Genomic DNA, 72,089 nt, shown 5'->3' on the forward strand with positions numbered 1-72,089 from the left:
TTGGTATACATGTGTAGTAGGGCTGCTCGATTATTGAAAAAATAACAATCTCGATTATTTTTGTCATAATTGAAATCATGATTATTCAAACGATTATTTTTTGCCTCTAACAGAAAAGTCTGTCTTTATTTTATTTATTTATTAATCAAAAAACTATGTTGAATATTTTGTGTTTTCTGAACAGTCATAAAAGTACAAATGATTTCAAGAATGCCTCGATTAAGGAGAGGTCTCTGTTTCACACCGGCCCCCTGATGGCCAAACCTCACACCTGCACAAGTAAACTGAGCTGTGCGGCCTGATGACATCATCACACAGCGCTGCTAGTTTTATGCCAGACACTCTTGAAATGTTGCATATAATTTCAGAATCATAAGAGACTGAGACTTATGTCAGGACTGTTGAGCTCTACAGTTATACGGACATTTTGAATTCTGCAGGGCAAGGGAGCCTAAATACTAAAAACACACACACGCTAAAGAACCAAAGCATTTGAAAATAACAGCAGTGTCAATGCTACATTCCAAAAAGCAAAACTGGATGCCAATTCCACAAACAATTTCAAAAAATAAATGTTCATAAAATACCTTTCAGCCACCGACTGTTCCTGCCACACAGTAACTGTGTAATTGGTTTATTCCTTTTGTGGAGCCATGAAAAAGCAAAAAGAAAAGTCATCCCATTTAATAAAGTGAGATTACTTGCATTCAAAGCTCCCCACAGTTTCAGCTGAGGCCTTTTCAAGCGGCTCAGCCGGCCATGTCCAGTGTGTGCTGGCGTTTGGAGCTTTAGAGACGACTGGCAAAGGCTGTTTCAAGGACCTGCTGAGCGCCTGTTAAAGGTGGTATAAATAATCCAGATTTTGTAAAGTTTGTGCATATGACCGAAAGTGTTTTATTTGTCAATGATTAGGGGGAAAATACCTTCTACAACTAACCAGAAACAGCTGGTTTGTGGGATTTAAAATGACTTAGCAGGAGCAGTGGGCACCTTAGTTTTCCTAAACTGGATCCTGGCCATGTTAGCCTATTGTACATGTTGTAGGTGAGCAGTGGGAGAACTTGTCAAACTCACGCAAAACGCTCTGTCTGGGACTATCTTACTTGAGTGCTAATCTAACGAACATAAAGATAAAAAACTTTTTTTAATCATTGAAATCCTATCCAGAGGAAAAAAAAGCCTTTGTTCCTTAACGAGACATGAGTGTTTGGGTGCAAACAGCACTGGGCTAATCCTCCCCGAGTCATGCGCTCGAGCCAGTCGCCCGACGACATGGAGAGAGCCAGTTGGCGGAGCGTCCCGTCAGCCGAGCGGCCCCGGAGTGCCCCTGGTGCCACTTAAGAATCATGGGAAAAGAATGTTCTCAGCTCCGTTCTGGCCCGATTATATCGGACGTGGGGGGAAATGCAGCGGCCCTGGGTGGACGCCAGGGCCTTTGGGGAGAGAGGACGGAGGACGCAGGAGGGAGGGGGACATGATGAGATGAAGGGAAGACGCGGGACAGCAGGTTTATGTGGGGCTGGGAGAGAAATGGTTGTAATTTCGCATGACCTTTTAGAAGACGAGTTTCCTTATAATACATAAATCTAATAAGCGTATATATGTCTGAGAAGGTCTAATTTGGAAGCTGTGCCCGCTGCTCTTGATTCTACAAGAGGATGAGTCCGAATCAAAACGTAAAACACGACAAAGACAAATGGAACTGCCACTGGACACACCTCGGTAACAGTCGCACAGTGACCAAACTCTGGTCTCCGCTCTCCATGAAGTATGCAAGCAGCATAGGGTCAATGCTGATGGCCTTCTCTGGGGCAGATGGCAAATGACACAGCACAACTTTTTTTTTTTTCTTGTCGCGGACGTGTCGCCCTTATCAAGCCCAAGCCAAGCCCAAAACATCCTGCTCGGAGCAACCAGCCCGAAAGCTAATGCGAGACGTGACTAATCATACCATCTCTGATAAGAGAAGAGTAACCATGCCAACAACATCCCGGCTTTCTACAAAGTCAGCCACAAAGACCGCGGGCACAGAGGAGACGGAGGGATTTGATAATTAGAACCCCGTTGGATGATGTTACCAAAGATAGCGCAGAATGGTGCTTAATTAAGGGGACGCATCATGACTTTTTTTTTTTTTTTAGGGAGCTTTTAGTTGTAACATTGTTCTCATCAAAAACCTTTACCCAGAGCTTAGGTATTTTAGCATTTGGGAGGCAAACATTACCATCTTCTGGTACAACTTCACAACAAACACCAGGGCTTAAAGGAACGGGCCACGTTTTTTCCATACTGATATGTTCTTACCTGAGCTTAGACGAGTTGATACGTACCTGTCTGGTCTTTGTGCGTGCCTGTGGAAGAGCGTGGTCGCTTCCAATTTCACCCCTGTTTGGAGCTATAGTAATACATAAGGAGAGGCCAAATGCTAAAAAACATCTTTGGTCTTTTTGCGTAACTGAGGGCACGCACAAAGACCAGACAGGTATGTATCAACTCGTCTAAGCTCAGGTAAGAACATATCTCAGTATGGAAAAACGGCGGCCTGTTCCTTTAACATGATAACTACATCCTTAAACTGAAGAACCGATGAAGGAGGTTTCATTTTGTCTTGTCTTTGTCTTTCTGGATGAATAGATAACACACAGAAGAACTATACTTTGCATTTTCAAGTGACTAAATCAAGAATAGGCAACCTCCAAAATGTATCCCCTGGCTCCCAACATGATTTAGCGAATTATAACTACTTTCAACGACACCTCAAAGTCAAAGTACTGAAATATTGACAGATACCCCAGGAAGAACCCAAAGGTGCAGGTCTATGTGATGTTCAAACTGGTTTAAGTAGGTCAGTCATCAGTTTTGGCCCATGACAAAGCAAACCTTCAGCAAGACACACCTGCCTTCAAGAGGGAGCTAAGCAAACCGACACAGTCCTTAGTGATAAAGTGTTCTTGCTGTATACAGAAATTCTTATCAGTTAAAATACTTTTTTTTTCATGCTGTGGTGGGCAATGCAATATCATGAGTGTCAACTGTTGGTGTACAAACAAATAAGGTCTCAGCAAAATTTCACCTTTAGGGCCTGAAAAAGTGTACGTGAGCTCCTGTACATGTGCAGAAACCGCTCTGCTTCATGGTCAGAAATGTCATTAGCGACTCCCTGAGAATGTCTGCACAAATATCTCATGGTCATTCTTTTTTAAATGTCTGCCAGACACAGACATACTGTGACCTTAATGACTCACTGTCTGAATAATACATTCTTGAGCAACCCCTGAAAAAAACAATCCAGCTTTGGGAAACATATGACTCAATTGTATTTACTTAGGTATGAAAAGTATTGCTTGTGATTGGATCAAATTATGTTTGTGTATGTGGCAGCATGGGGGGCGTCCAACATGAAACGTGTCATATTGTGTTACTGGTTTGCTCTTCTTCTTTCAGTCAGATATTTTGTAAAATGTTCAAAAAAATGACCAAGATTGAATAAAGAAAATGTGAAGCCACTTTCTTGTGGCAAAGTGGCTTCAATAACAGCTTCAATGACAGCTTGCGAGACACTGCGCTCGCCTCTAAAGAGACCAGAAAATAATGTAACAAAGGAAAGAAGTTTGAGTGAAATCAGTGCGGCATTCATGTGCGGCGAACTGAGTGGGACGTCAGAGCGCCGCACACTGAGTGTGCCATGTGTTATTCCAGTGATAAGTCTCCAGCTCTGTGTTCTCAGCCTGGCCATTGTCAATTTGAATCATTCTCTTTTGGTGAGAGAAAAAACAACAACAACTTTGGTAACACTTTATTTTATTTATTTAAAGGAACAGGCCACTGTTTTTCCTTACTGGGATAAGTTCTTACCTGAGCTTAGACGAGTTTGTACAGTCTGGTCTTTGTGCGTGTCTGTGGAATAACGCGGTAGCTTCCAACTTCACCCCGTTTGGAGCTATAGGAATATACTGGGAGAGGCCAAATGCTAAAAAAAATCTGCGGTTGTTGTGCGTGACTGATTGCACGCACAAAGACCAGACAGGTACACATCAACTCGTCTAAGCTAACATATTTCAGTATGTAAAAACAGTGGCCTGTTCCTTTAAGTTGGGACAGTACATATTACTGAACATATAACATATGTAAGTATGTTCATATTTGGCCATTGACTAATTTCCATCTGTTGTCCAAAGACAGGCTGATGTAAAACTTCAGTTTGTTTATCATGTTATCTACATGTTATGTTCACGTTATCATGAACTGATAATGAACTAATTATGCATTAAAATCAGAAAGAAAGGAGTTAGTCCTACGTGATCATCAATCTTTATGAGCAGTCGTGTTTATAAATAATCAGTTTATAATTGGTACATTATCAGTTCATGATTAACTATAACATTTTACTGAATTTTGTTTATTGTGAGTTTAAAGGAGCTATTCCTGGTTTTACTGCTAGAAATGGAATGAAATGTATTTTGTCCTCCTTTAGTATATTGTAAAGTCAAACGCTTGTGGCGAAAACAGCGTCTATCAAATTATAAAACATTTGTATCAATTTTATGAACTTTTCAGGCTATTTTTCTTGCATTATATGAAAGTGACCATGAAAAGTGACCCTGCAAGTTGTGAGATGTGCCTCTAGACTTGTCCCTGTAAAGAATATGGATGCTACAAACATGTTAGGAAAGTTACAAATGACTTTTGACCAACACTAACATTTTAATTTAGTGGCTTCCCCTAATTTAGGTATTGGGCCTTTAAGGTTTACAAACTGAAAACATGAATTCCTAATCAGTTCCTAATTCAGGTGTGTGCGAACTGTTTTTCATTGAGGGCTGCATATGGAAGTGTATGCCATGTGGAGGCCAATTCAACTATAAGCACGAAGGCCACCACTCTCCAATTTCAATGGCCTTAAACAATAAAGCCACAGCTGCCCAGAGGCTAAATTCAAGAAACCTGGTTGCCAATCGGCGCCAACTGTCCCAACCGATCACCCAAAATTGCTCGCACGGCACATTCCACGGACGTAGATGCTAGCGCTGGATTCAAAAACCGCCTACCTGTAAAACAATCACTCTACCCGATCCACTGTTGCCCCTTCGGCGCTAACCACGTTCAAAATATAACAACCAACAATCTTATCTTAACAGGCTGAATAAAACCGGCATCGAGTTTCCAAATCCCACTCCGCTCTTAGTAGACCTTGAGCTCTCGTGTTTCTCCGCGAAAGCGATCGTTCAATATCAATTCAGGAATGCACGGCTCGCTCCCGCGCTGAAAATCAATCCCCACATCCAAGCGTTCCTGTGCATAAAGCCGCTCGAAAACTCAAACGACAGACTGTACGCCTCTCGGGTTCCCGCATGATAAACATCTGTGTGCATTGGGAGAACTTAATCCCATATCTGATGCAGTGTAATAGCTTGTACCTGTGCCTCAGTCGTTGAGATAAAGGCTATTGCAATGCTTTCAGCGCTACACAATGGCAAAAACAGTCAGCTCCCAGATTAGTAAATGCATTAGGGGGATACGGCGAGAAGACGCGTTATTGGTTCAGCTTGGGTTAAAGCATCTAAAGGCAATGATCGTTATATCGAATCAATGAGTCACAAGGCGGGAGCTCAATGCGTTTAGACATGTAGTATGTTAAAGCCATTCAGTGTATCATTTCACCCGGGAAAATTGGGTAAAATAGAAGTATTTATTTCACGAAGAAGCTGACTCTCCTCTCCTCAGACCTAAATTTGCTATGAGTGGGACATCACGAGTTCGTCTCCATGGAGATGTTGCTGCTCTGCTTTGTAGTAGTATCGCTGGCAAGTTTTCGACTACAGAAATCAATGAAATATTAAAGCATGGCGAGGTGTGACATGCCCATTTCATTGCATTTACTTAATTTCTGTGGTTTCTTCGTTCGTTCGTTCGTTATTTTATTTTGAACATGTGAGCAACACAACACCTTTACAAAATTTTAAACGTAAAGGCTATTACAAATCAAAAAAGACAAAGCAAACTTGTCAGTTCCCTTGAAAAGCCAAATACAAATGCACATGTCCAAAAAGGAGTGAGGAGAAGTTAAACTTATTTAACCCCACCCCCTAGTTCAAAAACATATTGATAACATCATCATTTTCCTGTTCCTACACAGTTACTCAAAACTCAAAAGAAAATTGCTAAGTAACAATAGTAACAAGGCACATACATGAGACGAATCACTTAATAATCTGTAAGTTCTGTTGTCTCATATTTCAAAAAAATGTTTTCTTTATATTTCTTCTTAAACTGATTCATGCTTGAGCACAGTTTTAGATCTGAGCTTAAATCATTCCATAATTTGGCACCAGTAATGGAAACACAAAAACTTTTCATAGTTGATTTGAACGTTTGTATTGTAAATTTATGGTCATCAGTACTCCTGAGGCTGTACACATTTTGTTGTGTGAGAAAATGCGTTTGTATGTTGTTTGGTAGAGTATTCTGCTGTACTCTGAACATTATTTGGGCTGTTTGATAATCTACAAGGTCAGTGAGTTTAATGACTTTTGATTCCAAGAACAATATGTTGGTATGATCAAGATAACCAGATTTGTTGATAATTCTCACGGCTCTTTTTTGTAGACGAGTTAGTGAAATCAGTGAACTTTCGTAATTATTTCCCCAAATCTCAGCACAATAGCTTAGATAGGGTAATACCAGTGAACAATACAATATATGAAGTGATTTATGATCTAAAAGGTACTTTGACTTCTGCATTATAGAAATGTTTCTTGATATCTTGTTCCCAATTTGTTCTATGTGACTTTTCCATCGAATTTCATCATCAATTATTACTCCAAGAAATTTGATTTTTTTCACAATTTCAATAACTGATCCATTTATTTGCAATTGTGCATTTAATTTCTTACTTCGCCGACCAAATATCATTAATTTAGTTTTACTTAAGTTTAGGGTGAGTTTGTTAGAATCAAACCATGATTTTATTTTTTTTAATTCTATGCTTATAACTTCTATTAGTTGATCAAGGTTATCACCAGAACAAAACATGTTGGTGTCATCTGCGAAGAGGACCATTTTCAAGCATTTTGAGACGTTACATAAATCATTTATGTACAAGTTAAACAGTTTAGGTCCCAACACTGACCCCTGGGGGACACCACAAGCAACGTTCAAGCGCGCAGATTTATGATTACCCATCTTCACAAACTGTTGACGATTACATAAATAACTTTTGATCCAATTTAAAGCAACTCCTCTGATACCGTATCTCTCCAATTTATTTACTAGAATATGATGATCTATAGTGTCAAAAGCTTTTGTCAAATCAATAAATAACCCGGCTACATGTTTTTTGGAGTCAATGGAATTTGTTATGTCTTCAACTGTATCAATTATTGCCAGGGATGTCGATCGGTTTTTCCTGAAACCATATTGATTGTCAGTAATTGTATTGTGCTTCAGCATTAACATATTGAGATGCCGGTTTGTGGCCGTTGGATGTGTATCCGAACCCTCCAAAAAGCAATAACTCAAATGAATATGGTTTAGCATTTAGCTCAGACGTCACTTTGATATACTCATTTGTATCTAAAGTAACGTTTCAAAAGGTCTGTACATTCATTATCAATTTCTCTTTGCGATGTTTGATGGCTAATGCTAATGGATATATGAAAAATACATTGAGCAGGCTAACGGACTGAGTTGTAGCTTGCTAGGTTTGCTAAATGTCAGCATACATTGGGATTAGGGTGACCAGATTGTTCACATTACAGACCGGGACACAAGGGACTTTTTTCGGGGGAGCTATATTGTAACTTTTTTCACCCATGTTGAAAGATCAAACTTCATGTTTAAAGATGCACTATGCAACTTTGTATGTAAAAAGTTGATATTAGTGCGTATTTGACCTTTCAGTTCCCCAGCGGCTGTACGGGTGGTTAGCTTGGCGCCTTTATTTTCGATCCCAGTGGCTCCTATGATGCTTCAGGATCAATTTTCAGGTTGTTTAGGGTTTCTGGCAGGAATTTCAGAATAGAAAAAAACATAATCCATGGTTACCTATACAAGGAACAGTGAAAACCTAAAAAGCAATTGATCCTGGAGCGTCCTACCGGCCATAAGAATGTGAAATAAAGGTGCTGTGCTAACCATCCAAGCATCCACTGGGTCATTGAAGGGGCAAATACACATCAACTTCCTTTTTTTTTTGCTTAAAAGGTTGCATAGTGCATATTTAAGTCTAATGTCAATTAAAGCTTTCAGACTTTTACCTATTTAATTGGTTCAGTCACCATGGAAACTATAGATGGCCAAAAGTCATTAAGTGAAAAAAGCTGCTTTAGCCGTGGTACTGGTGAAAAATTGGAACCCTTTAAACAGAGCTTGTGTAAAACTTCGACAAATCAATGATTTTGTAGGAATCCACTGAGACATGGGACAGAGGGCTCAAAAATTTGGACTGTCCCGGGTAAACTGAGACATCTGGTCACCCTAGTTGGGATGGAGAGCCATTTTTCCTTGTTATTTCTATTTACCCCTTTTTCAACAGTTAAGTACAGTAGTGTGAAGAAAAAAAAATGCAATATTAGCACATTGGCAACTGTTGGCACTTCGGTCACTTGGCCACAGTCCTCACCGCTCTAAATTTAAGTCAAGTAGTTCTTCACGTTGCTCTCTAGATGCTCCCAGTCTTTTAATACCTTGCTCAATAACTAGACACTACAGTAATCGCCAAATGTTTATTTTGAAATATCCGTCTTATGAATCACATCTATGTTTTTAGGCCAACTTCCATGACCACAGGCAATCACAGTATGCACTAGTTGTTTGGAATGAGATTTCAAGCCCAATATTACCAACATATCTTTGACTGAAGGTGCCTATAACCTTTGTCCCCGGGTGAACACTTAAACCGCCGCGCCACTACCCCAAATACCAAGTAATATTTAAGCTCGTCCTCGCGTGCACCTATTCTTCATTTTGCCATTACCGTGATCTGATTAGGAGGACGGCGTAATGGCTCACACATGGCACAAATCAATAAAAGATGCGATCGGGCCGTTGCTGTACATAATAAATGTGAAACAAGTCCCAGAGACAGTTTTAATATTCAGACCTTCACTCATAAATCTCCGTAGCTCCGAGGCCCAAATCCAAAACATATGGGGCCTATTCGGTTTATGCCCAACCACCAAAAGCCAGGTAAATGCAATTATCGGCTCCTCTGGGCTGCTTTGTAATGGAGCCCAATAAAAAGTTATTGATTTGATTGGACCACTTTAAAAGCCTCATCTTTGTTGAATTACCTGAAAAACCTCACACTGCGCCGTGCAAAGTTTGATCTGCTTTTGTTACTTTTGAAGTCCATGATGTCTCGTACGTATATTTTGTGAAGCGGGTAGATAAAGTCACACTCATATTGTGTTGGACCGCCTCTAGCTTTTATTTGCTATGGCACTGATTTGATAAATTGCACTGTCGCAATTAATTAGTTTTCATCCAGTGTTGCAAACCATTATTATATTTATTTTTTGCTAAAATACTGTATTGTTGAAGGGAGAGTCGAATCACTGTGCAGAACCTTTACTACTCCATTCAAAGGTTCTTAATGGGGTCGGCTCGGGAGGGACGGTCTGCTGTGATTTTGCATAAATCTATGAGCTGGTTTGTCTAAAAATACAAATAACCCTAATGCTAACCTTAAAGAAACAGGCTACAGTTCTTCCATACTGAGATATGTTCTTACCTGAGCTTACATGAGTTGATACGTACCTGTCTGGTGTTTGTGTGTGCCCTCAGTCTTGCAAAACAACTAAAGATTTTGTTAGCAATTGGCCTCTCCCAACATATTCCTATAGCTCCAAACGACAGGTACGTATCAGCTCAGGTAAGAACATATCACAGTATGGAAAAAACGGTGGCCTGTTCCTTTTAGGTTAACCATATCCCTGGCCCGAACCCTATTTTGTTTCATGAAAATGCAGCAGACTGTCCTTCCCGAGCTGACGAAAATGATGTCTCATGCTCCCTGAACCTCTTTGTGTGAGCTCTATGAATCCTAGCATTGTCATCTTGGAATGAGAACATTCATTGGGCATAGGTTTATAATGTTACTGAACCAGGCCTGAGCAACTACAGCCATCCCAGGTGGTCAACATTGGCATATCGTGATTCTGCGGTTTGTTTTGTTTGAAGCAGTTCTGTGCTCAAATTGTAAACTGTCAATGGCAATGGACTGAGGGCTCGTGGCTTCCCCAGTGCGAGCTAAAAACGCTTGTTCATGCTAGAAATTTGGCAGGGTTTTGGGAGCCAGCGATATCACATAGGATAGGACTCCGTACCCCACGTCCTCATGTGTAGTTCATAGATACAGACAGCATCGCGTCATAGAAGGGGCCGTGGCTTCGCCGAAGGGGAAAACCGAATCTTTAGGGAAACACAATTTTCCACTCTTTTTAGCCATTTTCTGGTGGAATATGAACTTATTTATCACATGCAAAGAAAGTCAAGTCTAAATCGGGTCCATATGGGCAGATTGTTTGGTAGAAGTGAAAAAAGGGCAGTCATAGCTAGCGCTAGCTAGCGTTAGCATGATGCTAACATGTAGCATCATGTTAGCATTCTCTTTTATTTATGTAGTTATGGGCTGTTGAACCACTTTGCTTCTCCCCATGTCTTTGTATCTTTATTGTGTAGAAATCTATATCAATAATTCAGCATTTGTTAAAGTAATTCGAGAATTTTTTGTCCAAATTGTTTTCCCCCTTAAATGTTTTCCAACATGACCATATATGGGCGTTTCCCGAGACGAAAGGTGGCTCAACTTCTCTTTCCCCTGCTCACTACTTCTACTGCTTTCGACGCCTCCAAAAGGTAAATATAAATCGAAATCGTGATCTGGGTCAAAGAAAACAGTGATACAGCTAACGTTTTTTTGCCAAATCGCATTTATGTCAACATCCAGCTTTTGTTGAATTGTGATTAGCAACTTGGAAAGGGCTGGAGAGCTAATATTAGCCCCCAATCTACAAGGGCACACATTCTCTCAGAACTTTAGACAGCAGCTAAATACTGTTCGAGAGTCTGAGTCTGAATTGATGAGTCTGAGTGGATTTTCACAGTGCCGTCCACTCAGCCTAAAGCACCTTTGGGTGACATTTTGTACTTTCATTGTAAGTCATTAACACATCTTCATTTCCAACCTTCGCCGGAGTTTTGTCCGAGTTTGACCCGCCGCTTCCACTCTCGACACGCACTCACCTTCTAAATCCAACGTCTCTTGAGTTTCTTTCATACCGTTGATCCATTGCCAGAAAGTAAAAACACGAGCAGCTTGGTGTTGGAAATTTACCGCATGAGAAAAAGCATAAGCAAGTCAAGCAGTTAAGTCCGATATTCGTCCAGGCGCGCTCCTCTCTGACCTCTTGGCTCGTTCTTAACGGCGGTAATTTCAGGTCAAGAAATCCGATATTGAAATGTTCCAGAGCGGAGTGTTTTGCACATTTGGTATCGACCGACAGAAGTGTCTTTCAGTTCTGAATCTTGTGAAGTGTGAGAGAGAGCAGGGAATGTGTGGTGAGAAATCTGTGCTGATCTTTATGGCAGCAATGTTGTCCAGGCATCCATCCGCACTGACCAGCCCGGCAGCAAATCATTAAGGTGTGTGAGGAATCGGGTGCATTTTTTTTTTTCCTCCCTCAGAGAATGTCAAGCGTAACTTCAAATTAAAGTTTGCTTTGAATATTTTAGCACTGTGAGTTATGAAATCTGTTTCAGGTGCAGACTGTTCTGACTTGGTAAATCAACGTGTTATATTTCCCCTGAATGGAAGTGCTCATCTTTTGAAACTACTTATTTCAAAAAAATCTTTGTTGCAATAGTCTGAAAAAGTGTGATCTGACAGCCCTTGCTTGATGTAAGTTTGGCAATGCAAATCTGCTGATAAATAATATTAACTTATTTCCTCACCTATTTACCTGTGGGGTACAGTGTTGCCACAGATTACTTTTAAAGCATTTTAAAAGTAACTAAGTTAGATTACAAGTTACTTTATTAGTTACATTCATCAGCTGCTGACATCACCTCCCCCACCTAAAAATGGAAATGATGACCGGTTTTGCCAATCCTGGTGTTATTTGGAGTGCATTATAATAGTGACATCAACAAAGCTGCCACAGATTCAGAAAGTGACGTATTTCCACCTCTCGCCTCCTCTTCTGTTGTTTATGTTTATGTCGTCTTCATGCTGAAAATGTGACTTTTCACATACTGTAGGCTACGTTACTCGAGAAAGAAGTATATATTTTTCCTCAGGAAAATGACAGAATAGTAACTCACAGTGACATTGAAACGTAACTTTAATCTGATTAATGGCCTGGGAAAAAGTAATGCACACTGAAAAAAGTACTCAGATTAGAGTAAGTTGTTACTGGCATCACTGGTGGGGTATGAAAATTGTGCTGGTCCTATTGACTGTTTTATTATATTTCAAGCAGGAGGAAGCCACTACCGCACACACCACTGAACATCCAGGGGGAGGACATTGAGGAGGTGGACAGTTTCAAGAACCTGGGTGTTCACCTCAACTATAAACTGGACTGGTCCCACAACACCAACGCCCTGTACAAGAAGGGCCAAAGTCGCCTCCACCTTCTGAGGAGACTGAGGTCCTTCGGAGTGAGCAGGCCTCTGCTCAGGACTTTTTATGACTCTGTGGTCGCCACTGCTCTCCACTACGCTGCCGTGAGCTGGGCTCCGGGCAGCACAGAGCGGGACAAGAACAGACTGAACAAACTGGTCAGGAGGGCCAGCTCCGTCCTGGGCTGCCCCCTGGACTCTGTGGAGGAGGTGAGGGACAGGAGGGTGTTAGCCAAGCTCACCTCCATCATGGACAACACCTCCCACCCACTGCACGGGACTGTAGAGGAGCTGAGTAGCTCTTTCAGTGGCAGACTGAGACACCCTCAGTGCAAGAAGGAGCAGGTCCTTCATCCCCACTGCTGTCAGACTGTACAAGACTGTGAAGTAACAGTATTTATTTCTGTATTTAAATCACTTACCTGCGTAACTTTATCAACCACTTGCACTATGATGTAAACCTGCACTGCTATAACATTCTTGTTTATTCTCTGTTTACTTAATTATTTACTGTTTATAATTTTTGTCCCAACAAAGTCCTTGGTAGTCATTTTACATAAGATACCACTATTTACTATTTAATCGTTTTTTGTTCATTTTCTCACATTTTCTGTCTATTTGCACACCCTGAATGTTTCTAAGAGCTGAATGTAACAAGTCAATTTCTCCACTGTGAGATCAATAAAGGCCTTCTTATCTTAGAAACATATGTACAATGTGAAACACTGGGTTTTCTAGCAAAATACTATTGAATAAGCACTAAGTAATTGTACAAATCATGACAAAAACAGTCGGCATCAGTCATTTGACCGAACTCAGGAATGTCACCGTACGTTTTCTGTCGATAAATATGAAAATAAATGTTCCCTGTAAGCAGTGCTTAATTTGTAAATTAGTAGTTTCAGGAACACTTTTGGCTGTGGTGGATTCGGGGAAATATTCAAACCCCTCTATCATTTCGCTGTTGAATAAAGTCACGCTCTGCATAAAGTTGATATAGTGGAAAAATCTCTTACTTCCAGTCTTCCTCTCCACGTCTGGTCTGGTTCCGCTTCAGGAGCCTGCTGCACTCCAGGCTGCGCACCTCCATGGGCCCAGGATTGGACGGGACATACGAGTTTCGAGCTCCGAGCGGGAACAGGTGGAACAGGCGAGTGGATTAACCGTGGCCTTTGGCGCGCATGGGGAGGACTGCCAGACACTGCACATCTGTTAGTGCCAATACAGTCCATTTATCCCAAGTAAAGCAACAAAATCAAATCAAATAAATGAAGTATTGCATCTGCAGTATTTATAGTAGTATATAACACCTGTAAACCTGGAAAAAAAAAATAATCCTGCAGTGTTTCCCTTTTCGGCAGCTCTCTTGTGTGTGTAACCATTCAGACATTTTACTACACGAGTGAGAAGTTGTTTCAGCAGATAGAACCAAATCAACCCAGCCGAGCCACACATATTGTTAGCCACATAGCATCACTGCCTAAGTCACTTTGTATTGTTAAAATGGCAATAAGAGAAAAACAATGTGTTTCCTATAGAACGTCCTTTTACATGTTTTCCAAAATCAATACAAAAATGACTTAGGCAATTATGCTATGTGGCTAATGATATGTAGAAATCTGACCCTAGCTGTAGCTTCCATTGACGTCAATGACAGGAATTTGTACCTTGCCCAGCTCACTTTTAATTTGACAACAATCTACCTCATATTCAGGGTTTAACATCCAGGTGGAATTAGGCGCCGCTTGTGGAGTGAAAAGTAGCAAAGCACTCTTACTTTGAACTTAGAGAAACAGAAAGTCACGAGTCCTGACATGGCACAGGTTTTAGTTTCAGTGCTGTCTGGAGTCTGTGTCTCCTCAGTTCGAGGAGCAGCTCACGGATGGTCCCGGAGCAGGGGCGGAGCAGACAGAGCCAGCAGAGGGACCGGGGCCCCACAGCATGCAGACTGAGGGGGCCCCCCGATATAATAAAAAAATAAAAACTAAATGTGGATTTTTATTGTAAATAAACAAATATGATAAAATCATAAAAACTATAAATAATGCAAAAAGTAACCAATAAATAAGTACAATTTGGTAAGAGTTGGTAAGTTTATCTGCACTTAAAAGCCCTAAACCAGATTATAATCATTTGTTTTATTAAACACAATGAAAGACGAAGCTACACATTTAGAATGTTAGCTGTGGTCCAAACTCATTGTTAACTTTTCTAACACAGTTGTAATATTGCGATTCTTCACAGGCACATTTCACAATTTACAAAGTCAATTTCACAGAAATGCCACAAAACTCACCTGAGTGTTCACAAAACTGATATTTGTAATCAGAAGCAGTGTTTTCCCCAAAAATGTCTCTGAAAAATTAATTTTCAATATACTAAACGACAACAACATTTGATCAATAAAAAAAAAAAAAAATCAGGAATAGAGCCATTAAGAAAAACATCTCATCACATTTAGATTAGATAATAATTTAGATAACAAATATCAGTTAACTTGGATTAATACTTATTCAGTTTCAGATTATCATAATGTAGGCTTAACTGTTTTACCGTTTTCTACCATACTGAGATATGTTCTTGCCTGAGTTTAGACAAGTTGATACATACCTGTCTGGTCTTTGAGCGTGGTAGCTTCTAACTTCACCCCCGTTTGGACCTATAGGAATACATTGGGAGAGGCCAAATGCTAACACAAAGACCAGACAGGTTTGAATCAACTCGTGCAAGCTCAGGTAAGAACATATCTCAGTATGGAAAAATCGTGGCCTGTTCCTTTAAAATCCTAGCCACGGCCCTGCTTGTCGCCGAAGCAAACATTGGCAATTTACTTTATTAGTATTAATCCTCCATTTTATTTCCAACATCTCTGCTTCTTCTCTACTACCCACTTCATCTCTTATCTTCATGTGTTCCACGATCTACATTTCTGAACCGTTTGCTCGCTCCGCTTTGTTCTCTCTCTATCTCTCGCCATCTCCTCTCCTCGCCCTCCTCTCTTCGCATTCACATCACGCCCGCTCAAATGGTCTTTTTTTTTTCTCTCTCTCTCTCTCCTCCTTTGCCCTATCCTCTCCATCAGCGCTATCTTTCCCCTTCTATTTTACATCTAATGTCACAAAGACGCGGCGATAAGAGGCCGCTCCGGTGATTTATGCCCGATACAACCTCCCCATTGAGTCCCATCGATTCCCAGCTTAGTCAAATGCCGTAGACGCGCGATAGTAATCAAATCATACATCACAGCGTGGCCAAATGTCACTTGAGAGGGAAGTGATAGATATACTCAGGCCCCGGCGCCGCAATTTTTGATTTCTTCCTCTCTCTCGCGCCGATCCGGGAAGATAGCTTTTGGAGGTGAGTTTGTTTACATTCAGCTTGCGGAGGCTTTTATTGTTTTGACCGAAAACCAATTTTGACTTTGGGATTGAGAAAGGAAGAAAAAAAAAAAAAAGTGTGATAAAGAAAGGTATACCATACTTTATTGGAGGTGGGATAACAGTGAAGCGGCGAGAAACAAATATTAAAGCACGGCGCTAAAGATAAAGTGTGAGGCGTGTGGGGGGGGGTATTGTCGGGTATTTTTTGTGGCTGCTGTGTCCTTCAGCAAGACACGCTGCTTCAGTTCATATATTGGAGTGATCGTGTAATGAAGTGGTCATTTGAGAGGCGTAATGGATGGAAGGACAGCCACGTATCGTGTGAGTCTGCCCCAGAGCAGCGGTAGCTACGAATTAAGCCCACTGAGAAGTACGATCACCGTGGATGTGTAAAGATTTGGATACAGTGAATGTAATCTATTCTCATGCGCCACCAGTAATTCATTACTAAGGATGACGACAGGGCAAAACGCATTATTATCATGAAACACACTATTATAATGCTTATCATCATATATAAGTGCATTTTTTTTTACAAGCTACAAAACCCTCCACAAGGGGCAATTTATCATTCAGATTAACCATTTACCACATGGCTATAATATGCTGTTTATATCCTGATCACTTATTATGTCAGTGCCCTCTGCTGGACACGTGTGGAATTCTTTCCTTAAAAAAATAAATAAAAAAAAGCTGCCCCCTAGTGGCTGGAGTGAGCAATCTGGTTATTTCAATAAAAATCCATAACTCCTCACAGGAATGGGCAAGAGACTATAGAAAGACCATACAAAATCATGCGGGCCCTTGACCTTGACACATGTGGTTTATACCCTCTAATTAAATAGTGTAGCTTAAAGTCTTTTGCATTAAACATTTTTGAACCGGTAGTACTAGAACGCAAGGCCTATGGGCCAGATGCAGTAAGTCTCTAGCCCATTCCTGTGCGGCGTTATGGATTTTTAAAGAAGTAACCAGATTGCTCACTCCAGCCACTAGGGGGCAGCTTTTTTTCTTTCTTTTTTTTTTCTCACTTGTGTCGTTTTTGAGAAACATGTGACAAAAACTGATGAAGCACAGTAAGTGTAAGCTGTTTTTTATGACCTGCCGTGGGGGCTGAATTTCGACCCTTGACCCAAATGAGATTGACACCCCTGGTATAAACCATATCATGCCATTCAAGGACATAAGGTGTTTGACTAACAGAAGCACAGCTGCAGCAATTGAGCCAACTCATACAAGCAACTATTTCATAGTGTACTCTGTTTTGTTACGAATAATGATTTTAAAATGATATGTTGCTGTCCTAGATATAGCACTGAATTGTTAAAAGGTACCTTCCTTCATTAGGCCCAAAGCGCTTTACAGTAAGGAACCAGTCACCCATTCACATTCTCATTCATACACCAGTGTACGCAGACACTGGTGTAGCTCACAACAACAGTGGGCAGCTTCAGGGGCTGGGTTTCGAAACCCCGACCTTACAGTGAAATTGTGTCAAAATTAGGAATCTACTGGCATTTTCCAACCAACGAAGTATGAGATAGTGATAACGATGTGTTTGAGATTGTTACCAAATACTACCAGTCCCAATGAGACTCTGAATCAATGTCAGGGGAATCCAAACCCCATGTTTCTCCCGGCAAGGGGAATTGTAGCAGTGTGGACATGCAAGGTCCACATGGAAAGGCCCCATCTTTTAAGTGTTTGTTCATCCCACAGTTTCAAACACTAGACTCTATACATTGCCACTTCTCCCACACAGTTATCACGATTGCAGCGTATGTCCAGAGTTCCTGACAAGGGCTTCATCCCAGCAGATCCTGTCATTTAATCAAAACGCGCGGCCGCCGAAGCTTTGAAACTCGGTCCCAGCGGCTTCAACGGCATCCGCCACTATCTACCCTGCAGACTCCGGCGACAAAGGCACGGCGCGCAAAACAAACGGAAACAGCAAATCCGCAGATGAGAGGACTGAGAATGCGAGAATGTGATTTAACGAGGGGGATTTTTTCCCTTCTATTCTGTTTTTTTTTTTCTTCCTGCGCCGCTTCGTTAACGCCGGCACACATACCGAAGATGACGCCTCGCACATTGGTTTAGGTGATAATTAAAGTCACAGCCTTAGCCCGCCGCGCGTCTGCCTTCTCCTTACGTGTGATACTGGGAGACTGGGGTTGTGGCTGCATCTGCTATGTGTGCGGATTCTGGCAGCCGACGTTATGGCACACGCAGCCGCCGAAATGAGCGGGCTACAAATGGCTTCAAGGCGGCGGCGGTTATAGCGGGGTGATGCTTGTCATTCCTGGTGCGCGGGGTTGACAGAAAACAGGGTGATAGATGGCGGGGGGGGGGGGGGTTGGGGGGCAGGCAGGGTGGCCGTCTGGGCTGGGTCATGTGGGGTGAGAGAGCGGAGATAAGGGTTTTGTCGGGAAAGTTGGAGGGAGTCTAAAAATAATGCAAGCCCTGCTTTGACTTAAACTTGGGTAAACGCTTCAAGAATATTTCAACAGCAATAAACGACAATGAAAAACGCCGTACTTTCCGAGCGAAATCAGTTTCAATCTCTTGCAGCATAACGTATTCTCAGACATTTGTTGAAAAAAAGTGCACGGCATCTGGAACATACTATGAGTTTTTTGGCGGGAAACCCAGAAGCAGTAGAGAATAGAAATGCTCAAATGTATACTAAAACACTCGAAAAGAGGCCGTTAGCAGCTGTGCTGATGGGAATCTGATCCAGACTCTAAAGTGCTCTCCTGTCATGCTCGTTGGATTAGTAGCTTTGCTGGACATCTCCAAAGTAGCTGATGTTATGTTGTGTTGATGTTCCTTTCGGTAGCCTTACATTTAGTTCCTGGGCACAGAAATTTTGAGCCAATTGAATGAGCTTTGATTCAGCTGGCTGTTACATGCTGCTCTAGACTGACCACAGTCGGCCCTGTTCTGGGGGGACCCCGAGGCGACACCAGGCCAGCTCAGAGACATAGGCCCACCAGCATGTCCTGGGCCTTCCACAAGGAATTGTCCTAATAGGACATGCTTGGAACACCTCCCACGGAAGGTGACCAGGAGGCATCCGAAACAGATGCCCTAGCCACCTCAGCTGGCTTCTTTCGACGTGAAGGAGCAGCGACTCTACTCCGAGCTCCTCCTGGGTAACTGAGCTCCTCACGCGATCTCAGAGGGTGCGCCCAGCCACCCTGCGAAGGAAACTCATTTCGGCCGCTTGTATTTGCGATCTTGTCCATTCGGTCATCACCCAAATCTCATGACCATAGGTGAGGGTGGGAACGTACGATTGGTAAATCGAGAGCTTTGTCTATGAGAACCCCCCACACATCGGTTAAAAAGTTTGGACGTCACATTCAGGGACTGGACACAGCCATGCAGGATGGACACAACCACGCGATGCAGTAGCAATGGTCTGTGCTGATAGGCTTAGATCAGCGTCACATGTAACAGTAGTTGCCTACTAAAGAAAACATGAACCAAAATTTCTTGAGACAAAACAAGAAAAAAAAGATTGGGAACTAAACTTTCCAAATTTCTACCCCAAAGTTTGCTATCATAACCTCAGCAAACTGCTGATACAAACCAGAAAGTTTTCTTATATGTCTTATATACTCTATGTGTTTTCAGCTGTAATAATAGGCACACACCATACCAAACTTTTTTACGCCCAGAAAACTGGGGCACAGGCCAACTTTTGTGCAGTGTATATCCAATTATCTCCTCATCACCACCTCGCAGAACCCGACAACCTGCTCCCGGCCAACAGACGAAACAGAGAGAAGACCTATAATTCATTTTCTCAACACGACTATTACATGCGAACATTAATAAACACTATCCCCGGTCGTGGCGTCAGGGCCAACCTCCGGAGACTCACCAAACGTGAAAACACCTTTCAGGGTAAAAATATAAAACCAAGTAGACGTCTCGTCTTCACCATAGACAAACACGTGCGCCCGTCCGCTGCGGCGCTGTCCGGGTCGGACTCTGTATATTATTCCCACCATTAAAACAATCATGTCGGAGGAGGAATGCGAAGGCGATTTGGGGCGATCCGTTGAGGAGGTAATGACCCATGTGTTGGACACATGGGACACTTCACTAAGCGCTTCATGAGCTGGGGCCGGACTGGAGTATGTGCGTAAACGTGGGCCTGAGTGTGTGAACATGTGGCGGGTTAATGAAAAGAGCATTACGTGGATACATGAAAATAGTAAGTGATTTAAACTGAGCGGTGTTAGTCAAGCCTCTCAAAGTCCTTTACAAAGTCCTTTACTGCGGAAACATGAGTGAATGACTGAACAAACACATGATAAACATGAGCACAGGAAACAATTACAGAGGTGTTCTATCATGTTAATAAGTAAAGAATGCAATGTGAAATAGAAATTAATTAACTAGACAAGACCAGATGAACACAAAATAATGCAGGATATGCATGTGCAGCTTATTACACTATTTCAGTTTTACAGTGGGGTGCTAAGGTTTACCCCGATCCATAGTTGTATAAGACGATAAATTGATCTCTAAAAGCTCCAAAAAGTTTCAAATAAGAGACTTAAGTGTAAATTATTCATTTCATGCATAGCTCAATATAGTGAAACTTTTATCCTGTGTGTGTGAAAGTCTGGTCTGGACTGGTTACCACAGCTTTACATTCAGTCTAACATGTTTTTTTTTTTTTAATTATAGTGTAAATAACAATTGTTTTATATCGAAAGGTATCTTCTCAGCGATGGTTAGCATCTTTTGTAGCCATAGCTCCCCTGGGACTGACTAACAGAAGCGTGGCTGCCTAAACATCCCTCATTCACACAGGCTGGTGAATTGTCGAACAGGCAACCTTCCTAAAGTTAAGATAGTCACATGAAAAACAGTCTGAAAATGTAGTTATGCTGCTCTTCTACACTGGCCTCTGCTCCATAATCTTCATAGTCATGGTAACCCGAGTTTGTACAGTAAGTACAACTCATACATTAGAATGCAAAAATCACTACAATCTGTTTGTAAATGCTTCAAAATGTTCCAGTAATCCTTCTATCTGAACAGACCAAATTGGATTTCTCCGAGCTCTTATCAACTCTCTGGAGTTCTGTCACCTCCCGTCTAAGGTTTGGAGAAAACAAAACTCTTTAGGGAAACGCCGCAGCCTGATAAAGATGAAACGCAAAGTAAATACAGTTTGAACGTGAACAAAACCTTTTAGGATTAGTTTCCTGTTTAAGCGCGTTATCGAGTGATCAGAGCCCGGGAGCTTACGGTAAGGCGACAGTGGAGGGCTGTGTGCAGAGGTGGATTACTGCAGGACAGGTGAGACTCCGGGGCATGATTCAGACATGGATACTCCGCTCCATCTCGTCATATGTTTATTCACCGCTTTTTTTTAGCTTGGAAATAAAACTGCTATTTTCCCCAGACGGTGCAGCTGAGCCAGAAAGATGCATTAGCACATTATGGGTCAAGTTTATCTTTCTGCTTTCGTTAATGCAGCCAGCGCACCACACAAGGGAGTATTTTTAGCTCTTCATTACATGTTATTTTTCTTTGACACTTTCTGCTTTTCGTGTTATAGCCTTCTTGTTCAATAATATGCACGTCCAGTTTCAAAATCTCTGCAAAGAAGTCTCGTTTTTTTTCTCACTCTATCTGGCTTTGAAGTCAGTTAAAGGGGCAAGATGCAAGTTGGCCATTGTATACTCACTACTGCCACCTCAGGTCATGCGTGCAACTGCAGCTTCTATATTAAGCTCATGCATGACGGCACTTCGGACCCGAAGTAACAACGTTCTGAGTGACAGTGCAGGATTTTAGAGGCAGTTGTGGTGAACAGGTCTGAACTCATGCTACACTTGCTGGACCATGAAGGGGGGAGGAAAATGCATGATTTGAACAGTTTTAAACTCTGTATAGTCCCTTTAAAGGGCTGAGTTTCATGGTGTTCTCTTTTTCACAGTCTATTCCTTACTTGTATAGAATTTGTTCAACACTTGACAGGTTGACTGTGTGTTTTTTTTTAAGTGCTTTAACAAAGGTGTCTAAAATTACTTTGTAAACGATATAACTGAAGATCATTGGATGCCGCAGAAACAGTGAAAGCATAAACATTACAGTGAATCTCATAACGAAAAACAATTAACGTCAGTAAGAATATAAGTATTACAAAGAAAAGTATGAAAAAAATACATGCCTCTTCGACCCTTCTTTCAGTAGATGTTCCCGGTATGAGAAAGTACAGAATATTGGGAAGAAAAACAGCATAATCTGACACAAACTAATCCCATAAAGTACTCCTGTCAGCTCATATTGTAATAAGATTGAGTGATGTATTTAAAGGTGCACTATGCAACTTTTTATGAGGAAAAAAAGTTGATATTTGTGCGTATTTGACCTTGTATTGACCCAGCGGCTGTTCGAGGGGTCAGCATGGCGCCTTTACTTTCCATCACGGGGGCCTCTACAACGCGCCAGGATCAACTGTTTTGTAGGTTTTCTGAGCGTCCGTCAGCAGTGAAAACCTTCCAAACAATTGACCCTTGCGCGCCCCATAGACCCCTGTGATCAAAAGAAAAGGCGCCATGCTGACCACTCGTACACCCGCCAACACACTACAAGGTCGAATACACACAAATATCAACTTTTTTTTTTCCACATAAAAAGTCGCATAATGCTCCTTTAACAAAGTATGTTAAAGACAGTGAAACAGCCCATATCTTTAAAGCGTTACGAAACTCGAAACCCTACAGCATCCAAACAAAGCAAGCACCAAGCCGTGACACGGGGCTATTGGCCGCGGGCTAAACCTCCCTCTCCCCGCCGTCTGAACACTCACGTTTACTGAAATCGTGGAGGTCCCTGAAGGCATCACGGGGCCTCTTGACTCATATCTGCTCACTGCCTTATCCCCCGCCCCAGGTCCTGTTCTTCCCAATATCTCTATTTGGCCAAACAGCAGAGGAAAGCGTATTTTTGCTTGGGTGTACATATCCACGCTGCGGTGACATCTATATTAGAGAGAGGCCGGGATGAAAAATGTCTGCGGGAACGTTTTATTACCTCTCTGCTTCCTTTTCTCGGTGTGATATGAGAATAGTGTAGATAGGTTTTTGGTGTTTTTTCTGTTAGTGCTGGTGTATAAAGCTTTTTAAATGTGGAGATATACTGCGATATTGCCCATTGCTTTGCCGACTACTTTGCTGAAATGTCGTCTACTCCGTTTTAAAAAACCGACGCCATGACTCTGCTTAGACTAAAGGTAAAAGACGATGCCATATTTTTACAAGCTGCAGGTTGGCAGTGTTGATTCCATCGGTCTATCCCAGGGCAGCTGTGGCTATGGGGTATGGAAACGATTGACTACCCCCCAGTGTTAATTTCGTCGACTAAAATATTTAGTCTTAATTTTAGTCAAAGTGTTATTTTTGACGACTAAAATTGGACTAAAACTAAATTAAAAGTTTTTCATGAGACTAAAACTGTGACTAAAATGTCCAGATATTTTAGTCGACTAAAATAAGACTAAATAAAAATGAAAAGGAGAGCCTAAAATTATCCAAACTTCTATTGACCGTCTGAAAGAGCCTCAGATCATATAAAGGAGCTATATCATGCTATTTTAGCCATTCCAAAGTTAAGTATAGGCATGTATATGATATATTGTACCTCTACCACTATGGAGCACTCATTTTTGTGATAAATAGTGTTTCCTGGAGGTATTTTTCAAACCCGGAAGACACAACGCTTCGATTCAGTTAACTCCGCCCCCTCTCTCCGCACATACAACTTTACCGTAATATAAATAAACAACAATAAGTGAAATTGCTTCACGATGCAGTTATACGGAGTTGACATCTGCAACACAGCTTCATAAATGGCTAACACACAAGCTAATATGCTAACACACAAGCTAACCCGCGTTTGGACTGACTCACCGCTCTGGTCCATCGCTGTTTACATTATGGGACTCGCGTTGGGTAAAAAAGTTAATCCACTTTGGTTCTGGCGAAGGTTCACCAAACATCCATCAGTGACAGTCACAGAAAAACAGCTGAGTGGCCTCTTCCTGAAAAAGGTTGAATAAACTCCGTAGCCAAACGCGCTTCTTTTTCTCCGTCCGTGACATTATCGTTAGTTAAGAATAAGAACAGGTGTGTCCAGTTATAACGAGCTCCATCTTCAGCTGCAGCGCAAACATGACTGATCTGTTCAGACGCTCAGGGGTGTTTGTTTTGGCCACAGCTGACCTGGAAGCACCTCGGGCACATCCTTTTCATTTTTTTTATTTTTTATTTATTTATTTTTTTCTCTTTGTTTCTCTCTTACGACAGAAATAATGAAAACGCTGTTTTACAAATTAAAATCAGGCCGTAAGCATAGAATTAAGACATTACATTACAGACGTCGAGCACTTCTGTTCCGCTGTTACGACACAACTGAACACTCAGTCGTTCACCAGGAGAGGGAGGAGCAGCTGCTCAGAGAGCAGGATTCAGGAGGATTACTGAGAGCTGCGTGAATGAAGCCACAAACCACTCTGGGGGTGTTTTTGATAAGGAAATAGCATAACAACATAGCTAAAAGCTCCAAAAAGTCGATTTTGCATGATATAGGACCTTTAAATTCTCTGCCAAAGGATCAGCTCTGAGCTTTGTTCATGTGGAGCAGCTCCATGAAGCAGAGGAACAAGATTAAATATGATTATAATGAACATGATCAATGCAAAGTCCACTAAATTCGTCTTAAATTTAGTCGATTAAATTTACTTGCAATTTTAGTCGACTAAAACTAGATTAAAATTGAAGATATTTTTTTGACTAAAACTACACTAAAATCGAATTACATTTTCGTCAAAAGACTAAGACTAAAACTAAATTAAAATATGCTGTCAAAATGAACACTGCTACCCCCAAAAACTGAGATCTAATTTGACTTCATCACGGATACTGCACAAACATTCTCACATGGGATTTGTAGAAGTTGTTATGTGATTAGAGACCCGTACACGTAGAAGTGAGACCATCCTGCATGACATTGGCATTTCTTCCTCGCCGCCTTGTCATTGACATTTCTTAGCCACGGCTTTTAACACGCCCAATCTTCGAGGCGGTTTAACCTTGGTAAGTTAAGAAGGCGGCCGGCTGCAGTTCCCAGTGAGATATCAGCATCTATCCATTAGAGCAGCCGGGCTTGTGGGAATTAGGCCCGCAGATCTGATTTTTATATGATGAACATTAAAGCGCCGTCACCCCTCAGCGCGCGGCTTGATTCGCAACACGCTTCATTCCTCAAAATATTGCATCTGCAGCGCGGCTCTGCCCACCCAACCAAAAAATCACCCACAAATGGCTGAAAGTACTGATGTGACGCTCACGACCTAATCTACTACAAAAAGAGAGCAGTACTTTCCATTTGCGTGTGTGTACTGTTTTTTTGTTTTTTTTTATATATCACAAAGCCTGAAGTAAACGCTGGTGCTAGTTGGGTGATTCTCTGAATTCGGTGAACATTGGGTTCTCTGGTACTGAAAAATATCCAACAAAAATGGTGTTTCTGAACATTGCTGATGAAGGATTATTTTAACCTCTGAGAAAATAGGTTTTCCACCTTAGGCATAAAATCCCAGACATTATTTGGAATTTCTTTGTCTCTTAGGTTGTTTCAAATTCAACCCCGTAACAGGACAATTTTATTTCTGTATTATTATCATTCTAAAACATATTCAAACTAATTCTTCCAGTTCCTTGGTAATCACCTGTCCCTTGAGAAAAATAACTTATTGTAAGGATATTTTAGTTGATTCTAAATAATATTAATTTGACTGTCAAGTAGGATATGGCAACTTAATGTTTCAACCCTGTGATAGGGTTTTTTGTTACAGGGTTGAAGATTTGAGCTAAAAGTAGCCATACGTCCACATTAGCTAGGGTGTAGAGCAGTGGTTCTCAACCTTTTGGACCGCGACCCCCATTATAACAGGTAAAGGAGTTTGTGACCCCCCGCCCGGGTCACACCGTGAGAAATAGGAACATTAGCCTACATAATTCTTAAAAAAACAAATGGCTGGAATAAACTTCATCAAACTACAAACAAATAATGGCACTCTGGCAAAATAGCACATGCTACAATAAAACATTAGGTTATATGCTAATGAAAATCTGTATATTTTATTCAAATGACCCCCAGGTTGATAACCACTGGTGTAGAGCACCATACAGCATGAGGAAAACAAGAAATTAATTTATTTTGCCCAGACAATTCTTTGCTTTTTCCAAAACAAAAGTAAATAGCTATCGTTTATGCATGTAACAGTGTTGAAAGGTTGAGCTTGACGATGTCAATCTGACGATAAAAAACAATGAAATAAAGCAAAGAAAGTATACTAACACTTTACAGAATGAGCGGGAAAAAATAGTGAGTGATGTCACTTCATGGGTGCTGAGGAACTTGGGCTGAACCATAATTTTTTTTAAAGTGGGGATTGGTATGGTGTTACAGGGTTGAACAAAACTGAGGGACATGATTAAATAGTGCCATTTTATAAATATTTCATGTATTTTTCTCATATTTCATTTATTTAGGCGATAGTAGACAGGCAAATTATTATATTAGCAGAAAAAACTTGCAGTTACTGTCAATTTTAATTTGTTTTCTATTCAATGAAATAGTAAATTTGTCAGTGGGGACACACTCATTTGGCTGACCTCTACACCTTGGCAACTCATAAAAAAACATAATTTTAAAAATGTGTTTGTGCTATAATACAAAGACAAATGGATCTTTCCGTTTCTTGTTTTAAAATGCATTTTGTGGTTTACTTATATGAAAATCTTTGAGGTATAACCTGTGGGACACAAAGTGCACCGACTTCAGAGAATCGCCCAGTTGTTGTTAGCATTACTGTGCTAACAATAACCACTCCTGCTTTGCTCCTTGAAAGTCACACGCATGTGAGTGCCTTCACACGCTCTCACGCCACAACCCTCATATCTCACTCTCAACCAAAATATATCCCTGACTTTTAGCAGCGAGCGGCTGTAGACGCTTTATTTTCATGTTCGTGTGTCCCATAGACTGCGTCTGTCTGTGCTCCTCTGGTCTTAACATGTGTGTGTATGTGAGAGCGGTCCTCTTGCACTGTTGCTTGGTCCAGCGTCTGCCCCGCCCCTCTTCCACTCGCATCACAGCGCTCTCTCCGCGTCGGCAGGCAACAAAACAAGCGTGGCCAAACGGCCCGGTGACAAAAAGAAAATGTTTGATTTGGAGCAATTTTAGCGTAACAGCAGGAGACACGATGCAGAGCGGGTGAACACACAGTCCAATGTTCTGTGCATGTAAAGTGTCCAGTTAGATCTGTGGACTGATGAGATGGGAGTCTGCATGCAGAGTTTGCTAAAAGCAGAAGTTTTAATACTACGGGGGTTTGTCATGATCAGACATCTAATAGCAGCAGGTAGTGAATTCCACTGGATCAAATACAGCATGTCATTTGCAGGAATAGACCATTTATCTGATGAAGGCAGCTCTGGGTGAGTGTAAAGACACGATTGCATATGGAAGTGTTTGCTCATGTGCAAAACAAGTCACAAACAAAAGTGGATTCGCAGCAGAGTCATTTGTGTAGTTTTTTCTAACGCAGCACTCTCGCATTTACATATATTGTTTTGTGTGTTCTCTGTGGAGCCTATTGTGCAAAGTGTGTGCTCATCATACATATTGTACAATTTAGCATAGAGTTTTATTGCTTTTTTCTAGTTTAGTGCTGTTTCAGTTTATATAGCTTTCTTTTTGTGACTCTAACGGCTGTTAAAAGGAATAATTATATTAAAAGTTTAATCACGCATGCTCCAGAAGATTTTCTAATTTACATGCTGGTTGCTTTTTGTTGGTAGTAAGAAGTACATAAATGTTTTTAAAAGTGGTTCTGACCTTCATGTGACTGACTGTCCTCAAATATGGACAAAGCTGTTTCATTGCACCTTTTGTCAGGGCTGTAACGATGAAGGGGGCTCACTGGGCATTTGCCGAAGGGTCCACATGTCAATGGGGCCCCAGAAAGTGTATTATTTAACAGCAGTAAATAGACCAGCTAAAAGTATTATTCATGATCTAAAATCCACCAGAATGCAGGAAATCACATCTGAATTATACACATTTTCTTGGGGGAGGACCCACAAAACCCCCATTTAAGGTGCCCTCCCACACTTTAAATGGCTTTTAATGGACATTTGGGGTAGTGCAGTGCTCCCCTCTGACAGATCCATTCACATTATTTGAACACATCAGGATCTGCACAGACAAAATCCATTTGTACCTCAATCACCTAAAGCATAGACTTATTTTTCGCTCTGAATTTCGGTCGATTACGAGACACTTTAGCCAACAAAAAGGACACCCAGCTCAGGACCGACCAATGTCTCACTCCAAAGTTTGGTGAAAAGTTGACAGCCCTGTTGTGTTTATGAGTATTTTCATATTGGAAGGTTAGGAATGTGTTAAGAAACTTAGGAAGGAGTTCTTCAGTTCTTTTTTTTATGTACCACAAAGCCAGAAGTAACGCTAATGCTAGTTGTTGTTGTTGTTAGCATCACTGTGCTAACAATAACTACAGCATTGCTCTTTGTAAGTTATGAAAATACTTTTTTAGTACTTTAAAAAATGTTGGCTATCACAAAGCCAGAAGTAACGCTTATGCTAGCAGTTGTTGTTGTTGTTGTTGTTGTTGTTAGCATCCTCGTGCAAACAAGCATTCAGCTCTACTTTGCTTCTCTGTTAGGATTTGAAAACTGGGCAAAATCGGATCCTTTAGTAAAACTTGTGTCTATCCGTGATTAGATCTCAGGTCGTGTCAATATAAATATGTTTTGTTCTTTTTAATAGCAATTTGCAAAGAATGGATATCTGCATCTCATTTAATAGTCCTACATTCCAGCAGCCGCCTAAAGTAACTCAGCTTCCATTTTCTTTTCCTTTTTAAACTTGTGGCCACACGTGTGTTTGCTTTCGCTTGTGTGCCTAATACGATAATAAACGTTGCGTGGGGAGTTGCTATGTGCTATGCTAATGCCATGTGACAGTGCCAGCTCTTACACGCCACACGAGGCCCAGTAAAACAGTGGCGGCAACGTTATGGTGCGGGGCTAAGAGTGCGACAGCCATTACTCATTCCTGCCGTTTCACTTTGAGGCCGTCTTTTCTTTTTTTTTTCTCGGGGCAATATGTTCCATTCGGTTCCGATTAGAGGAAGCAGTGGCGAACTGGCAGAAAGGGGTTCGAAGTTCAAGAAATTCATTGAGGCAGTTATGGCTCAAAGTGGGCAGTAAAAGGATTAATAGACCAGGCGAATGATTTGGACTTTTATGACCTTGAATTTGTCTGAGTTCTGACGTTTTTACCATTGGGCAAGGCGCTTTACCCACGTTGCCTCTCAAAAATAGAACTTTGCCTGGATTTAAACATTGTCTCACATCTTCGGGAAGACTGTTTCCTGACTGAAGTGGCTTAAGACTCAAATGCAGGCTTCATCCTTGATGTAAAAAGCGTTGAGTGTTCCCTGAAGGTAGATAAAATAAACCGTCTTTAAAAATACTTGGCTTTCACTGGCTTCCTGCTCAAGATCGAATGGACTACAAAACACAACAGCTCGATATACAAAGCACTAAATGTAGCTCCTCTTAATATATCGAAGTCTCTTACACACCTAGTATAGATCCTCAGACAACAGCCTTCTGATTGTCCTTCACCTTCAGTATAATCTCACTGCAGCACTGTTTTGTCCCTTCAGCTTTGCGGGAAATGTGTAAATGCATGTTCTATAGATTGCGTTCAAGAATTGGGACCAATACGATTCTATGGAGGATAAATTGTTTGTTTAAAGAAATCTTCAAAAGCATAATTGATCCATCCATCCATCCATTTTCTTCCGCTTTATCCGGGGCCGGGTCGCAGGGGCAGCAGTCTCAGCAGAGATGCCCAGACCTCCCGATCCACACACACCTCCTCCAGCTGTTCTGGGGGGACCCCGAGGCGACACCAGGCCAGCTCGGAGACTAGTCCCACCACCTTGTCCTGGGACTTCCACGAGGCCTTGTCCCATAATTGATAAATGCTGAAATTGATGTGATTGGATTCACAAACCTGCTGTATTAACCTTCTTCCTACTGACCAACATCATGCAAAAGTGTCACCACTTTTGGACACCTTTATGGGAAAACAATTGGACCTTAGTTCATGCGTGCAGACAGAGCAGACCTTGAGCTTTCTGAGGGTTTTTGTTTCATATGGATGTCCCAGTAAAGACAGAGATACCAGCCAAAAAACAAGAAAGAAATTCGGCATTTTTACTTGTTACAATCATGGAATTCCTAAGTGCATATTCTTTTCTTAAAAAATAAATAATTTATTCAATTTGGCCTCCTAAAGTTTCTCCACGGTTGAGGAAACCTGTCAGGAGCAGTGTGTGGATGCTTTGTCGCACCCAGGGATCTTGTCTTGAACTCTAGGTTTATAAGCATCCAGTGTGGTGTACCTGGAGGATTAGCGCACAGTGCTTGAAACATGCTGATGTGGAAACCAGAGGGCACTCGGATACAGGCAGAACGTGTAAACTGGCCCACATGGTCTGGGAACCTAACCCCAGGACCTAACAGGAACCAGTCCTTATTATTCCTCTGTATGATGCATGGTGGCAAAAGCTGATTTCACGTCCAACTCTTGATGGAAATAAGATGTGTTTTATTCTCAGACATGAAAATAATAAAAAATGGCTTTTCTTGTTTTTGAACACTTAATTGCCTTTGTTTGGTCTTTGAGCTTCCCAACCACATTGCATAACATCAGAAACAAGGATATGCTTTAGTCCTAACAAACAACAGATTTTAAATGCCTCTCCTCAGCTATAATATGGAGTTAAAATCCTTCAGAAGCCGGTTAATGCGTTGCCCTTTGCACAAATAACATGCACAGTGTAACTCTTAATAGGTTTAGACGGAGCTTCTTTTCCCCCCATAATGTCTCGCGTTTATTTTTGAGAGATTCTATTTCTGCATGGCTGCGAACGGCGTCCAAACGACTGCAGTCCTCTTTGCATTTGTATAAAAATGTGCGCAGCCTTTCATCTTTTCGCATTAGTCACACGTACTGTACGCTGCATTTAGATCAGTGCAACCTTGCCAGTGCCACTTTGAAGATCATCCAGTAATTGTATATGCTATCAATATGTAATTATGTGATAGCAGCCAAATTGACGCTAATGTTAGTCTTTGCCGTCAGATCGATAGATAAAGATGTGGCAATTTTCCTCGTGACCTGTTAATGAAGTGTACTGGATTGATAATAATGTATTTGCGGTTTGTATGCAGAAAGATAATTCACGCTGGCATTTCATTTATTTACCTTTTTTGCTTATAAGATCCAATAATACTGCTTAATTATCATTCACATCATTTGTGGCCTCATCATCTAAACCAGGGGTGTCCAAACCTTTTTCATCAAGGGCCGCATTTTCAAGTTTGTTCGGCATTGAGGGCCACAAACCGGTGCTCAACACTGTGTTACACTAGATGCATTTAAAGCAGTACTAAGAAACTTGTTTACCTTAATAAATCATTCCGTAGCCCCTCTGGGGGTAATACAAGTGTTAATGGGATTGGGGGGGGGGTCTTTCATCTCCTCCTGGTGTCTGGCCAGAAAACTACAATTGCAACTTCGCTGCCACTGGGTAGGAGGCCCCAATACACACTAATGGAATCACGAAGAAGAAGCTACCAGGCTAACGAGCAAAGCTATCTGCGGGCTAGCGGCACTTAAACAGTATTTACAGCCAAGATTGAGTGAGAAAAATTATCTCCATTGTGTAACTGGATGTACAACATCCCTCTGTCCCTTTGTCTTTTCTGTCAGCGTAGTATTTACTCTCACGGACAATTAATGAGTAAAAAACCGTTGCATGCTACAACACCTGCAGTGGTGCTTATGGCCTCTAGGGGCATGAGTTACTTAGTACTGTTTTAAGAGAGGTTTTAACTGTGTCTCACACCTTTATTTAGACTTGCAGGCTTAAGTCAGCTCTGTCTCTCAGAAAAAATTTAAGTACATTTTAAGGCTAAATTGGTGTAGAATGATTACATTTTTCAGTAAAAACTACCATCTTTGGCACCACTGAAAAAAATGGTTCTCAACTGGTATAGCGTTGGAACCCACCTAACCTAAGAAAATGTCAACCTCAGAAAACGAGTCAACCTAAGAAAATGAGCCGCGACTCAAATGAGAATTACATTCATTTTTTCATAATATAAAGTATTGCATTTTCCTCCAATAATATTGTCAAATAAGCCTCAATGTGATCTTGCAGATTACAGTATGTATTATTGCAAAATGAGGAGAGAGTTAAATTTTAAAGTAAACTCCTCCCCTCCTGATTGGACCAGAAAGCCACTCGTAATTTGCAAAATGAGGAGAGCGAGAACAAACTTTCAGAAGTGAAGACTCAAGCTCCCTCCTGATTCGTCCTGACAGGCCGGTTCACAAGAAGCTCGTCTCATTGGTCAAAGTGATGGCCCGCAGATTCTGATTACCGTTAACTGCTGGATTCAGCAAAGGGAGGAACTTTAATATTATTGTATAAAATGACTTACATTAGATCAAATTTAAGACCCAGATGGTCAAGTATATGCATTCTATTAAACTTGTAAAAGATTTAAACTTACAGACTATCACTTTAAATAAGCATAAAAAGTGAATCCTCTTCATTCATTCAAGCAATTTGAAGTCAATCATCATTAAATTAAGATGTTAATTTCTTGCAGTGTACCTTCTAACACCATGTTGGATTAAATACTTCAGATAAATAACCTTCTTCTTCGGCTGTTCGGCAGAGGTAGCAGAAGCAGCATGTCTCACCGCATGTCTGACCTTTTCCTGCACCACCTGCCTGTGTGAGTGGAGTGAAGCTGAGAGTGACCCCACACAGGCCAGACGCAGCTCACCTTCTCTGCACCGTGTCACACTGTACTCACACGGTACACACTATGTATAAGCAAGCGGGCTACAAACTATATAAGAGTGGCTGCAGGCAGGCTGGCGTTGCCTGGCTCTCGTGACCTTGTGTGCAGTGTAAAGGACCCTTGATGTAGGCGCTGAGTTCTGGGCAGCAGCGCGAGTGCGGTGGGCATGGCAACCACCCAGACCTGGAAATGCTGTTGTAGAAATAGGATCTGATGCTGATGTCTTGATGTTGAACGTTACCGTAGAAACTCGCCATTTTAGGGGGGACTAGAGACAAACAACGCCTGTGAATGGTCACGTTTGAAGCTACAGTATTTGAGTGGGATAACAAAGTGGGAAAAGGACTACTGCTCCTCCAATACTTTAAAGGAACAGGCCACCGTTTATACATACTGAGATATGTTCTTACCTGAGCTTAGACGAGTTGATGCGTACCTGTCTGGTCTTTGTGCGTGCAATCAGTCACACACAACGACCAAAGATGTTAGCATTTATGTTATGTTAGCATTTGGCCTCTCCCAATGTATTCCTATAGCTCCAAACGGGTTGAAGTTAGAAGCGGCCAAGTTCTTGCACGGGCACGCACACAGACCAGACAGGTACGTATCAACTCGTCTAAGCTCAGGTAAGAACATAGCTCAGTATCAAAAACAGTGGCCTGTTCCTTTAACAAATGTTGAATTACGGATGTTTTTTTATACCAAATAAAGATACGGAGCCATGGAGAGGAACAAAGTGGTTCAACGGCCTAAATGTGTCTTTATAACATGGACTACTGATCATAATCCTAACATTAGCTTCATGCTACATGCTAACAGCTAGGTTCAAGTGCCAGTTTTTCAATTCAATCTGCGTCATTTTCTCCTGAAAGATTGAGACATAACATTCACAAGCACCCAACTTTGATTCAACCACACGTGTGTGCAGGTTTTCATGCTTCTAGTCGGCCAGAAAAAGGCCACTCCCCTTTCATATGGCGCAACGCAGTTTGTATCTGTTAGCAAACGTCCATGAATCAACAAACATCCATCCATCCATCTTCTTCCACTTGTCCGTTGCCAGGTCGTATCACATTGCACCAGCCCCTTATAGCTCCTCCTGCAGGTGGTGGGTCCACGGAATAACGGCCTCACGATTAAACGGGCCTGTTGGTCTCTCATAAGGGGCTTCTGAACTGCTCTTTGTCTGACCCGTCACCTAGGACCTGTCTGCCATGGGAGACCCTACCAAGGGCACGAAGCCCCTGACAACATAGGTCCTAGGATCATTCGGGGGCTCAAACCCCTCCACCACTTTAAGGTGGCAGTTCCAGGAGGGGCAATTCACAAACAATGTTTGAAAAAAAAATGGAGAAAAAAGCTTTCCGGTCACGATTGCAAACATACTGCAGCTTTTATGTGAACAATGACTCCAGCGAGTTACTTTTGATCATTACCAGTGTCTATAGAATGTGCCAGGAACCCCAGAAATCCGAGCGGTTCCGACTTTCTGTTGATGCTTTTGCTGTTATTGGCTACAACAACTAGCGCTTAATCTAGCTAGCAGTCTGTAATGTTCATAAACAATTCCAACAAGAGCCTTTCCAGATGGTTATTTTATATATGCATCAAAAGTGTGGTATAATTCTGACATCAGGATCAAAGAATTTGATCGTAATGAGCAAAATCTGTCATGTTTTTGGCAAGCTGGTAGTCAACGTTCGTTGAGTTGCCTCAGCTAAAGCTATGTAAAAAGAAAACAAAAAGGTAAAACAACACATTCAACTGTTGTGTTTCTTGGAGGATACACACAACAGATTGTAGTCTTTGAATATGTTTATGCAACTGCGAACTCCAGAAGTTTAGCTTAAAGTCTTTGGGTATTTCAAACTATTCAGCACTATTTATCATAAATCAGTTCATTTTTTTTTTTCAGAGGCTCTTACAGACAACCATATACATATAATAAAAGGTAGTTTTACAATGCAGCAGCAGAGGACACACAACTCGCTCCTGATGCTAACGAGAAGTGTTCATAAATAATGAGTAACATACTTAAGTTTGATGAAGATTTCAAGACACGAAAACAAGCAACAATTTCCTTCTCTCTTCCATTTGTAGTTTCTGTCTTCCACATTGTTTTACTGGATACCTTTGTACATCTGTACATGTTTTTGGGAGGTTCAGTGGATTTTTTACTGCAGAAAGTCCGTACTAGCCATGAAGGACCTCGCCTTTTATAAAAGTAAGCAGCTAGCTTATGAGCTAAAGACACAAGACACAAATGTATTCTTCTGAAACCCTGAAGAGGCACCCCCCCACACCTGCAGCAAGAAACAAAAAAGGGACAAACAAGGAGGTATCCGGGCAAGACTCCTAGCTCAGCCACACAAATACTCTATCCCTACTATGGGCTAATGTTCAGAGAATAAGACAGATTATATTAGTTTGCTACGTTCTTCCCAGAAGATGATGAAAGACTGTTGTGGAGCGGAGGGAGCTGCGCAGGAGAAAGAAGAGGGAGGAGGTGGAGGAGCTGACCAGTGCAGGACACCACGCTTTGAAACAGGGACATGCAGCTGCAGGTTGGCCCACCATTGTGCAGGACTAATGCAATTTTGTCGTACAATTAAAAGCACTTACTGACTTACTTGAAATTGATAGAAGCTCCTTGGGAATCTCCGTGTGATGTCAACCAGAGTGCGGGCTGGTGTGTCCTTGTGCAGAAGAGGAAAACGAAGTAAAACGCTCTTCTCGTATGAGCCGCCTGGAGTCGATCCGAACCTGCGTGTTTGTCAAAAGCCTGTTGGCACGCCGAAACACCGCGGACGCCCAAACCATTCGCTTGAACCCCGACTCACCTCGGCATGTTTGGCAGGTAACAGTCTGCGAGTGCACAACAGAGGCTTCCGTTTTCCCTGATGCAACCCCATTGTCATTTCTTCCTCTCCCCCGCAACTTTCCCAATGCAATTACGCCGCAACACGAGACCAACCCTTCCTCCGACCGGTGGCTTTATGTTCCCACTGTCTGAGCCCCCCCCCCCCGCTGCCTCCTCCGCCCCCCTCCCCGAAATACACGCTCTAATATGTTTCTGTGTGCCTGGCTATAATTCAATCATCCTCACTTCCAGTTACTCTCAGGGCAAAGAGGCAGACGCGGCCGCTCCCCTATGGCTGGACTAACTCAATAGAAATGGGATTGTGTATTTTCTTGCTCCTCCGGCCGGTGTGCAGCCTGCGAACTCAAATATATATATATATATATAAATAAATATATATAAACAGGCCCCAGACAAATAGATTAGAGTTGCTGTTTTTAATGTGTTCTTAGGTCTCGGCGGAGGGATCTGAGGAGCATTTATCTTCTGACACACGCCAGACCTGACAACCGCACTTATTGATGGCTCTATTTGTGTACCATGACTCATTCATGTCACGTTACACCATTTTTAATAGTTTATCCATTTGAAGCTTAAGCGGTGGAATACTGATACATATATGAGGGGAAAAGTATTGTAAGTTTTCTGTCATTTTATGTTTTCATATAGACTTAAAATAATCTATAAAATGGCTATAGTCAAAAAAACATTCAACGTTGTCACATCCTCATGAAGACTGTTCCAGATTTTAGTTGCAGGAAGCTGAAACACAGCCTCACCAGGTTTAGTCCTGACTCTGGGAACCACCAGGAGGCCCCTCCCTGAAGTTCTCAGGGCCCGAGATGGTTCACACGGCTGTAACATGTCAGAGGTGCTAAACCATGAAAAGACTTGTACAAAAGCAGAGCTGTTTTAAAGTCTATTCTCTGAGTGACAGGAAGCCAGTGCAAAGACCGGAGCACTGGACTAATATGGTCGTATTTCCTGGTTCTTGATAGGCAGCAGCGTTCTGGATGAACTACAAGTTTCACTAAACCAGTCAATGCTGCATGTCATTTCGATGCACAGAAACAGGATAATTCGGCCACTGAGTTAGTTTAAACAGTATGCTAATGCTAACGGCAACGAATCAAAGGCAAGGCAAGGCAACCTTATTTATACCGCGCGTTTCGTACACAAGGCAACTCAATGCTATGATTGAATCAAATAAAGTAATACAATACAATTGGCCAAGTCTTTCTATTGGCCCAAAATATTAGGGATGGGCGATACCACATTTTTTGGAATTGATACGATACCGATACTATTGGGGTAATTTTTGTCGATACCGATACCAATACCAATACTGGTCATTTTTATATGGGTGAATGTATTTCAATCAATATACATTTCTAAAACTGGTTATTTTATATAATTAGCTGGTCAATTAAAATGATATTACTTTAACTGGTTAATTAAACAATACTAATGTGAAATTAAATACATAAACAGAATTTAAATTAATACTTAAATGACAAACAGAACCTAAACCAGAATGATATGCCTGGCTCAGTTCAATCCTTTGCTGTTGTGAACTGTTTTGGCTCAGAACAAAGAAATAAATTATCCTTTTGTGTTGATTATTGCTGCCCCGCCTTCATTTTATATATGCAAATTAGTATCGATACTTTTTGCCCAAAATATCAGTAAAAAATATCAGCTGAGCATATTGGCATCGGTCTGAGGAATACACGACCTCGCATGACCTCTATTTCTTATGGCACAAAACGGCACAAACTTATGACGTATTTTTACATAGGTTTGCATTTAAGTTTTCATTTATTGTCACATATGCCCATATGTCAATAGTTGTGAATGAATACGCTCGGGGAAACAACCAGTTTACCATGAGAAAGCTCCCCATTTTGTCTGAACGTTTTTAGTTTAAATCAAGATAGCCCCTTACCAAACCTAGCACAGGATCTTCAGATGTATCTTCCCCGGCGCAATCGGCTGCCGCTCCTGAACAGGTTTGGTGCTGAAATACAAGGAACAAATCAAATCCGAAGTATCAACGATCCCTATAAAGTTCAACAGTTTACCAAGTGATTGCGGACTGGGAAACACCAAATATATCTGAAAACCTATTCATCAGTCTGATTGTTTCTCACCTACCGTCAAAGAAGTGAGCAACAGTTTTCCAAAATAGTCTTTGGTGTTTCAGAAGTTTGTGCATGGGTTTGGGATGAGGCGTAAGGCCGATAATTGGCTGTGGTGACCTCAAGAGCGGAAAAGCCAGTCAAAATAAGTTTGCGGGCGAGTGATTTACCATGTGAAACTGTGTACACAATCACAGCTGCAAGTGGCAGACACACGGCAGAACGTAAACATGGATTCTGGCGTGTGTCTGAAGTGCTACATACAAAAACAGGCCACTACTTGAACGCACAAAACATCTAACTACCTAATATCAATGCTACATATCCCCCTTGAGTAATATTGCTTGCAGTAGAAGTATCAATACTCTTAACACTTCGAGTACGATAAACATATATGCTTCGTGTTGACATATGACATTGAATCAAAGTTTGTATTTGTTATATATGATATTACAAATACATTTCTTTATTATTATTATGATGTATTGAGATTAATCAGAATTCCCCTGTTATTTTACGGTGTGTCTCAAATTCGCAACCTAAAATCAGACTTTTAACACTGAAAAAGCGACACCAGTCTCGAGTGCTTGTTGGCAAATACTTTTCTACTCCTATGTGAGTCATTTCTTGCTTTTTTCTTGGATCAACGTTACTTACTCTTACTTCATTTTGGCTGTTCTGCCCTCCACTGTTCAGTACATCAGTTACATTTCCTTAAGAAGAAATTGTACTTTTTTTAGCATTATCTTTTTCAAAGCCGATTTTTTAATTGAACTTTGGAGAATAAACATTCTTTATTATTTTGTTTTCACACTTGAAGGTAAAAAGTTACACTATAGATTCTTTTTTGTTTTGTCTCTAGGATTGCTGAGACACAAATCAGTCTTTTACACTCAAAACAGTAAGAACTTAAGGCGAGACGCTGCAAGTGAATAGGGGAAAAATGTAAGTTTATGTTTTCATATAAAAATAAAGCATTTTATGCCAAAAAATTATGACAATGGCCTCTATTTTCAGCGACGAAAATCTAAATGTATAGACCAGGTTTAAATGTATGTTTTATTTTGTTTGTATATGAGTGGATCTTTAAAAAAAAAGCTGATCATAAGTGTTTTTTGGGGTTCACAGCTCAATAAATCTGGTTAGGAATTAGTTATTAAAGGAACAGGCCACCGTTTTTACATACTGTGATATGTTCTTGCCTGGGCTTAGACGAGTTGATACGTACCTGTCTTTGTGCGTGCCCTCAGTCAAGCAAAACGACCAAAGATGTTGTTAGCCTCTCCCAATGAATTCTTATGGTCCCAAACGGGGTGAAGTTAGAAGCAACCAAGCTCGTCCACGGGCACACACAAAGACCAGACAGTTAAGTATCAACTTGTCTAAGCTCAGGTAAGGACATATCTCAGTATGGAAGAACGGTGGCCTGTTCCTTTAAATAAACCCTCAGAAAAAAACGTTAAAATAATGTTTTGAAAGTCTGTAGGAGCTACTAAACTGGTGAGGTCGCTGCATGAGTGGAGCAAAAATGGGAACATTTCTCTGCTCTTTCATACGGATGGTTCCCAGAAAGGAAATAACCATATTTGGGTAATAGTGTCAACTCAGGGACCCCTCACAGGACACGTAAAATATGTCAATATTTGTGAATGAATACACCTGAGAGAGCTGGCTTTGCGAAGCGACGTTGTACCTACTTAAAATAAGCATCGTACAGGGTAAGTTTAGTCCTTTTTATACTCTGACATGAAAACTAAGATGTTAAGGGAGAAAACTAGCTAGAAAATCTCCACATCAACCCATGTGTTTGGCCACCTTTAGCATAATGTAAACATTTGAGGGAAAACACTGGGCATGTGACTATAAAGCGTTTGTATCAGTTTCATGAACTTGCAGGCTAGTTTTCTTGCGTATCTGTGATTGTGACCCTAATAAGTGACACTGCAAGTTGTGAAATGTTCCTGTAAACTTGTGAAGAAATGGGATGATACAAATATCTTCAGAAAGTTAGGAATGAGTTTGAACCACAGCTTGTGTATTGATTTGGTGGCTTCCTCATTTGTTTTTTCTAATTTTTAAAACATCAGGTACAGGGCCTTTAAGAAGATGTACAAGGTTGCCATCCAAATAGCTACAAGCAAAAGCCATTTAAAGTAACTTTACACTCTTAAGTATTTTGTAAATATTTTGGCTTCTCTACCCACTTCTGTTTATACTATTCAGATGTATTGAAGTTCAATGGATATGCAAATGTTTCTCATAAAAAAAAGCTCATAATTGTTCCCCCTTGAACCTTGGCACCGTCGCAAACCAACACCCGCCCACACTCGTCATCACTGCTTTCAGTAAGACATTTTTTTTTTTTTACATTTATTTTTCACGTCGCCTCAAGCTGCAAACCAACTCATCAATTTGTCAAAAGCCGGATGCTAGCTGCGCGCACTAATGCCTGGTGTTAAACAGTGGGAGGATCCGCCTAGCCGCCTGTAGATAGTCCGGGAAATTATATACATTTAAGGAGAGGTTTTTTGCCGTGATGTTTTCAGCCGCAGCTGCTCCCCCCTGACAGGCTGCACTTAAGCCTGGACAAAGAAGAAGAAGAAAAAAACATGCAGCATCCTCTCCTTCCTGAGAAACGGAATGAGTGGTCAGGCACCGCACCAACCCATGTCAGATTCCTTTCGTCTTTGTTGGAGCCCATTGTCCAAATGTCAGAGCAGGGCTTGGGCATCTTGCGGTGTTGGGAAGCTAACCAGAGGTCTCCCACACTGTTATGACACACGGTCAGGCTTGCAACAGACCAAATAGCTAGACAGATTATTAAAAAAAAGAGGCGAAAAAGCACTTTTTTTTCCCGATACACGTACCAAATTTGAAATGAAAGTTTTCTGGGTCCTACTCTTTAACCACAAAAAACACTTCAATGTAGGGTAAAAAGAAAAATGTGTATATACCTTTTATATACAATTTAGAAAAGGTCAAGCTGCAGACACAATAATGCTTTTGTTTATTCTCATAATTTCAGCATATTTTAAAGTCTTTTTATTATAACCCTATCACTAGTATGTATGTGTTGCAGTCTTTTCAATGAAGCAGACCCCAAAAAATAAATAATTTTATTTAAATTTGCTCTAACAACATCACTTATGACCTGGCCCTCTGACCAGACCAAGTTCTGGACCTCCCAGCAATTCTAAGAGCCTCCCTGGGGTTTTGAGCCCCAGTTTTGAAACGAGTGGTCTATGGTCACTTCAGTGGTTCCCCAACCTTTTTTGTCTTAAAGGAACAGTCCACCGTTTTTCCATACTGAGATATGTTCTTGCCTGAGCTTAAATGAATTGATACGTACTGTACCTTTCTGGTCGTTGTGCGTGCGCTCAGTCACGCAAAAAGACCAAAGATGTTGCTAGCATTTTAGCTTAGCAAACGGGGGTGAAGTTGGAAGTTACCACGCTCTTCCACATATCTCCGTATGGAAAAATGGTGGCCTGTTCCTTTAAGTATCCCTTGCCTCGTTCATTTACACTCTGAGTACCCCGACCTCCATGAGCCTGCTAATATTTCTTACTAAGTGATCAACTAAACTCAAATGATTCAGTATTTAGTTGGGGTGACAGTAGTGCAGTTGGTAGAGCGGGTCCTTACGGCGGAGTTGAACCTTCAGGAGTCCGAATCCCGCCTCCTGAAGGTTCACACTGTTGTTGTGTCCTTGGGCAAGACACCTCACCCTCCTTGCCTCCAGTGTCTGTGTACATTGGTGTATGAATGCGAGTGTGAAAGGGTGACTGGAGCCTTGCTATAAAGCACTTTGAGGGCCTAATATAGGTGGAAAAGTGCTATATAAAGTTAAGACCATATACCATTTAGTTGGGCTGGGACAAAATATCAGATCAATTACAGTTGTGTTACTTTGAGTAAAACAGAGGGTTTAGTTTACCTGCTTGACTAGTTTCGATCACTTCCTGTGATCTTCCTCAGAAGCGACACCTGGTGGTGGAGGTGCCGTGTCGTAGGCAGCTTACATGGATTTTTCAGTCAGTAGGGAGAGGTTACGCCCCCTACTGACTGGCGCCTTCTCCAGGACAGCATCCCAGGTGTGGGATAAGGTGTACGCCTTACTAAAAGAAACAAAACTGTAATAGACTTAACTTAAGAAGACAGTATGGACCTTCTACAAAGAAATATCAGATCAGTTCTGCATTACATAGTATACTTAGTACTTTATCAAGTATCGTCATACTTTCAATACTTGTGTTTGGAGGCATAATTGGTTACCAAATTGTGCGCTTGAATCAAAAAGCGCAACATGTGTATCACAAAAATGTGCCCCAAAAGAAAGTGGCTTTATCTGACACACCAACGATTCTCTAGGTTTCACCCACCCCCAAAAGATATTTGACCGTTCGAGAATCATTGTTCTACTCCAAAAACAAAGGAGAACAAAATCTGGATGGGGTTTTCGCTTGAGTGAAATAGTTGCTCCACCCAAACCTTGTGCTCACGGAAGCAGACACCCGCCTTAGCTTTCTCGCTCTGGGAAACGGGTCCAGCGATGGTGATGGGTGTTTGGTCGTTCATCAGGTTTGGTTTGGACAGACTTGAGAGGTCAGGGGATCCGAGGAGGATTGTGCTGACCGACTAATGCATACACCGAGGTACGTGGAAACATGCTGGACTTGTGAGACTGAGGGTTTTTCTCATGCTCAGGGGCAGACGGGCCTCGGCACGGTTGCAATCGAAATCATGCGAGATACAGGGAGGGTGGAAGTACAATGAAGAATTACACCGCAAAACCACCGAAAGTACGAAGTGACTCAGTTGATGAAAGAACTCCATTACAATTGAACTTGAACTTGCATGAATTAACCTCAATAACCTTGTCTTTGTTTGTTTTCCACTGGATGTCTGTCTGAAATCCAAAGAAGTTACTGCCATTCTGATGAGCAGCAATCTTAAACCCATTGCCTTTGATCACAGCTCCGGCGTCACGCATTGCATATTCAGTTCCCCCTCTCATGAATTCAATTCCGGGACTGAATTGTCTTGGAAATGTTGCCGAGGCGTCTGACCTCACCTGCCCTTCTGTTTTTCAGTCTTCTCTCCCTCCGCCGAAAAGTCTTTGTTGTGTTGCTTTTCCTATTTCTCCATCTCCTCCGGCGCGCTGTGGAGATGTGCTGCGTCTGGGGAATGGGGTGGCCCTGCCGTCACACATTTTAATGAGTCTCATCTTATATTTCCCTCCAATACATCCATCATATTGTCTAGCGCGAGCAGTCGTTTCTCTCTGCCGCGGATGGAAAAAAAATAAAGAAAAGGGCTGTCCGCGAAGACGCATGCAATATTTCAGGGCCCTCTCTTCCGCAAATAAGAATAAAGTAGTGCTGTCTTCTGTGACGGACCACAACGTGTGAAGTGCTCGGAGCAAGCCAGGCAATGTGTAAGATCTGGTTTGTGTCTCGGAGCCCTTAAACCTTTGGATTGGATGAAATTCGGGAATGTTGTTTCAGTTCTATATGAGGTTTTCCAAGTGGCAGCTGTGAGCCTGTGAAAACATCATGGTGGTCCTTTTTAAGGCTGGAGTTGTTCTTGGTAGAGGGCTTTAGTGAGGCAATGGAGAGAAGGGTTTTGGAAGAAAAAGCAACGGAACACCCAGTGATAAGAGCAAGGCGATGGCTTTGACCTTGATTTTAAGGGCAAGGAAGCTTGTCAGAGAATAAGCAACCGCAGAGCAGCATCTTGGCACCCTTTTCCTGATGCCATTTGTTTGTTAAAGCCCCAGTAAGTTAAATGGATTGCCTCTCCCTATATATTGCAACATTACTCGCCATTTTAGCTGCTTTCCCGCCATCAGACACTTCACCTGCCACCGCACACAGCATAGTCCGCACCAAACATAGACGTAGGACGCCTTATAGGAAATGGGGCAGGAAGTTCCTAGCTGTAATGGACTTTCCATTGAAACTGTTTGGCCTCTCGGAGTCATTATTGGGAGTCATTATTGGACACAGGCTTGTTATTCAGAAGTGTTTGCCTGAACACAGGCTCCAAAAACCCTGCCAAATTGCTAGCATGAACAAGCTTCAGTTAGCTTGTGCTGAATGCTATATAGGGATGGCACTCTCACTTAGTCCATCGCTTTGGAGTCACAAAGTAAATGTAAATGTAAATGTAAATGTGTAAATGTTTATGACAATGCCATAGCATACAATTAGCATGCTAACACTGGGTTTAGCATTCAGTGGAAGTTTACAATGGCATTTACCTCACACAGCAAGATCGCGGGTCTAATTTCCGGACCATGCAAGCCTCTTGCATGTTCTCCCCATGTCTGGATGGGTTTTCTCCGGGTGCTCTGGAATTTCCATTAACCCAATTCATGCATGATAAGTTAATCCTCCAAAAAGTTGACTCAAATACATACTAATTTTTCTTCTGTTGTCTCACATCACTTGCATTCCCTATTGCAGCACTCTCTTTCAGATCATGAGTGTAGTTTATGGCCAAGAGTACCTGGGATAAATACTCACATACAGTTTTGGTGGAAGCAAAGAGAAAGTCGGTACTCAAAGACCAAGCATTACCTGAGATTTAAAACTGTGACGTTCTCACTGTGAGGCAAACGTTCTACAAACTTAGCCACCGCTTAAGTCGGGAGTCTAGCAGACGTGTTATTACTGGTACAGTATTTAACATCTTATGACTGTGAAAGATGTTTATTCTGGAATGGTGCGAGTTCAATGGGTTGAGATTCTGTAGCTAGCTCTCGGGCATCTTCAGGCATCTCACAGCATCAAATTATTCTTTTGCGAGCTGTGAGGCTGCATCCTTAATTCCAGACATATTTAGCATTCTCACAAGTTAGTTTACAGCTCAGGCAATGATTCCAGTTATGACAAAACTTTTTTTCTCTTTCAGAAACTTTGCCGGTAGCGCTACAAGGGGGATTGGAGGTGCTGCAAGTGGCACCATAATACAGAAAGACTAATAGCTATCTGGCCTCTCCTCAGCAAAACAAAAAGTGTTCGAACTTATAAAGGGCAAAATGTCTGTTGTGGAAAAAACATGGAAGAGAGGACTGTACTGATTATTCAGAAATATGAATCAAAAGTTATTTACTGTGGGATAAAGAACCTCCAGTCTCTTAAAAAGATCAGGATTGTGGTCGGATTTTTTCCAACAATGGAAACATTTCCATTTCATTCTACATCGAAAAAGTTTAAGTGCAACAAGCATTGGGAAAAATGGCCCTCGGGAAAAAAAGTAAACCTAAATAACTTAAACATGTAAAATGTTTTTGAGTTTGTGAATAAATCAAGTATTAATCAGTTCATCAGCAAAACAATATTTGATTTGAACAAGTTTATATCTAGAAACACAAACATTCGTATTTCTCATTTCTATTTCATCTTGCCCGACAAACTGAAATGCTTTCCCATCGCCCTCTCTTCTGAAACGTCGCCGGCTGCACAGCTTGTTGTGAAGTATGTCAGGCTAGATGGAGAGAGGTGTGAAGAGGACATTCGGGCACCAAGGGACAAATAAACACAGCCATAGGCCACAATAGAGCCACATGCGGCGAGGAAAGAGAGTCGAAGAGAATCTGGGCCACAAGGTAAAGTGCGGCGGAGGTGGGAGGTTGAAGAGAGCGTAATAAAAGGTAAGTGGGGTACGAGTGGCCCTCAGAGGGGGTGTGGAGTGGAACGAGAACGGGACGGTCAGGTGGATGGGGTAGAGGTCCGACGCTGAGGGCCCAGGAGAGGCGCGATGATGGCGGAAGAGTGAGTGGAGAAGTGGGAATGACACTAAAGAGAGGAGAGGCCGTCCCGCCGGGGGGAGCTGTGCAACTTCTGCGACGGGCAGCGGCACAGATGTGATTACCCCGTACGCGTTGGGTTTCGGCAGGCGCCCAAAATAAATCAAAGTCACGAAAGATGCAGAGATACACATTTGGGGTCAGTTTCAACATGTGGAGGACATACTACGATACTGCAAGGTTGGGCTTTTCTCACGTGACACAGATTCTAGCATATGGTAGCTATTTATGGGCACGGTGCACCTGATTTACCATTAGAAATTGCATTAAATATTGTTTTAGGCATAGAAGAAGCAGTGTTATCGTAGCATGTTCCTACAAATGCGTTGTTATCTGTTAAGGCTCATTTATGCTTTCCGTTCGAAGCGCATACGGATACACATGTAGCTTTCTGTCCATCTCCTGCATGTTTCTGTGCGTGTACGTTTTCTTGACTATTCTTCAGCAATTGTTTTGTAAAAAAAACATTGTGGGTGGCGGTTTTAATGCAGGCTACAAGTTACCATAGACATGCGCTAGCCTAGCACTAGCCTAGCACTAGCCTAGCACCACTGAACTCTTCAAATATAAGGACTGCATGAATAAATTTTTTTTTAAAAATCTCCGGAAATCAACAACACTCTGGACTAGAAATGAGGCCCTATGTCAAAAATCCTGAAATATCCCTTTAAACCTCAAAAGGTCTGTACATTCATTAATAATTTCTAACTAGGCTTTGACCTCACCGAAATGTGGTCGATGGCTTGATAACAGTGGAAAATGTCTTCTGGATCATACATCATTTAGGATGTTTCATTGCTAAATGCTAACGAAATATATATTGAGCAGGCAAACGAATGCTGAAAACTTTCCCAGACTAGCCGGCTTGCTAACTGTCTGCATATGCATGGATCGTACGCCTATTCACCTTTGTATTTCTATGGCTTTAGGCCCCTCAATCTGATATGTAAATGTGAATGCTGTATGAGAAAAAAAAAAGACTCAACCGCTAATGCTAATGCAGTTTTATACATTAGCAAACGGTTGGTATATGACCCCCATTTACATTTCTGCGTCCGGAGTTGGAAAAAAATATACTTACTATTATTCAGCAAGCAGAACTGAAGGTGATAGAGCTGTTCTCCTTCATTAAAAAGCATGGCGTTTGTTTTTCCCCCACGGAGGCTTTGTGGGTGTGCCCAAAGATGCCGACTAGACTAAAGATGATGCCAGCGCTTTTGTTTCCAGACTTTTCTTTTTTCAAACGGTAAGCCATGGATCTAAAGTGAGCGCGTGGACAGCAGCGGTCCACAGATGTCTCCCCCCACGCCCCGTTTCTGCGGTGATGATTCAGCCCAGCGGCTCGGGGCGGCTCGACAGTCCGACTTGCTGCACGGAGCGTGTCGAGTCGGAGTCTCCAAATTGAGTCCCTGCTGCTGCCGTTCAGACCGCCTCGTCAACTGTGTCCGACCAACCTCCGGAGGCTTCATTTGAACACCAGCTTAACAAATCACTATGTCGTGCGGCGCAGAAAAACACGGGGCTCGCTAAAACATACTATTTTAGGATTCTTGCCGACTGGATCGCCCCAAAAAAAAAAAAAAAAAACTAAATTGAGATGTCTTAGCTCGCTGTCGGGCATGTTTTTGCCCTGTCATCTCAAGGCATCCAAACAGCAGCCACATCATTAACTCCCAAGTATGGTTTGCATTTTGGCAACTTGGTCCATTACCCAGAGAATAACAAGCTATGAAAACACTCTTCCTGTATGGTAAATATTGATGGGCGACTTTCCTACCAAAATACTTTGTTTGAACAGTTGTGTACATGCTCAAAATGATTCTACCCATGCAAATCATATTTTTAATGAAAAGCTTACAACAGTGCTGTACTTTAGGGGAGTTTTTGAGGATCTGTACTTTACTTGAGCAGAATTATAAGTACTTTTGTTTATTTTAAAAGCCTAATAAAGCACATTCCAGAACAGTAGGTGGCGCTTTGCAGATGTACGGTCAAATGACACTTACTGACAACAAGGAAGAAGGTTTGTCCCCGTTGTGTTACCGTAATTTGGCCGTGTTTTTGAAGGTGCGAAGTTATTTCATATCACTTACTTATATTGATATACTTTCGATTACTTTTAAAACAGCAAATGCGTCAGCACTTCCACGTCGGAAAATATTCAACTAAGCAATTTTTACTTTGATTGTAGTTATTCAGCCTTCTACGCACCTGTCACCACCCTTGTGTGCAATGTCTTCCTTAGCTACGAACTTTGATTGAAGTAAAATTTGACTTTTTTCAAGGTAATGAAACCAAGTACCACCACTGTTTTAACCATACAGCCTTTGCGTTAGTTAAAACCTTCTATGTGGTGTAAGTGCTAACCACTGTGCCACCATGCTAACATGACCAGCAAGACCTTTTCCATAACGGTACAAAGACATGTTGTTGTAGTGATGTGACGTTCACGACCAACCAACTCTTTTGTTCGGCTCTTTAAGGTGAACGGTTTGAACTGGATCTCCATCCATCCATCCATCCATCCATCCATTTTCTTCCGCTTTATCCGGGGCCGGGTCAAGGGGGCAGCAGTCTCAGCAGAGATGCCCAAACTTCCCGATCCACACACACTTCCTCCAGCTATTCTGGGGGGACCCCGAGGCGACACCAGGCCAGCTCGGAGACATAGTCCCACCACCGTGTCCTGGGTCTTCCACGAGGCCTTGTCCCACTAGGACATGCCTGGAACACCTCCCGCGGGAGGCGACCAGGAGGCATCCGGAACAGATGCCCGAGCCACCTCAGCTGGCTCCTTTCGACGTGAAGGAGCAGCGACTCTACTCCGAGCTCCTCCCGGGTAACTGAGCTCCTCACCCGATCTCGGAGGGTGCGCCCAGCCACCCTGCGAAGGAAACTCATTTGAACTGGATCTCAATTGTGAAAAAAGAGCCGGATCAATTTGACCCAAAACTTCCCCGAACCAACCCAAGAATCCAACAATGGAGCACAAGTGAAAGCTTTTTGCAATAAAGTCAAAGCAAAGTGCACTGAAAATTATGTGTCAGACAGTTACAGCCTCTTTTTATTCGTTGTGGAGCAAGATTTTACTCACAAACACGTTTTTCAAAGCGTGAACATCTCAGTCCCATTGTAATTCTAGATTATTTAAATGTAAAAAAGTGCTTTTTATCGATCGCGTCCTAATTATTGTGAGTTTTCTGGCTGGCCAGTCTTTTGAACGGCTCTTTGAAATTAATGGATCCCAAAGACTTGGCTCCCAGTAAAGAGACGTTAGTTGTCTGGCACCCAGCTTTATCAGAGTAAGTTCTGATGGACATGTCTTGACAGGCAGACTATCCAATAAGCAAAAGACTTGCAAGAACGAAGACATGAAAAATAACTAATAAAAATCAGCATTATCTTCTGCCAAATCAACAGGCAAACCACTGTGTTTACCCGTAATTGGAGTTTTAGTTATAAAGTTTGTTCTGAGTGATACAGGATTTGAGTGGCACATTACAAATTTGCATCGGTCGTCGGATCAATCAAAATGTATAAATATAATGGAGAAATTATTGGCTGCAAGCTGGGCCACAGACACCTTTGTTTTTGAGTGGCTGGCTGCCCCAGTGCTGTAGCAAACAAACTAGATGCAGGATTTGTTGCTTGCCACCTTTGTTCCAATTCCAATACCTGGAGAGAATATGAAACTCTGCCTCTTCTTATGTCGGTTATGTGAAAATGTGTGCAGATGATGTCACAGCAAGGCAACAAAAGCCCAATGAGTCTCACTTTTTTTAGTCAGAATATTCACACAGTCTGGAACGTGGAGTGTTTCATACCATCTGTTAGAACATAAAAATTGCAACTTTTTCTTTTCATAAAATTGCCACTTCACTGGTTCATAGGCTACCAGACTGCTTTGTATAAAATCGGAAAGTGGTACGCACATATCTGGCTGGCAGTATGTCGGTCTTTGGTCTAGCAGCCTTGATTTCTCCGGTTTGCTTGTAATTCCTCCACCGCTGATTTGAAACATTCACATAGCATTTAGAAGAAGAAGAAGAAAAAAAAAACTGCTCACTTGTCGATGATGGACATAATGTAGCTTGGCTCGGACCTTTGGAAGACACTTTCCCATGTGATTATGGTTTTCAGACTTCGGAACTCTGCATACCTCCTACATGAAAGACAATGGAGTCAAGGACTACAGGGACGATCGATCGAACTCAGATAAAGCACGAGTGGAATCAAGCTCATGCGAATGTGGTTTCGGGTCTGATTTTGTGGATATTGCGGCCACGGCCCTGATCGCTGCAGATAGGAAGAACAAAGTCACTGTCCATCACACGGTTTTCACGAAGGGCCCAGATGGCGGTGGACGATATGAAACGGGAACGTCTTAAAACAATGCTGGGAAGACATTTCTGTTCCTCCCTAAAGCAATCGCATCAAGAGTAAATAAGCTCTTCTGTCACATCTGGGAAGCCGCGGCGTTCATCTCCTGTCTGCTCACTGGCGAAAACAAAAACCAATAAAGTTGAACGTCTTAAATGTAAACCTGACGAGCCGAGCGCATAAAAATGACATTGGACTGTACTCACACGGAAAACGGAGGTGTTTTATTTGGGTAATCTTAGCAGTTTCGGAAGCAATTCCGCTGATTCGCAGCAATGAGATGCTTCAAAGAAATGGCAGCTTAAGAGTTGTCGGTAAAGACGCACAAGACATTTGCGAGTTATCAGGCCGTAGAAAGCAGTCCTGTTACAAAGGTGAACACCATATATCGTCCGTTGAAAAGATGTTGCCAAAACCAAATAAACAGCAACATGCAGACAGGGTTCATATAAACACTGAAACAATGGTTGGAACAAGATAAATGCAGCTTTTTAAAAGAAAGATGTGTAATAACAAGGTAAACCCCGCTCCACTAGTATACAGCTAGGCTTCTGATTATGAGTGAGAGCAAAGACCGTAAATTAAGAATGGACTAATTATGGCCTCTTTCTTCCTGAAGCCTAAATGGGATCAGGCTCCGTAGGTTCCTTGCTGTAATGCAGTGTTTCCCAACCAGGGGTATTTGAAGGCAGGAAGTACTTGGAGGGGGTGCTTAACATTGATAAAGAAGGGGGAAACTAAATGGTAAATGGTCTGAACTTACTGCATATATAACGCTTTTCAGCTTTCATCAGACCCAAAGTGCTTTACAGCAAGTAACCAATCACCCATTCATCAATGTGCACAGACACTGGAGGAGGGTGAAGTGTCTTGCCTAAGAACACAATGACAGTGTGCATCTTCAGGAGCTGGGACTCCCACCTTCCGATCATGAGACGACCCGCTCTATCAACTGTTGCCCACTACTAATCAATATTTTTCATAGGAAAAGCTATATTCTGCAGTAAAATGTGCAGTTTTGAGAAAAATGTAGGTTTATTTTGAACGGACATTGACTTTTTACTTACAAATAGCGCTTTCAAGTGATTGCTTTCTCAATAAACCGCAGCACCCTTGAGTGGGGGGAAAGGTCCAATGGAAAGGTCCAAGGGGTCCACATGGAAAGGTCCAAGACAAAAGACGTTGGGAACCACTGCTGTAATGGACTTTCCAAGCCAAACTGCTAGCATGGATAAGCTTCAGTTAGCTATGGAGCCACTCTCACTTAGTCCATCGTTCTTTACAGTGTATGGGTTAGAGGTGAAATGTCTTCAACACTAAAACGTCAACGTACACTTTAGATATTGAGAACGTTTGAGCACTGTCAGTAGTACGGGCCTATTATTGTCAATATTGTTTTGAAAGGAAAGTTTGTTTTTCAGTAAAAGCTTTGACTTTCTGAGTATTTTTTGCAATATTTTGAACATAACACTCTACTAAATGCTGAATAATCTATGTGTAGTTGCTCAAGTGTTGGCAGGATCCTCAAGTTAGGGGATACTCGGAGTATAATTTAATGATTCAAGCGTTACATTGGAAAAAAAGGTTGGGAACCACTGCACTAGAGCTTTTCACAAATGTCACATACTGTTGTGTTTTGTACGCAGTAGTCTGAACTGCAATACCTTGACAGCAGGTATTTATGTCTTATTTGTATATCTTATCACCATTATTGAAAAAAAATAAAAAAGTATTCTAGAAGACCCTTTTGGTATGACTTTGGGTGCACTGACTATTTTTGCAAACTATCATCAAATTTTCTCTCCGACCTTAAACAAACTCCGAAACCAGTAACACTTAACGGAATAGTGACCACAGAGCTCGCAGCCAAGGGCTCCGGGTCAGCGCAGATCTGTTTTCCGGCAGACTTTAACACTTCGTATGAAAATAATAGGAGCAAATGTCTCTTTTTTTTCTGATTTGTGGTTGGAAGGAAAGGCCGCCGTAATAAAACCAGACAGAGACATTGACGAGAGACAGTTTCCATCGATCGCTCGGCTGCAAACTTTGGACAATGATATTTCAGGCATGTCAGGACCAACCAGAGGTGATGCCGGCACCGCAGCTCTGTTAAAAGAAAGGCTCTTGGGGTTCGGCAGCAACAGAAGTGCCAGACCTTGACTTGGAAAGACTGATCATTTGGAAAACAGGATTTTTGAGTGTGATAATTACTCAAATGGGGTTAATACAATTTCATGTGTTTCTCTCAAGCTGGCAAATATTTGGAGAGACTGTCGATTTGATTCTGAATACCAAATGAAGCTGTTTAGGCTTTGGCATAAGACAGCAAGGATTTGATTTATTGGAGAAATGTAACTTTTTCCACTGCAGCAAGTCACAAATGTATGTGTCGAGTTTGTTTCGTAGAATGATTTGCGACATATGCACCTCACTCAATAGAACGACTTTTGATTTGATTGACTCATTATTAAGGCGAAAAGTACAATATTTTGCGGTCGTCATCTCTTTTTTCACTGTAACATACTGTCTTGATTGACAGTTGGTAGAGCGGGTCGTCTCATGATCGGGAGGTCGGGGGTTCGAATCCCAGCTCCTGACACTGTCGTCGTTTTCTTGGGCAAGACACTTCACCCTCTAGTGTCTGCATACTGTACATTGGTGTATGAATGAGAGTGTGAATGACTGGTTCCTTACTGTAAAGCGCTTTGGACTGAATGAAGGTAGAAAAGCGGTTTATAGTTTGAGACCATTTACCATTCCATTTGGGTCGAGGATTGCAGTGTCTTGACGGACAGCCCATCAGATCCTCCGGCTCAGTGGAGGTGGTGACATCTGTTGGGGACTTAACACTTGACTTTCTTGTTTCATGTTTTTTTTTGTTATTTAAAGGGGCTAGATGCAAGTTCGCCATTTTATACTCACTACTGCCACCTCAGATCATACGTGTAACTGCACCTTCTATATTAAGCTCGTGCATGACGGCCACTAGGACCCGAATGAACACCTTTTTGAGTGACAGTGCAGGATTTTAGAGGCCGTTGTGGTGAACAGGTCTGAGCTCATTCTACACATTAGGACATTGTTGGAACATGTAGGGGAGGAAAATACATAATTTTAACATTTTTTAAACTCTGTATAGTCCCTTTAAGTAGTTATTAGATTTTTAACACAATCAAGACATACAACAAAAACAGCAAAAGTATACATCACTTTTAAAAATAAATCCAGACTGTCTGACCTTTCAGATAAGACATAAACATCCCAGACTTGAAAATAAGATTTCTTCCGATTCTGTAACTTGGCAACTAATAGCTCATAAGATGTAATATCTGTCATGGATTTAACTCATTCCCTATAGACAGGAGCTTCTGGATTCTTCCATTTACGGAGAAAAACTCTACCAGCTAAGATGAAACCTGTTAGGACCAGCGCAAATGTACTCTTAGATATATGAGGTAAACAAGATCTGTCACAGGCAAAGTTGAGCAGACTCAGGGACAGGCGTACCTAGCCATCTCTGTATTGTTAAAATGATCGCTCTCCAAAATGGCTGAACCACTGGACAAGCCCACAAAGCATGAATAAATGTGCCTTTGTGACGGCTACATTTCCAGCTCAGATTATTCTGAAGGATGCCACCCTCAGGATCTTTTAAGAAGTTGAAGATGACTGTGTTACTGCGTCCCATCTGAGCAGCGATGGCACGGTGCAAGAGGCCCTGCTTATGCAGCTCAAAAACCCACGATCAAGACCAGAAAGTTTTGTTTTTTCTGCCTTTGCCATCAGGACGTCATGACAGTGTGAATACCAGACAGAAAATGGCACTGAATCCACATTCCTTTTAGAGGCGTGTGGTCCGAAACTTTTGATCAGTTGCAAAACAAAAATCAGTTTGTTGGTTTCAATAAATAGTTAACTAATTTTGTTTTTTTGCCTCACTCCTATTTCTTCTTGTCGCAAATTGAAGTTCTACTTGGAACCTTGTTAAGATCCAACCATGCAGAATGTGAACCTTTGATCGGGACTGTAGTATTTCCCAGCATTTTTAAGCCCCACAGCAAGCAGGAGCAGATGCAGTGTCACAACCCTCACAGTGATGGACACATGCACAAATTCCATTGGTGTCTAAAAGGCTTCCCAGAGCCCCCAGAGCACATGACTACTGAATATGCGTCAACAAAAGGACGTACTTTAGCTCTCCTGATTACAGCTGTTGGACTCTGCACTGGACACTTTGGACACTGCAAAGGTAAGTCTTTCCCTGCAATAATGACGTTTTTAGCGGCGCAGAGCTTCCTTAGGGAGTGTAAAATAAACTGGTGTGGGGCGTTAGCATTAGTCGCGTTAGCATTAGCCAATTTACTTATTGGGAAATCGAGGTTAAGTCTATACTACAGCGATGGTATGGATGTACAGCATGACCCAATATGATAAATGGTGATTTAAATGAGTGACTGTGTGATTCAAAGTGACTTAAGCTAGCTGCTAACCAACAAACAGGCTGACCTTTGCTTTCTCTTCTCCGCTGTGAGGAGTGTTCCTCTGGCTCAAGCTCAACATCTCTCTTTTCGGCCGCTTTGATTAGGGTTTTAATTATTTCGGAAGTGAGGAATTCAAGCTATCCCAGGAGATTCCGAACAACGTATTGACATCCCGCTAGATCTGATGCAGACTATTCCACCGGCCACGCACGACGACACTCAAAAATTCAGTTTGATTATTTGCTCAAAAAGCAATGTTAATAATGTGTGTATGTTCTGAAGATACAGTTTTAATTAAACTAATGAAGTATCACAAATATGATTGACTTCTCAGCACCAGACTTCCTTTTTTCAGTCACAATGCCGTCCCTCATGTAGACAACAATGGCGCAGCTGTCTTTGCCTTTACTCTGGCATTTGTCTAAATATTTGCCATGACGAGATGCTAACACGGTCTAATAAATATTAATGGTATATTTACAGCACAATGCAACGCTCACATCCAAGAACGAGAAAAGCGAATGCCCCAATGTTTGTGTAAGCTGTCAGTGAGTTTTCCACCAGGGACAAAAGTTATTAATCTGTCACCTGCACTGGGCTGTTTAACTGTTGCGATGTTAGCCTTGTGGTCAGAATTTTAGCTGAAGAGAAGTGACGGATGAAGGAGGTTTGACAGAGGCCGTTTTGGTGAAACTGAGTCGGTGTAAATTGATTTTGTTGGTACCAATATTCATTACTGTTGTCTAATACAGTGGTTCTCAGCCTTTTGGAGTCGCGACCCCCATTATAACAGTTCATTAGGATCGTGACCCCCGCCTGGGTCAGACCATGGGAAAACCAGGGACATTAACCTATATAATTCTTAAAAAGCAAAGAAAAAAACAATGGCTAAAATAAAATTAATCAAATTTAGAACAAATAATAGCACCCTGGTAACATAGCATGTATGCTACAATACCATAATAATAATATATATTTTTATCTATATGCTCTGGCGACCCCCCAAATCTGGCTCACGACCCCCTTGGGGGTCCCGACCCCCAGGTTGAGAACCCCTGGTCTAATAGAGGCTGTTCCAATATAGTTTGATGGTTTGACTTTGATCCCTGAAAGTCTACCCTTAGGTCAGAGGAAGTTAACCAGTTCAAATACATTTTGGGTTGATCCACTTTCCTTGGAGTTGCTTTGACCGTCAGCATGACAACTTGGGCGAGCCTCATGAACACGGAGGCAAATGTGAAGAACGTTTATTGACTTTAACAGCAAATATTGATCTTTTCCAACCAAATGAATGCAGATACATGAATATTATCAATATAACAGCGACTTTACCCTTATGCCATGCAGAGCTTGGTTTGACTGTCTCTCTCCAATCCTCCTCGGGTTATGGTCGTTTGTGCCTTTTTCGAAGGCGTGTAACTTCCTGTACTTGATCCGATAGTCCAGATCTTTGCTTTCAAATAACACAGAACCAGATCTGGGCCTGGACTGAGACCATCTCTGAGTGTGAATGTCTCAGACTTGAGACCAAACCAAATAGGAAGTCCAGAAGTCCCAACCAAACACAAAAGAGGGAAAGAGCCTTTTGAATAAATACAGCCAACTAAAGCTGGAGACACACGGGAGGATTTCTAGGACCAGATTTGAGAGTTTCTGTGGTGCTTCTCAAGTATGCAGTGTCGTTGCAACAGTTTTACAAGTATTTGATGTTTGATATTTACGATTCTTGCTTGCGATTTGAGTGGCGCTACCGTGTCAGTTGCCAGTCAGGAAACCCACTGCGCTTTCTCTGCACACCCGGGGCTGGACTGGCCATCGCGGGGTTTCCCAGTGGCTGACGTACTTTGGAGCCGGTCAGGTCAGATGTGAGAGAGAGCAGTCACGATGTGCACTTCCATTTCATGTAATACTTCAATGCCCTGTCATATTAATTTCTCATGAACTTCATACAGTGGGATAGTAGGTCGTAATGGTCCCAGGGTAAAGCCATTAAGGCGGTGCTGGATGAGCGGCAGCCGACACCGCTCTCATGGCACCTTTATTTAATCCGTTCTTGCCGCGGATGAAAGGGCATGCCGCTGAACATGTCCAATATCCGGCAGGCTCTTGGGCCCCGACGGTCCGAGCCTCACACCCGATCGCGAGGCTCCTTTGGGGTCTAGAGTGTGTGGTCTCGCAGCTTGTCTTGCACTTGCTAGAATCGTGTAGTCTGTGGGTTCCAAGGAGTGAGAGGCGATCAATTGTGGTAAAATGTCCTGATGTACGTGGTCTTTTAAAATCGCTAAAGATTTTAGAATCCTCCAATGTGTCCCAGGCTTTACAAGGGAAACCCCTCTCTACTGGATGGGTATATACAGTATACTCAGCTTGTTAGAAGATTATCAATTGACAAAGTTTCTTAGGTGACAGTTGAAAACAACGGAGAACAAACGACAAAGAACTTTTCTCGAGTTGTCCACCCATGACAGATTTTCCTTGGACTGATACATTACAACCTCTCATAGAACTTTTATATGTGCTCTAATGCAGCCAAAGCAGGATTTTACCAAGATTAAACCAACTTTATTGGCGTTTTGACCTGATTTTTTTCTTTTTTCTTTACACTGGAACCTTTTTACTGTAATCCCGCTGCAATGTTTAAGAGTGTCAAATACAAGAGTCAATTTCTAATGTTCTTGGCACGTACGTTGTCGGATTTTTAACACAAGCTAGTCAAAAAGCTCTCAGCAAGATGAGCTAACATGACGAATATATTATCCTGGCACGCAAAAAGAAGGGGAAAAAAAATGAGAACATGCCCTAAAAAGCTGGCGGAGGGAAGAGGGAAGAGGGAGGTTAAACGGCAAATGGGGCTTGATGTTGGGGAGAGAGATTGCAGGTTTTATAAAGGCTGTGATCCATTTGGAAGCAGACAAGTGCAGGATATTAAAGTTTCATATCCAATTGTGTGAATGGAGGCTTGTATTAATAGCAGAAGTGCCAGAATGCCTGTGCACATGGTTGTTTTATTTAAACTGTGCATATGCGAGAACGTCTTGTCTGCATGTATGCTGCTTTGCTGGCGAGAATTTCTGAGGTAATGAAGGTGCAGATTTAGCTGGGTGGCGCTATAGGTGTTTAGACTATGATTCTAACCCACTGTTATTGGTTACTATGAATATTAAGGTGAGACGGAAAGAAAATAATGACATAGAGATATGAATTTCAAACCTTTTTTGCATTTTACTGGCACCTATGTGAGAATTGAGAATTAAGATGTCACTAAATAAGCTATTTCAAAGTGAACAAAAAATCGGTTAAAATGTTTTGGGCTCAAAGCTCCTCAAGGTTCAGGTTTGCTTCATTCTTAGGTAGATTTGTCTTGCAGCATTTGACAGGTTTGGCGTCAGGTCGAAACAGTATAATACGTATCAAAAACACATGTACACAGGCACACCCACAGACAAACAAGAGCATATTGGCTCACCAGGATACGTGATATTTCAATGCCACTGGAGCAACAACAATAATAATAAATACATTCATTAATTGGTCAATACGTTTGTTAAGTGACATCACACACTATAAGAAGCTACATCCAGGTCCAAACTGTTTAGAGTTCCATAGACAACACAGAAAAAAACGCAAAAATTTATCTGAAATTGCTGCTGAAACAACAGACAAAAGGCCAACAACTGTTTCCTTCCTCTACATGTTCCAGCCATGTCTTAATGTGTAGAATGAGTTCAGACCTGTTCAAGACAACTGCCTCTAAAATCCTGCACTGTCACTCAAAAAGGTGTTAATTCGGGTCCGATGTGCCGTCATGCACAAGCTTAATATAGAACCTGCAGTTGCGCATCAGACCTGAGGTGGCAGTAGTGAGTATAAAAATGTCCAACTTGCATCTATTCCAATGGCCGCTGGCTGCTCTGCTTTGTGACGACGACACCAGGGGCCGCCATTGCTGTAGTACCTTCATATAGCCGCTAGTCTCCCATTGGAATGCATTGCACTTTAGACATGTTAAAAACAACTTTAAACCTGGTTTATAATTTTCCTAAACCTTCTACAGCTTATGTTCCACCTGATGAATAGTTATAATTAAAGAAACCAGGCCAGCTTTCGTAAGAAAAGTTTTAGAAATCTCGTACTAATGAGCGCCGGGCTGTTAGCATCGGAGCTGCACGGCTATGACCGAAGTACACGTCACACAAGGGCCGAGTCTACAGTGAAGATCCCGCCCTTATGCCCTTTTTAGGAACATGCTCCATTACAGCAGGGGAGGAGGAGTCTGTAAATCCGCCATGATTTCCCTCTTGAACGTGGTCATTGTGGTAAAAGGGGAAGTGACAGTCTATCCATAATATTTCTATGATCTAGCCCCTTGAACAAATGAATTACCAGCTCCCTAGTCTTTATTTTATAAGAAAACTGCTGAGAGAACAAATATCTTCCTATAACGCTTTGTTTTGCAGCTGGGCATGTTAGTTGTTACCTTACAGGGTTTCAAGACTTCCAGTAGTTGGGAATCCCCAAATGATTGGCTAGTCCATTTGGCTCATTTTGTTCCTGTCCTCCAGTGACAGGCTTTGGAAACCAAGCTAGGAAATCAGGCTAGGAATAAGATAATTTTAAAAAATCCCGCCAAATAAACCGTCAAATTGCAAGAGTGGAATGAAAACATTAAGTTTTGTAATGTCTGCGCATGTGCCGGTATATTTCTCCCGTCTTGAGCCTAAAAGATATGCATGGATTACAGAGTCATCTTGGTTGCCTTTCGTGCTACACATGGATCCCAATCATTTCCAGCCTGCTAGCTAAAATGTCATATAATAAGCATCGCAAAGGACGAGTCTGGCCTATTTTTACTCTGACATTAAAACTAACGTGTCAAGAGAGAAAACAAGCTACAAATCGAAGACTGACCACTGCGTGTAGAATAGATCTTTACACCTGCCGTGTCTCGTCTTAAAAGTATCAGCACGAGAAATGGTACTGCTTCTGTTTTGTTTTTTTTGCGTTTTATGTACTTGTCCTAACCCAGAGTTGAAACAAATCATTAACAATCGCATGTAAGATAAGTCAGAGTCTCAACTGACAGCAGGTGATGATGAAAAAAAAGCTACGACCAAAATGTCTTGATGTTTTGGTCGACCGATAAAAACTAAATAAAAATGATAAGAAGGGACTAAACTTCCCATGAAAATGACGGAAAGCGCCTTAAATCATTTAAACGTTCTGCTCTGTGTGGCAACCGCTCTGAGTTCTGAACAACTTTTCAGCAATTTCCTGTTTTGCAATGACTATTTTCATTCCAATAACCAATAAAGCACTTCCTTCACATTTTACTAGACTTTCAATCATCGTGTGTTGTATTCCGCTCGGTCTGAAATTTCATTTTTGTGAGCAAATATTAAACGGTTATCCAATAAATCACCTCCCCTAAGTTTACAACATTTCTTTCACTGCGTCTGGAAACATGATTTACTCTCCGACTGCGCGGCCTTCTTGTTAACTCCGACCGCCGCCTTCTTGCATGAACGACAACCGCTAACAAGCCCGTATTTAAGGGCCGGCGTTATTAATTCGAACCGTCACTCGAAACATACGGGCCGTAGCTAACGTAACTTGGCATGTTATACTTTTTCACGCCATCCCTCTGCGTCCATTTAAAAACCTCATGCCGGCTATTAGCTGAACCTTGGACAAATGGATTTCCTCCTTCCAAGGACGACCACTGACGGCCAAGAGATTGCCCTCCAATTTAGCTGTTACTGCTCGGAATTGCAGCCAGATTGTTATTGGTTTTAAATACGTCAAAGAAATAATGCCACGTGTTTCAGAACTCACCAGAAATGAGCGGGTACAAGGCCAAATTCGCAACAACAATGGCCCAATCACCGTCAACCGCTAGGTCATAATTTCATGAGTCACGGGGGCCTCCAAGGACGAAACAAAAAAAAATAAAAAATAACATGCTATTAGGCCTCCCACGTGGACACTTGCTGCTTTCGGACAAATTGTTAGGTTTCTGCAGTTGTTTCTCTCCCCACAAGAGCCACAGCTTCTGCCGGAGGTTGGCAAATGAGTCGCAAGTGATTTGAGCGAAGAATGGACAATAGGACATAAAGGTCAAGAGGCATTGCAAAATCTGACTTCTTTTTTTTACCAACAGTATGGACTTTTGTTAGTAGCTGTTGACTGAAATACAGACTTTTCTCCATTTTAAGGTTCGGCAAATTTCTCATCAGCTTAATAATGAAGTTTTACTAGCCTGGCCAGCCAGAATACACACTTTTCATATTCTTTACAAGACATGTAGTCTGGGATCAGGGTTTCTGTGGGGCATTAAAAGCATCAAGTGAAACTCAAGCTGGCATTGAACGCATTTTTGAGGCACTGTCATTATTATATTTGCATAAGTTCATTGAAAAATCCCAAAGTTTTGATTTGGTTTTACCACACCCTCGTACTTACTATGTTTCGTTCTATGTTTCGTACAAGTGGAACTTCTCAATTGAGCTCCGTTATCAGGTGGGAGGGGTGAACTCCTTTGAAACGATTGGATCTGATTTTCACTAGCGTTTGATCGTGACGTATGTAATCCACCCGAGTTAGTGAAGCAGCTATCATAACTCTTGGGAACATTCCTTGCACATTCCAAGGCTTCAATTTTTTATTTCTGGATATTTGTGAGCCGAGCCAGGACAGTTTGAAGAGCTTCCATTACTTTCGTATCCGCCGCCATTGCCAAACTACAACCAGCAAATGCGGCGCAAATGCTTGACGTCACCTACAACACCCGCCTCCCCTGCTCGCTGAATGGCAGGTTGAAATTGAACCGATGTAATGCGGCCACTGAGATCAAACCCAAACGTACATGTAGGGAAATGATGATTGACTCGGAGTTTACAGATGGCTAAGGTCAGGCTAGATCAAAAAGAATCAGCTGCAGTTTTGGCAAAAAGTGGTCACAATATTTCTCGCAAAAATTGCTTGTTTGCGTCCAATTTGCTTTTTGTTTTAAAAATTTCACTCAATCCTCTGTTTTTGATGGAGTGTTTGGAAATTTCAAGTAACAGAATATGCACAGATTTTTTGTGTGGCATCAAAATATAGGATTTGGGCCTTAAAGAAGAACTAAGTAACTTGTTTACCTTAATACAGGGTGTCAAACATACGGCCCGCGGGTGTCAAACATATAGCCACGTGGTAAATGGACAGTTTGCCCCAGGGCGGCTGTGGCTTCAATACCAGCTTCCCACCAATGAGAAGTGAATGAATAATGACTGCTATGTAGTACTTTGAGGAACTTTTGACACAGGCCTGTAAAGTGCAATACAAGTGTAAGCCGATATTATTACCAAAGCTACAGTCAAATTGGGGCATTGACCAAATCACAGCTTATTATTATTCATTTATTGGAACATTGTTCTCTACTATATGCAGCCCACGATCCGCCATGGGAGCTGAATTTCGGCCCACGGCACGACCCAAAATGAGTTTGACACCCCTGCCTTAATAAATCCTTTTCGTAGTCACTCTAATATGAGTGTGAATGGGATGATTGGGGGGTCTTTCATCTACCCCGGTGTCTCTGGCCAGAAAACTACACTTGCAACTTTCCTGCCTCCAGGTCAGAGGCGCAGTACACACAAATGGAATCACGAAGAAGAAGCCAACGGGCTAATGGGCAAAGCTAACTGCGGGCTAGTGGCATGTAAACGGTGTACTTTGTTTGAAAAAAATGATGTCCATTGTGTAATTGGATGTACAATATCCCTCTCTCCCTTTGTCTTTTCTGTCAGCGTAGTATTTACTCTCACGGACAATTAATGAGTAAAAAAACGGAATGCTACGACACCTGTAGTGGCACTTATGGCCTCTAGGGGGACGAGTTAGTACTTAGTTCTGCTTTAAAAAGCATTAAATGTGACTTGCTGCTGCCTGTAGAAACCCTGTTCAAATTCAACCTCAAGTATGCGTGTTATGTCTGAGAAATCTTATGAAAGTATTTCAGCCTGAACCACTGTAAGGTCTGCATGTAAGCATAGACAGTTATTGTATACACAAATCACTTTTTTCCATTTTTTTGCTGAACGGCTGCGAGGCCTGTAGCCGCTCCTGTTTGTCGTGTTTCTTATTTCCCCATTTTAACGGAACAGAAAACATTTGCGTGGCAGGTAAAAGCGATTTACCCGATACGAAGACGGCGCTAGACCAGACGGAGCGAGAGACACTGAGGGACGATTGATCCGCGTCAACCGGTGCGGCGCAGTCCAAGCAAACCAAAAGAAAAAAAAAGGCTAAGAAACAGAAAAATGAAAATCGAAAATTATCATGAACTCATCTCTTCTCCTCCGCGCCGTCTGTGTAACCGCCTCGTGTACTGAGCGGTATAAGGTTCGGCGAGCCAAGAGGAGGATTTATAAAAGTTGACAATAGCGGGCGGGGAGAAAGCTGGTCCTATTGATTTTCATTATCTGGTTTCATCGCTGTCACATGAAATCGACGCTAATGGCATCAGGCCTGATCAGCGTCAGACAAACAGGAAGGGGGAGGAGGAAGAAACGGAGCGAGAGCGGTGCCAGCAGGATCATTTAACTGCTGTAGTCACAATATGTAAGGCTATACGCAAGCTGTTGAGCGGTATAATACAATCTGGAAGACGGAGGATGTTTTTAAAACGGCAATGTTCAGCCAGATTACTGCATTCATTTGTCCTCCTCGTACCGCAGAATTACTGTGACTGTCATATATACTGTATACAGGACAAAAATACAAAGAGGCTTCCAGCTAACCCACTCCCTGACTCCCTATGAGCCAAATAAAGTGGTAGTTTTCGACACCTCCTCAGCGGCTGCATGTCTCTGGTTCGCTGTGTTGTTTACATTAGCCAAGCTTGCGCGTGTTTCCTCAAAACTAACAAATTATCTCCACTTGCATTAGAGCTTTGGGCTTCGCTGTGATCTTATGCTTAAGTTATACGAGTTCAGAAAATGTTTACGATCCCATTTCCTTGGCGGCCTTGCGAGATTTACTAAATTGGCGAAGCGTATGCTAATTATCGAATTATTCAATCATACCAAACAAACTTCCTATCACAAACGCTACATGTTTACCAGAGATGTTTTGCAGATACATTCCGCCACGCACAAGAAATGTGAGCTCACAGTATTGACTTTGATGAGTTTTGGATGGGATCACCGTTTGACGCAATCTTTGTTGTGGTTGAGGCTAGGGCTCTGCAATTAATCATATTAATCATAATCGGGGGGAAAAATATTAATATTTTTTTCAATTTTTCAATTTGTTTATTTTTTACATTTTTTTTTTCTTGCATTATTTCACGGCGCTGGGACTATTTTCCCTTTGCATTTCACGCGCCATGGCTCATGCTTTTGCCTGACATAAAAACAAACAGCGCTGTGTGATGATGTCATCAGGCCGCGCTGCTCAGTTTGCTTGCGCAGGTGTGAGGGCTGGCCAGCAGGGGGCAGGTGTGAAACAGAGACCTCTCCTTAATTGAGGCACACATGACATCATTTGTACTTTTATGACTGTTCAGAAAACAGAAAATATTCAGCATACTTTTTTAAATTAATAAATATATAAATAAAATAAAGAGAAGAGTTCATTTGCAAAAGCAGATATCTCCGTTTTGAATTTTTTTCAAAGTCGTTTTGGATATTTGTTATTGCACGCAACAGATGCCACTTATGAAGCTAAAGTTGTGTGAATTTAATTAAGAACAAGTGACTTAATATTTTTAGGGCACTGAAACAAATCTGGTAATGAAAAAACACTGCTATGTAAAGAGAAATGTTGAAGCATACGTTGAGTTTTTTCAATGGCACTTATCTGTTTTTGCAAATGAACTCTTAGACTTTTTTTTTAAAGGTGATTATTATTTTTTCAATAATGGAGCAGCCCTAGTTGAGGCGACTTGTCAGGGATGTTTGGATTGGATCCCCTTGAGAAAACTGCTGAAGACCTATTTTAATTCAACTTAACCAGAATAAAACATATATACACTGGCGGACCAAAACATCTGACTAACCGTTCTGATCTGGGGTCCCTGCAGTTGCTCAGGTCTATGTTCAGCAACATGCACCAAAGAATAAGACTACCAGACCAGGTTATTCCATTAATGGATTTCTTCGACAGCACGGGCATATTTCCAAGATGACAATGCCAGGATTCGTCAGGCTCGCTTTGTGAAAGAGTGGTTCAGGGAGCATGACACATCCTTTTCACATGGATTGGCCACCACGGAGTCCAGATGTGAACACATTGAGAATCTTCTGGATGTGCTGGAGAAGGCTTTGCACTGTGGTCCCACTCTCCCATCATCAATACAAGATCTTTGTGAAAAATGGCTGCTACACTGGATCTTTTTACACTGCAGAAGCTTTTTGAAACAACGCCGAATGTCTGAGCATGTGACCTTTTTTTGAGGTAAAGCAGTAAATATCGCCATTGTCAGTGAAAGGTAACCTAATATTCTCCAGTTCAATGAAGCAACATGAAGTAGCAGTAATGAAGAATAAGAAACTTGAAGGGCCTGCAATTAAAACAGGAAATAAAATCATAAAATACAACAAGATACTGGAAAATCCTACTCTAAAGGTTGGTCCAGGGGTCTTGTTTGAGTGTTCACTTGGACAGAACTGATTCTAAAGTCCATTATCCAAGAGTGCTTAGTCTTACAGTTAAAGTCATGGCGACTGGCTATTTCTACATCACTATCTTTTTCAAGAAAATGAGAAATCTCACACACACCCCTCTGGGCAATATATTTTGGCTGTTCAGCTCATATATTCCCTCATATATTTCTCACTGTCTCCATATTTCTGACCTGGCACACCTCGGCTGGACTCCGTGTCAAATGAAACTTAAACCTCACCATTCATATGTTCGTAAAGATTTAACAGAGCTCGCAGTGTGGACGGCGGAGGCACTAAAGACTTTGTTCTGTTCAGAGTGTGGGCAGATGCTGGTAAAACACAAGGGCAGGGCTGTTAATGCCATAGGGTCACATATGAATCAGGGTCATAACTGTGTTCACTCCAGACTGCGCGGTTTAAAAGTCTGGCTCTTGTGAAGTGAAGAGACGGAATATCGAGAATTTTCTGTTCCTTAAGTGCTGTGCTGCATTTAGCTTTCCAACTTCGACTAAGGCTAGACAGACACTTTAGCTGAACTAGACCATGCTTTAAAGTTTAAAAGCTTTGAAGTTGAACTAAGTTGTTTTACACAGATGACACTCAGATCTGCGTGTCGCTGGCGGCAGGTGTACGTGGGCGTAAGCACTAGGGGAGCTGTGTAAACTCTGACCCATTACAGGATGTCCCTGAAAGAACAGGCCAAACGTTTTTGCAATCACTTTTATTATCATGGTGGGCAAAGCAAGACTCCTGATTGGCTGCTGCCCGAAGTGCTGACTGATGGACTGATGGAAAAACCCAGTCTGACGCTGGTCACTGTGTAGGGCTGCAAGGTTTATCGATATCGAATCGCAATCGAGGTTTTGACTACTGCAAAAACCTAAACCTCAAGAGGCTGAGTTTTGTGTTTTCTCTAGCATTTGAGTGCTTGATGCAGGGCTGGACTGGCAGAAAAAAATCGGCCCGGGACTTTTGGGTCAAGACCGGCCGTCGTAACGTAAGTTAATGTTAATAAGCCTTTTAACTAAACCAATATAGTTAAAGTTAAAGTATACTACAAAACCGAGGACAACAGCTGTATGTTGTTTCAGCTGAATTTGGGCTAACACATCAGAGCAGTCACTGCTTTAATCTATCGTTTACAACTTGCTGCAACATGTGTAAAACTTCTAAACAATCTTAAAATGCGAGTTCCGTTAAGGAGGTTCCTCTTGCGACACAATTAAACTTCACACAAAACCAAAATCAAATTCTCTCACTGTAGATTTAGGTAATGACATGGTAAAATTCGCCACGGGGATAGGGAGGTGTGGAGTGAAAATGGAAGTCCCAAAAAGGCCAAAACATTGTAAATCCTTTAAATGGAAATTAGCCTTATCCAAACTGCGCGACTGAGATGAGGGGCAGAAGGGTGAGTCACCTGACAACTCCCAACATGCACTTCTTCGCATATATTTGTCTAAAATGAGAGGCCTGAGGTTCTGTGTGTCCTGCAGGGTGTTACAATAACCTATTTTCACTTATAATGGCAAATCTGATGTGAGGGGCAGGAGTAATGTTATATCTGAGAGCCCCATTGCTCATTATATACGATATTATCTGGGAACCATAACTCAAGCAATCATGCAAACGGAGGTATATAAAAAGCGTCAGATACCCCTAGTGGACATATCATGAAACTGGACCCATATAGTGAGGAGCACGTCAATAGAATAGTGTCTCTTGTGGGCCAGTTTGAACCTCTCATCAGGTCAGACCGGCCCAAACTCCCGGTACTCCCGATGGCTAGTCCAGCTCTGGATAGATGTCACTAATGAGAATTGTGGAGCCTCTGAACTCTGAGTTTACATAAAGCCCATTCTAAAGTGTTTCGATAGCCTCAATGTGATTCCATCCAAGACTTATTTTAGTCACGTGGCTGTCCCCCAGAGGTATTCTGAATGTCGGGGGAAACTCCTCCAGAAGAGGGCGCTGTCCACATAAAACCAAATACTTTTGTAAATAGATGATTGTGCATTGTTCTAATGTGAGTCAAAAACACATATCCAGAGGCAGACGCAGATCAGTTAAATCTGGACTAGGCTGTTTCGGATTGAATCGTCCAAGCTGCTTCCATCTTTGCATTAATGTAATATAGTCTCCAACCAATTCTTACTTTGAAATGATTTTTACAAGGATTAACACAACCACACTGCTAACATTGTATAAATATATCTGTGAACTGGGCATGAACTTGTGTTGAATGGATGCATCGAAGTGTTCCTCATTACCATGTGTTTTCATGTGTACATTCTGTGAACATACCATCGCTAATGCATATTTATGACTGCGCCCGTTATGCAATAAACGGTCCAACTGGGACATGCTGATGTAATTATTCCTTAATTCATCTGCTCCCGATGGAAAACCGTGAATTATTTCTTTAATGTTGTCAGTGCTGCTCGCTCGATGCGTACACGCGCGCAGACCTTGGACGAGGATTTCATAATTATATTTAATGCGGGTTTAATCTGGGTCATATTGAATTGCTTTTAGCCGTTTGCTCCCGAAGGACGACTTAAACCAGCGTGAATAGTGGAATAGATGCAGGATATTTACCGCAGAAATGATTAAAATCAATGTTTTCAGAAATAATTTACAGAGGGGGATGCAAGGTTAAAACAGTAATACATGAGTAAGACTGCATTTATCTTGTTCTCTTGTTCTTTAATTTTCTCACAGTTGTTGTAGTCGCAGTTGAGCATGCTTTAAATTAACTAGAGAGTAAATTTGCATTTATCTTATCATCTGGAATTGAGCATCTATTTTAGTACTTCAACACAAAAATGTCTTGGACAATGTACTGCTGTGCACTGTTTGTCCCTGAACAAATAAAATCGTACCATTCCTTGGCTTTGCTTGATTTAGGCACATAAAGTCACAGATCTTATACACTCGTGCTACTATTATCTGCTGTTAGACAATTTCCGCACAGGTTCACACTGTGGGTCCGGTTGAACTGTGATGAGAATCTCGCTGCTGGTCAAGGTAACCCCGCTGCCAGAGGAATGACTAACGCTGTCAGACACTTGGACTGCAGTGAGAGACCAGAAGGCAAATTGCCACTGACAGCCTTACCCTGGCAAACCAGAATGAACACTACGGTTGCTCTCATCAACCCAAACACATTTGAAAACTCACTATGGCTCTTATTTCATTTTGATCGTTGATGTATGTTGTTTTAATTACAAATTAAAAGTTAGGATTTTGATTCAACCACACAGTCTAAGATGTGGTTAACGCAAATCAATTTTATCGCCCTATAGTGAACTTGTAGTTTTTTATAAGCTGTGGCCTTTACAGGAGAAATAGCACTTGTTTTGTTTTTGTTTCAACATCACTGAATTCACCATTGAAATCGCTTATGGGCTTAGCAGGGAACAAGGAACAGAAACTATCCCGAGGCTTTACTTTTACCACATCATGGACAACTGTTTTTGTCAAACCAAATGAAGTTTGTAACTATAGTGGAGCGGCCTTTACCTGACGCGACGAGAAGGTGCTGTCGTAAGGTTAGCATGAAGCTGTCGTCTTGTTATTGTAGCTGGGCCTTGCTTCTTGCTGCTGCATTATTTTTCCTCACATGTGCTTGGGTACTGCAAATGTGCTGCATTTGGAGCAGAGAAGTGACAACTTGTCATCTTTAAAATATACATGATCTACGGCGCAGTCTAGTGCCGTCAAGTTGGCTTGGTTGAGGGACGATTTTCTTCATCGTCAAAACACCAGGCTCCAAAGCACCACTTTGTACAAATCCAAGTGTTCTACATCATTAATAATAATAATAATGCATTGGTTTTATATAGCGCTCTTCTGGACACTCAAAGACGCTTTACATTGCACTATTCGTACTACACTCCATACTCTGCCTTGGGGTAGACTGATGGAAGCGAGGCAACCAGTCTGCGCCATCGGCCCCTCCGACCACCACCAACCACTCACTCACTACATTCACTAGGCTTCCTGGTGTTCCCAAACGGTCTCCCATCCAAGTCCTGCCAGGCCCTTCCCTGCTTAGCTTCCAAGGCAATGCGGTATGGCCATTAACATGACCAGATAGGTGGTATAGAAAGGTTGTGTCTGAACTGAGGGCGCAAACATGTTAAAATAAGGTTAGAATGCACCTTATTGCACCAGTGTAGAACCAGGCCAGTCTCAAAATCATCTTGGGGGGCCAGAGGTTCTATGCTGGAGGACCGGATTTGGCCCTAGTGGTTGAGGCTGAAGCGTAATGGATTTGAGGTTTTTTTTTTATAATCAGACAAATGTGTCTCTCAATGGTACATACAATCCTTTCATTATTTCCGTGGCATGTGCAGTGGCAGCGCCCTGGTTTCCCAAGACGAACCTCTCCAAAGGAAACCAATAAAGTAACCACAATGGCTGACAAAGGTGTATTGTCACAGCCAAAGACCCTTAACACTCCTCACACTCCTCACAAGCCCTTGCACTTCGCGATCCTGTGTCGACTCTTGTCCCTGATCTGGTGTTGCGTACGCCCCGCAGAGAGCCCCTGTCCGAGAGCCCCGTCCGAGAGTCCACCGCCGCGCACCGCCGCTCGGGGCCAGGTGTTGTGAGTTAGAGCGCTGCCACTTCAATAACGGCGGCCGCAATCAGAGCCCCTCCACCGGCGGCTCCGCGGGGCGTCTCCTCAGCCCAGAGGTGTAAACAGAGGGCCACAAATGAGTCCACCTACGCACGCCTCATCCATCATCCTCTCAGCCTGCCCTCTGTTCTCATTCTCTCCCCCTGGCTCTTTCGCTGTCGGTTTCTTAGCCCGGGTAACCGCGGGATCCGGGGCAAATGAACTGCGGTTGGACGTAACTAGGCACTTTCGCTCATGGAGAAACCTGAAGAGGCCGCTGGAGTTTTACCGGTGTGAATGGACGGTATTGTGGATTGTGGAAATGAAGTCAAGGCCATTCATAGATCCGAAGGTCCACTGGCTTGACCTCATCTCTGACCTGTGCACGGTATCATCGTCGCGTCACTGGCCAACGCTCTTCAGTCTCCCGTGTGGATGTGGTGTGTGACTGAGTGAAGTCGGTGGGGGAAGAGTAAGGCCGCACAATTGATTGCAATCAAATCGAAATGGCAGTTTTAATTATTGCTCTTTGCGAATTGAAAAGACCGCGACATCATGTTCTTTGAAAACCACCACATAATCTGTCCTCATTGGGAGTTATTGTGTGTAAAAGGTTTCAGCCCAGTGGAGTGTGATCGAACGATGCAAAGTTAAGTTCTTTGAGTATCCTGAAAGATAAGGGTTGACAGTTTTGGGGATTGTACAATCGTGAATATGCAGTGGTTCCCAACCTCTTTTTTGTCTTGTGGACCCCTCGGACTGTTCAATGGTTGTCTGTGTGACCCCTACCTCAAGGCTGTTTAGAAAGCAATCACTTTAAAAGGAACAGGCCACCGTTTTTTTCCAAACTGACATATGTTCTTACCTGAGCTTAGACGAGTTGATGCGTACCTGTCTGGTCTTTGTGCGCGCGCTCAGACACGCACAACGACCAAAGATGTTGCTAGCATTTGGCCTCTCCCAGCATATTCCTATAGCTCCAAATGGGGGGTGAAGTTGGAAGCGACCAAGCTTTTTCACGGGCACGCACAAAGACCAGACAGGTACGTGTCAACTCATCTAAACTCAGGTAAGAAGATGTCTCAGTATGGAAAAACGGTGACCTGTTCCTTTAAGTTTTATGTTCTTTTTTAATCTGAAATATGAATATATAAGTCCCCGTACCCCTGGATGGGACACACTGGTCTAATAACTAACTGCTAAACCAAAAGTTTCAAATGTTCATACTGTTGCTTCAAGACACTTCGCCCAAGAAGTAGGTGTAACTGTATGAAAGTTACTATCACCTCTGAGTTTGGAGAATGACTATACTGTTGCTATTGGATAAGAGTGGATTAAGAAGGCTGATAAAAACGTGTGTTATTTCTGCTGTCTTCCAGGTCATGTGGAACAACTCAAAAGTTTAAAAAAAATAATTCAAAACCAATTTGAACCACCTGAAAGTGTGTGTCATTGATTGAAATAAATGAAGCGTTCAGTTTGATAACCATCTCTTCATTTGACGCGGAGTGTGGACTTACAAATGGCTTTTGATTAAAGAGCTAAATGGCTGCCTTATCAAGTGGCATTTATGATGATGAATCAATAGCGAGGATAAATGGACTGTCATTATGTGCAGTACGACGAATACAAAGAGCAGTCTCCAGGAATCAATGTCTGGGGTCAGAGAACGTCAAGTGATTTGACATGCTTTTGAGACGCTTCAAATTGGACAATGCGGCGAGTATTTCCTCTCTGGATGACATGTTAGAGGCGGAGATAAACTAGAAGTAGCTACTACGTGCAATGTACGTCAAAGAGCGTGGTAGCTTCCAACTTCACCCCCGTTTGGAGCTATAGGAATACATTGGGAGAGGCCAAATGCTAACAACATCTTTGGTCGTTTTGCGTGACTGAGGGCACGCACAAAGACCAGACAGGTACGCATCAACTCGTCTAAGCTCAGGTAAGAACATATCGGCGGCACGGTAGCGCAGTGGTTAGTGCTCGTGCTTCGATTCCCACCCGGACGGGGCCTTTCTGTGTGGAGTTTGCATGTTCTCCCCGTGTCTGCGTAGGTTTCTTCCGGGTACTCCGGTTTCCCCTACCACTAAAAACATGTACAATAGACCAGGATCGATCGAAGAACGATGTG

Source organism: Gobius niger, assembly GCF_951799975.1.
Source record: "Gobius niger genome assembly, chromosome: 9".
Classification (NCBI taxonomy): domain Eukaryota; kingdom Metazoa; phylum Chordata; class Actinopteri; order Gobiiformes; family Gobiidae; genus Gobius; species Gobius niger.